Source organism: Balaenoptera musculus, chromosome 18 (genome assembly GCF_009873245.2).
Source record: "Balaenoptera musculus isolate JJ_BM4_2016_0621 chromosome 18, mBalMus1.pri.v3, whole genome shotgun sequence".
NCBI lineage: Eukaryota > Metazoa > Chordata > Mammalia > Artiodactyla > Balaenopteridae > Balaenoptera > Balaenoptera musculus.
Genome location: NC_045802.1, coordinates 47,185,339 through 47,257,427, shown reverse-complemented (window position 1 = coordinate 47,257,427; position 72,089 = coordinate 47,185,339).

Sequence of the window (72,089 nt, the reverse complement as noted above, 5' to 3'; positions counted from 1 at the left end):
GTAGGGTTTTAGACGGGAGAAGAGGAGGAAGAAAGGTTAGTGCAGGAGGTGTTACAGGAGAGAATCTGTGTGAGAAGAAAACAAAGAGGCAAGAAAAGCAAAAAAGAGGGGAACAGTTAAGTCATGTGAGAGGGCACTGCGCTGCCCAATCTACACTGCCCAAACTGCTCCAGTTATCTCTGTGCCTGGAAATAGAGCCAACTACATCCCTCAGCACTCAGTAAGTAGGCTTTGCTCACACACAGCCAGAGACATGAGAGCAAGACAGTGAAATGTGAATCTCCACATTTAGTGCTAAGCTATCATCTATTTTACTTAAGTGTTTGAATGCAGAGTTACTGATTTTTTTTTATTGGCTGGATATTCTAGATATTACTTTCTGCTCTAAAACTTTGGAACCACTATTTATTGGTGCCTCCAAATATTTCTCAGTGTATATTTACATGAATTTTTAAAATCATTTATATCCTCTCCAACTTCTCTAAATCCTCTTGACCATTACTTCAGCAGGCTCAATCATTTTGGCCTTATTCCACATTTGAAATTATGGTTTGTGTTTCCTGATAGATTTCTCTCCAATTGCATTTTGACTCCTAACTTTTGCTTTACATTACCTAAGAGCACACGGTGTTACCTTCAGAGAGGGTAGATGCATATTTCATTGGAAAGCTATGCTGGGTCTGGTCCCGTGAGTTTGCCTTAAAGCCCATCTCTGCCACTTAAAGTAATCCAGTATGCACCTTGGTAATTGAAATCCTTCCGTTACCGTCACTCCAGCCCATTTAAATACTTCTCTTTCAGACAGAGTTCCATCAGGAGTTGAGCCAAATGATTTGGGAAAGATGTAGGCATTTCCAACAAGAAAGTTTTTGGCTGCCCACCAAAAAGCTGGTCAGTGCGCATAACTCCAAGTCAACTCTCTTCTCTGCAAAGTTTCCATTTATATAGAGCACTGTCAATCCTGCTCTTCATTCTAGAGGAACACTTGGGACTTGGGTTGACCGATGCTCATGGTGGCAACCACCGAGAGAAGGTTACCTTAGGTTTCTTCATTGTTTGATGTTTTGCTACAAAAAAAAAAAAAAATCCCCCCCAATTGCTTCTTGTCCTCAGTTGTAAATCAAAGCTTTTCACATCGTGTGAAGATCATGTCTTTTTAAATATCTCGAACCTCATAGACACAATTTTCACTTGAGTGCAATCTCACCCCATATTACAAGTTTGAAAAGAAAAGGTTTTGGGTATTAACAAAACCAGCAAATTTCCAGGCTAAAGCATCAATAATGCCTTTTTAATGTGCTTAAACCGATGTATATTCTGTACTTATGTACGAATGCAGCTGAACCACAGCAGGCGAACTAAATAATTCAATGGAATGCATAGAGAAAACTAACAATTCCATATTCTAATAACTGTTCTATGAAAAGCTTTTCATTTAGCTCTCAAAACTGCCTCATAAATCGACACTTGGATAATGCAATGAAGTTATATTTAACTCTAGAATTCTCACATGCCAGGTTTCAAATATGCTTCTTAGTAAATGTCCTTTTGGGGGCTCATTATGACTATTCCTGTCTTCCCTCAAAACAAACCTCTTATGCATGTTCATTTCCCTTCTTTCCTTGACTTCTGGCTGTCAGATTTACACCTCTTCCAATCCATGGTATCTTGGCCTGGAGTAGCAATATCACACCCAAGGACAGGGAGCCCGAGCTTGACAGATGTTTCCAGAGAGTACCTAGCAAATGTTTTCGTACAAGATCGATCCACTCAAGCAACGGCCCAAAGTAGTACTTCAGAGGTGGTTTATAATGAGCTACTGGAAGAATTCTTAATAAATCACTGATCGAAATCCAACTTCGCTGAAATACAGAGAAGGTACATACAGCCAAGTCACACAGACAGGTATCCCCCAGTGCCAGCCCAGGGATTTGGGATGAGAGGCACGAGGCTGTATTGCTCCTTGGCAAAGGGTAAAAGTTATGCAACAAATAGGCTTGCCGTACGTGAAGATACGGTTGTAGCAGTCATCACAGCTTCTGTGCCCAGTGAGGATCTAGTTCAAAATCCTTCTGAAAATGCATTCATTTCTGAGTCCAGATCCTGCCCCCCCAAACATACACCTTTATTGAAACACACACACAAAAAACCAAAACAGAGGGTACCAAAATGCCTCAAGTGCTCTTGATTTTACCAGAAAGATATGTGGCAGTAGATGCATATTCTGTACATAAATTGAAGAAATGGGACGTGTTACCTATTTTTCTGATGCCTTGCATGAGCATTAACATCTATATTAAAATAACCCTTTAGTCTTTAGAAAAATAGAGGTTTAAATGCTAAAACTATGAGTTTCATGTTCCTGAAGGCTCTAACATTTAAAAAGTTAGCATTTTTAGTTCAGCTCATGATAGGTAACAAAATATGTTCTTATTATATATAATATAACGTAGAGGTGTGTGTGCACATGTGTGTGGAGAGAGAGAGAAATGGGTCTGAGCTTATACACAACATTAATGGTCACAGAAAAGTCCAACATTCTCAGGTGTAACACTAACAAAGATTCATTTCGTGGCTTTGACAAGTTATTTAATTTTTTGTTGCTCTGTCACAAGTTGGAAACCCTAATACTAACTAATATCTTTCCGAGTGCATGTTCTCTAATTTAGTTTTAAACATTTCTGAAAATATGATTCCAACAAATTTCTTCACATCTCAACAGGACAATGGTAGGCAAAGCATGAGACAAAATGCAAAAAGCAAGCAGTAGGATCAAGCACTTGGGTCCAAGAGAATAATTTTGTCAGTGTAGTCCATGAACAGAATCCCTTTCAATGTTAAAATCTTTATGAACTTGTGGTATTTATGGGCCCAGAGCCCAAATAAATGGAATACATCAAAGTGGAAAATTGTATCCAGTGAAACCAGATCCTTATAAAAGGAGGCCAGTGTCCTGGGGCTTAGTCCCTTGGGCTTTTTCCACCACAAGACCCAAGCAGCAACCATCTTCACAGAGCCCTTGGGGCAGCTCCACATCAAGGATTTGGTGCTTGGGAAGCAGATGAGTAGGCTCAACTCTGCTAAGAGTTCCAGAATAATCTGCCACTCCTGTGAATTCAGGTTTCTTAGAACCCAGTGTGAAAGATTAGCTATTAATCTCTTTTACTTTAGATTTTGCTAATCAAACTTAGTTTTTTGGCATTATTTAGAGAAATCATGTCTTTCCAAGGAAGTTCATTCCAAAAGTGATTAAAACACATTCTTAAGACTTAAAAAGAAATTCCTAATTTTAGAAGGAAACTTGTTCTATGACCTATGGAAATACTTAAATCTCAATTCCCAGAGGATGAACTGCCTTCTTCTTCTTTTTGGCAGTTTTTATGTAGAGAATGAAATACTGTGTTTGATCATTACACATGAGCATATCTGAAGGAAAAAACCTCACATTATTTTTTTCCTTTATTCTGTCTTTTTATTCCAGGGTGAACCCTAACACTGAGATGGGAGTTTTGCAATCTCCCTCAACAAAAATTTACTTCAGGGAAAATTTGGAAAGATCATTACAAAAATGACCCTTTCTCAGAAAAACTGAAATAAAATGAAAATAGAAAGCAAAACTATTCAGGTCAGGGCAGGAAACATCTTGGAATACCTTTTCAAAGGATAATTCTGATTTGGGTATGAGGAATTGGCACCAACATGGATCAAGGTGTAGAAGTGGCACCAAAATCAAGACTCCATCAGTCAGGTGCACTGAATAGTCAGGGGCAGAACAATAGCCTTCTCTCCAGTGCTTCATCTGGTCCACAACACCATCCTACAGGAGAGAGGAATGCATTGTAAATATCCTTCCCCATTCATTCACTTACTCATTTATTTTTTATTCATTTTCCACATAGAGATTAATTTAACAAGGGCTAAGCCAGGCCCTTCATTGTGTGGTTCAGATACAGAGATGAATACAACGAGATAGTCTTCATCTTTAATGCGTGCACAACCTAGATTAGGAGGCATATAAGTCATCACAGTACGGAAAGGTGAGTACAATAAGAAAGGCACAGAGTTATAAAACAGGTGAAAAGAGGGTCGCTGGATTCAAAGGGAAAAAATGAAGGCATTTGAACAAAGTCCTGAAGATTGAATTGGGGTGAACGGACAGACTGAGTTGGGTAGGATGAGATTCTAAATAGTGGAAACACATGGGCATGAAACTGTGATATGTGACGTGAATGATCGTAGCATTCAATATGGCCGGAGAATGGGCTTTTATTAGGGTGTGGAAGAGATGCAGCTGTGGAAGTGGACAAAGTCCATATTCTAAAGGGATTTCTATGCCATTCTAAATGGTTTTCACTTGTTACTGAAGGTAATAGTGGGCCCAAGAACAATATGAAGCAAAGAAATGGCATAATCAAACATAATTTTTTTAGCTTTTCATTCTTTAATTTTTTCACTTTTATTTATTATGTATTTTAACATGTAACAATTACCTAATAATGCATAATATAGTTTTAAATATATTTTAAATTTTTGATTAATTTTTGAATTTGAATTTTTAAATTTAGTACATTCACATTTTTAAAAATCAAAACAATCAACAAGGTATACAATGCATTATCTCATATCCATCCCGTTTGGAAACATTCATCCCAAATGCCTTTATCAAACAGATAGCCACTTTTATTAGTTGCTTGCAAACACAAATAAATATAAATATATATTCTTATTTTCCTCCTTTCTTACATTAAACTTAACATCTATGCTCAGATCTGCACCTAACTTCTTTTTTTTTTTTTAAAGTGAAAGCAGGTTTATTTAGAGAGGTAACACACTTCACAGAGTTTGGGCCGTCTCAGAAGGTGAGAGCGGCCTCAAGGTGTATGGATGATTAGTTTTTATGGACTGGGTAATTTCACAGGTTAACAAGTGGCAGGAATACTAACTATCTTGGAGAAGGAGTGGGGATTTCCAGGAATTGGGGCACCACCCACTTTTTGGCCTTTTATGGTCGGCCTCAGAACTGTCATGGCACCTGTGGGTGTGTCCTTTAGCATATGCTAATATATTACAATGAGTGTATAATGAGGCTCAAGGTCTATTGGCAGTCAAATCTTCTGCCATCTTGGGCCTAGTAGGTTCTAACCGGTTTTCGTGGTATTCTGTTTTGTTTTGTTTTTTTTAACATCTTTATTGGAGTATAATTGCTTTACAATGATGTGTTAGTTTCTGCTTTATAACAAAGTGAATCAGTTATACATATACATATGTTCCCATATCTCTTCCCTCTTGCAATTCCCTCTCTCCCACCCTCCCTATCCCACCCCTCTAGGTGGTCACAAAGCACCGAGCTGATCTCCCTGTGCTATGCGGCTGCTTCCCACTAGGTATCTGTTTTACATTTGGTAGTGTATATATGTCCATGCCACTCTCTCACCCTGTCACATCTTACCTCCCCCCCATATCCTCCTTCTTTTTAACTTAATAATATAGCTCAGAGATTTTTCCATATCAATACATAAAAAGCTTCCTCGGTCTTTTTTAACTGCCTAGCATTTAAAAAGGAGTACTCTCATTGCAATGTAAAAGAAAATAGAAGGAAATGGAAAACTGCAGAAATCTAAGCAAGAAATGATAAGATCCTTGAAAATTGATATATCTAGAAACTGGAGAAATACCAAGAAGACAGAATCAACAAATTAGGAAGATAAGTTGGGGAGGGGGTAAGATCAAGATAAGAATTAGACATACTCTAGGATTCTGACAAATGGTGAAGCCATGTCAGATGATGAAACACTTACAGAGAGAAGGAAGTCACTAGAGGAGCAGGTTGGGGTAGGCAGGACTGCAGAGAGGATGAGTTGAGTTTTTGCCATGTAGAGTTCATGTATCCCCTTGGAGATGTTAGGTAGTAAGTATGAGCTCAGGAGAGAGGTGAGAGATGGAGAGTTTGGAATCACTGGAATATAGTAAATAATTAAAACCCTGGATATGGATAAAATCATCTAGCAAGAATATGGAACAAGAAAATAAAAGCAGGTGAAGATAGAATCCCCTACATTTAAGAGGTAGTTGGAGGATGAGAAATAACTACTGCCTGACATTAGAGATTAGAATAGCTTTTGCCAAACCCTGTCCTGTGGAGGTGGTACACACACACACACACACACACACACACACACACACACACACACACACACAGCGTGCCCTGGTCAGAAATCTTGGAGATTCATAGTATGCATTACCATATTAAAGGCTCGTAACATCCTTAGAGCTCATTTTTGGAAAATACAGTATCCAAGTATTTAGATAAGAACTGGAAAATTCTGCCTTTAGCACTAGAGAAGATGACCTCAGCCCTGGGCTCTGTGCTTTTGAGGACCCTGCCTTGGCTCTTGCCTAACTGTTTCCTTTCCCATAGAATGAAAAGTCCATGGAACTAGGAGTATATTTCCACCAGGAGGCTGTCCAACCCCTACCCCTACATGTAGACCATGCTCTAGGTATCTGGAATCCCAGAATTTGCTGCCCTCATGGCCCTAAATCTGCAACCAGGGCTGTGTCGCCCTTTACCTGGTCTTGCCTCCTGAGGACAGTGTATCCACCCCCTGGTGTACATGTCAGTAGGCCCAACTTGTGGTCAAGAAGTGACTGGGGAGTGTGGAAAAGCTTGGAGGGGTGAGCTGATGTAGCCACACAAACATGAATAAGAATCCTCATGATGTGGGTGGAGCTGGGGGTCGGAGGAGGAAGCTGACAGACCAAGGGCCAAAGGCTGGGGCCGGCTTTCCTCACCCCACCTCATGACCCAAAGGGTCTGAGAATTCCAAAGTCAAACTAGCCTTCCAGAGCATTGTGAATGTAGATGTATCAAGTTGGAAGATGGCATATGTTTAATTTAGCAATGTGTTAGCTTGATTTACAGCTTGCAAATATTTAGACATATGGCATATGGGCCTCTATTTGTATTCTTGAGCTGGTTCCACATAGTTTATGGGCTGGTCTGGGAAGGAATAACAAGAGGACAGGACAATTGACAGCCAATGAGGAAGGGTGGAGTAACCCTTATAGGAAATAAACATTTTTAAACAAGTTTGAGGAAAAGTTGGTTATTCAGTCAACAGCACATGTTCTCATTCCTAGGGCCATGGGTCCTGCCTTAGCTCCTTTAATCTTTATAACCTTTGAGTTTACAAATGAGCGAATTGAGATGCTGAGTGATCATTCATGTGCCCAAGTTCACACAGTTTGTAATTGCTGGAGATTATTACTCGGGACTCCCAACTCCCAAACCAGCGTCATCTCCACCATATTCTGCTGCTTCAAAACTGGAGAATGCCAACATCTCTTTCTTTTACAAAATAAAAAGAAACATCCCACTGAGACAAATGTATGGTCTTCAACCCATAGTACATTTGAAATTCATGATGCAGTCTTGGAAAGTAATCTGTTGTGTTGTCTTTAGGCATCGTCTACTAAAGTATGTCCAGTTTAGAAATAAGCAACCATGCTCTGTCACTTCTTAGATACAATTCTCTCACCAAAAAACATACACATTAGTGTATCATGAAAATCACTGTTTAACATTGACGTTATGGATTAGCATTTGATAACTTATTACTACAATCATTCAGCTTAGTACATATTTAGAAAAAAGAAAAACATATATATTATATATGTCTATATTACCTAGACTAAATATATTACATACATCTATATGGCATTAATACATAGACCCAAGAAAACCTAAAAATATACAACATAAAACTTAGTATTATGTATTTATACCAGAAAAGGGTTATTTTGGTGCCATCTCGAGTTAGAAATGTTAATGACAAATTTTTAAATACATTGTATAAATAAGAAACAATCCACTAAAAATAGGTTTATAGTTTTTTAAGAGTTTATAGATCATATTTCAGAAAACAAAGTGCCTGCACTCAAGTTGATTCCTAAGTAAATCCTTGATTTGGCTGGATTAGAGAATGAGACCCCTATCTACTTGGTTGCTCCTGGGATGATTCTTTTTTGAAAAAGTCTGAAAATGGAAAAAGTTACTTAATAAAAAATTAAGGAAAAATTATGTAATACAAATTACAGGGGAATTAGCTGATAGAAAAAAAGGAGTTTCCAGAAGTTAAACATTTAATGCAGATATTCACTCATCCTCCTCCAGTTCACTCCTTTCACTGCCTCTGCAGAATTAGAAAAATAGACATAATCTATCCTAGATATCCCTGTGTGCGCTAGGAGACAAGCCTCATAACTGTCACAGATTATTTAGGACCACAGAAGCAGAAGCCCAATGTATCTTGGACTTGCCTGGGGACCAAGATCCCCTGGGAAAGATCTTGAAACTCTGACCATACTTGGGTTCAGGGTTAGACTGATGTATGTGAAACTGCCTCTTACCCTCCAGGGAGGAAAAAATCTGACCTTGGATGTAAACAGAACGTTATTGACTCCCATACCTGATGCCAGAGAGTCTAGGATGGTGTGTGGTCACCACTAACCCAGCGCCCCTCATCCCTGGAGCTCCTGAGTGATGTAGATGAAAGGATTGTGTCACTGGGACCCAAGCCACTCTGCTGTGGGAGCCTGCCATGAAAGACCTGGTCATACACAGTGTGAGAGTCATTAGTCCAGAGGAGAGAGGCAGCAATGGCACAATGTCCAAAAGCAGCAAAGTGACCATGAGAAGGATGTGGAATAACAGCCATAGCCTCCAGCATTGGAGGGTCCCATGTTCGTCTCCCTCATGGGACTTCGAGGGCAAAAGACTTGTCTAACGCCAACAAGGTGGTGCAGGGGACACGTGACTTACATACGGCACTCCTAAAACTTCTGAGAGATAGTTAGAGAAGGGAACCTGTGGAAAAGTCAGGCTCTGTCTAGTATCAGTAGGTGAGAACAGAGCATCAAGATGTGGGCATTTACTGCAAATAGGATCATATATGCACCAACTGGAGAAGCCGGGAACACACATAAAACTACATAATAGGCAATATATGTATTACACAATATACATACAGGCATATTACATAATATACACACTATTACGGTGCATCTTTGGCATTTGACCTCATTATTCAAATGGAAATTATAATTTCTCTTGAAATGTGTCTTTTATTTAATTTCAATGCCACTTGAAGGTAGATACATGCTACGTGTTCCCATAAGATATTCATCAACATATTAATAAGTGATTGCCACATGTCAGGCACTATACATAGGACTGGTTGAGCAGGTCAGATGTGATCTTTACTCTCACGCACCTTATAATCAAGAGCCACTCCAAATGCAATTATCACTCGGAATGTTTCATTAAAATTCCAAGTTTTAAGCATATTCATTTTTGCCTGTTTATTCCTTACAAGTAAGAGGAAATACTTCTTCAACCTAAGTGTCCATCAATAGATGAATGGATAAAGAAGATGTGGTATACACACACACACACACACACACACACACACACACAATGGAATACTACTCAGTCATAAAAACAAAGAATGATGAAATTCTGCCATTTGCAGCAATGTGGATGGACTTGGAGGGCATTGTGCTAAGTGAAATGTCAGACAAAAAGAGACAAATACTGTATGATGTCACTTACATGTGGAATCAAAAAAAATACAACCAACAAGCAAATAAAACAAAAAAGAAGCAGACTCACAGATATAGAGAAAAAACTAGTGGTTACCAGTGGGGAGATGGAAGTGGGGGAGGGACAATAGAGAAGTAGGGGGAAAAAAGGGGTTATTATGGGATTATATGAAATCATGTACATGAAACTTTTGAGAATTGTAAAGTACTATAGAATTTAAAGAATCTTTCATTCAATAAAAAAAAGTTTTTAAAGAGGAAATACTTCCAGATTTCATTGTAGCGAAACACACCACACCAAGTGGTAAGAACAGGGCTGGCTTTGTGGGCGTGTGATCTGTGCCCAGGATCCACACTTAGAAGGGCCCTGTGATTGATTTAAAAGTTCTGCTCTCACCATCTTAAAATGTGTAATAATTTTTGAGCAAGGAGACTCCACATTTTCATGTTGCACCAGGCCCTTCAAATTAGGTAGCCAGTTTGGGGTGAGCAAAGTTTTCCTGCTCTGTGCATAGATAGTGTGCTGCTCCATGGGTAAAGGGTTCATGGGTAGGGTTGCCAGGTTTAACAAATAAACATAGAGACACCCGATTTTAGTGTAAGCCCCCAATATTTCATGGAATCCATCCAGTATTGCAGAGAATATACTTATACTAAAAAATTATCCATGGTCTACATAAAATTCAAATTTATATAACTAAAAACAGTTGTCTAGGCTCAAAAAGATAACTGACAGATAGCCTTGAGCAGAAGATTTTCGTCATCCGTGATTAGAAAGTAATCAGTCATTTTAGCACATTATTTACTTTTGGAAAGACAAAGCGAAGTTTCTTGTGCAGGAATCACCATTTTCCAGCATATTTAGTAGATAAATTGCCCATTCATCCTCTGGTTACAGAATATTTGTGTTCAATTTTGTGCTTTTTTTAAAAAACATATATTCAGTCTTTTGCATAAACGCAGGGAATCCACAGGCTCTGTCTCGGCCTTTTTGTCTGTTTTCTTTTTTCCTGCTCACCCGTTGCAATTTCCTCCCTTCTCATAGATTCAACTAACACTTAGACACTAGTGTGTTGGAGCCAACTTGTGCCAGCTCAGACCTGACTGTTAGCATCACTTCCCAATTCCACATGCAATGGCCTCATGTAGGGATGGAAAATCAGCAAACACTACAAATCCAGTAACCCCCTGTCCCCATCCCATATCTGGTTATTCAACACTTAACAGGATGTCACTGCCTATACCCAGTATTCAAGGCCTTTTTCAACCTGGTTCCAACCTATCCTGCTGCCTAATCTTCCAACTACTCCTTTGTATCTGTCTTCAACTCTAATCAAATGAGACAACACTGTGTTCTCCCAATGGCCATAAACCATCCTACCACTCTGCCTTTGTTCATGCTGCACTCTTCACCTCCTCCATGATGCCTTCAATACTTCCCCAACCTTGCCTTCTAAACTTCTGTCCCAGGGCCTTTTGTTTGACATTTTTCACATTCTAACTTGCATCACAGTTATTTATACACTTGTCTTTTCTTCTTTACAAAGTCAAAAGTATATGTCGAAACATGAGCCAGGAGGACGTTCAAGACGGCGGAGGAGTAAGACGTGGAGATCACCTTCCTCCCCACAAATACATCAAAAATACATCTACATATGGAACAACACCTGCAGTACACCTACTGTAGGTGTCAGAAGACCTCAGACTTCCCAAAAGGCAAGAAACTCTCCACATACCTGGCTCTGTGGCTGACAGGGTCTTGGTGCTTCAGCTGGGTGTCAGGCCTGAGCCTCTGAGGTGGGAGAGCTGAGTTCAGGACATTGGACCACCAGAGACCTCCAGGTCCCAAGTAATATCAATTGGCAAGAGCTCTCCAGAGATCTCCATCTCAACACTAAGACCCAGCTCCACTCAACAACCAGCAAGCTCCAGTGCTGGACATCCCATGCCAAACAACTAGCAAGACAGGAACACAACCCCACCCCTTAGCAGAGAGGCTGCCTAAAATCATAATAAGTTCACAGACACCCCAAAACACATCACCAGACACAGTCCTGCCCACCAGAAAGACAAGATCCAGCCTCATCCACCAGAACACAGGCACAAGTCCCCTCCACCAGGAAACCTACACAACCCACTGAACCAACCTTACCCACTGGGGGCAGACACTAAAAACAACAGGAACTACAAACATTCAGCCTGCAAAAAGGAGACTTCAAACACGGTAAGTTAAGCAAAATGAGAGGACAGAAAAATACACAGCAGATGAAGGAGCAAGGTAAAAACCTATCAGACCAAATAAATGAAGAGGAAATAGGCAGTCTACCTGAAAAAGAATTCAGAATAATGATAGTAAAGATGATCCAAAATCATGGAAATAGGATGGAGAAAATACAAGAAACGTTTAACAAGGACCTAAAAGAACTAAAGAGCAAACAAACAATGATGAACAACACAATAAATGAAATTAAAAATTCTCTAGAAGGAATCAATAGCAGAATAACTGAGGCAGAAGAACGGATAAGTGACCTGGAAGATAAAATAGTGGAAATAACCACCACACAGCCGAATAAAGATAAAAGAATGAAAAGAATTGAGGACAGTCTCAGAGACCTCTGGGACAACATTAAACATACCAATATTCGAATTGTAGGAGTCCCAGAAGAAGAAGAGAATAAGAAAGGGACTGAGAAAGTATTTGAAGATATTATAGTTGAAAACTTCCCTAATATGGGAAAGGAAATAGTCAATCAAGTCCAGGAAGAGCAGAGAGTCCCATACAAGATAAATCCAAGGAGAAACACACCAAGACACATATTAATCAAGCTATCAAAAATTAAATACAAAGAAAAAATATTAAAAGCAGCAAGGGAACAACAACAAATAACATACAAGGGAATTCCCATAAGGTTAACAGCTGATCTTTCAGCAGAAACTCTGCAAGCCAGAAGGGAGTGGCAGGACATATTTAAAGTGATGAAAGGGAAAAACCTACAACCAAGATTACTTTACCCAGCAAGGTTCTCATTCAGATTCAATGGAGTAATTAAAAACTTTACAGAGAAGCAAAAGCTAAGAGAATTCAGCACCACCAAACCAGCTTTACAACAAATGCTAAAGGAGTTTCTCTAGGCAGGAAACACAAGAGAAGGAAAAGACCTACAATAACAAACCCAAAACAATTAAGAAAATGGTAATAGGAACATACATATCAATAATTACCTAAAATATGAATGGATTAAATGTTCCACCCAAAAGACATAGACTGGCTGAATGGATACAAAAAGAAGACCCGTATATATGCTGTCTACAAGAGACCCACTTCAGACATAGGGACACATACAGACTGAAAGTGAGGGGATGGAAAAATTTATTCCATGCAAATGGAAATCAAAAGAAAGCTGGACAGGCAATTCTCATATCTATTTATGCACCCAATATAGGAACACCTCAATATGTAAGGAAAATGCTAACAGCCATAAAAGGGGAAATTGATAATAACACAATAAAATAGAGGACTTTGACACCCCACTTTCACCAATGGACAGATCAACCAAAATGAAAATAAATAAGGAAACACAAGCTTTAAATGATACATTAAAAAAGATGGACTTAACTGATATTTACAGGACATTCCACCCCAAAACAACAGAAAACACTTTCTTCTCAAGTGCTCATGGAACATTCTCCAGGATATGTCATATCTTGGGTCAAAAATCAAGCCTTGGTAGATTTAAGAAAATTGAAATCATATCAAGTATGTTTTCCAACCACAACACGATGAGACTAGATATCAATTACAGGAAAAAAAACTGTAAAAAATACAAACACATGGAGACTAAACAATATTTTACTAAATAACCAAGAGATCACTGAAGAAATCAAAGAGGAAATAAAAAAATACCTAGAAACAAATGACAATGAAAACACAACGGCCCAAAACCTATGGGCTGCAGCAAAAGCAGTTCTAAGAGGAAAGTTTATAGCAATACAATCCTACCTTAAGAAACAAGAAAAATCTCAAATAAACAACCTAACTTTACACCTAAAGCAACTAGAGAAAGAAGAACAAAGAAACCTCAAAGTTAGCAGAAGGAAAGAAATCATAAAGATCAGATCAGAAATAAATGGAAAAGAAATGAAGGAAACGATAACAAAGCTCAATAAAATTAAAAGCTGGTTCTTTGAGAAGATAAACAAAATTGATAAACCATTAGCCAGACTCATCAAGAAAAAAAGGGAGAAGACTCAAATCAATAGAATTAGAAATGAAAAAGGAGAAGTAACAACTGACACTGCAGAGATACAAAAGATCATGAGAGATTACTACAAGTAACTATATGCCAATAAAATGGACAACCTAGAAGAAATGGATAATTTCTTAGAAAAGCACAACCTTCCAAGACTGAACCAGGAAGAAATAGAAAATATGAACAGACCAATCACAAGCACTGAAATTGAAATTGTGATTAAAAATCTTCCAACAAAGAAAAGCACAGGACCAGATGCCTTCACAGGTGAATTCTATCAAACATTTAGAGAAGAGCTAACACCTATCCTTCTCAAACTCTTCCAAAATATAGCAGAGGGAGGAACGCTCCCAAACTCATTCTACGAGGGCACCATCACCCTGATACCAAAACCAGACAGAGATGTCACGAAAAAAGAGAAAACTACAGGCCAATATCCCTGATGAACATAGATGCAAAAATCCTCAACAAAATACTAGCAAACAGAATCCAACCACACATTAAAAGGATCATACACTATGATTAAGTGGGGTTTATCCCAGAAATGCAAGGATTCTTCATTATATGCAAATCAATCAATGTGATACACCATATTAACAAACTGAAGCATAAAAACCATATGATAATCTCAATAGATGCAGAAAAACTTTCGACAAAATTCAACACCGATTTATGAAAAAACCTCTCCAGAAAGTAGGCATAGAGGGAATCTACCTCAACATAATAAAGGTCATATATGACAAACCCACACCCAAAATGATTCTCAATGGTGAAAAACTGAAACCATTTCCACTAAGATCAGGAACAAGACAAGGTTGCCCACTCTCACCACTAATTTTCAACATAGTTTTGGAAGTTTTAGCCACAGCAATCAGAGAAGAAAAAGGAATAAATGGAATCCAAATTGGAAAAGAAGAAGTAAAACTGTCTCTGTTTGCAGTGACATGATACTATACATAGAGAGTCCTAAAAATGCTACCAGAAAACTTCTAGAGCTAATCAATGAATTTGGTAAAGTAGCAGGATGCAAAATTAATGCACAGAAATCTCTTGCATTCCTATACACTAATGATGAAAAATCTGAAAGAGAAATTAAGGAAACACTCCCATTTACCATTGCAACAAAAAGAATAAAGCCTAGGAATAAACCTACCTAAGGATGTAAAAGACCTGTATGCAGAAAACTATAAGACACTGATGAAAGAAATTAAAGATGATACAAACAGATGGAGAGATATACCATGTTCTTGGATTGGAAGAATCAACCTTGTGAAAATGACTATTCTACCCAAAGCAATCTACAGATTCAGTGCAATCCCTATCAAACTACCAATGGCATTTTTCACAGAACTAGAACAAAAAATTGCACAATTTGTATGGAAACACAAAAGACCCCGAATAGCCAAAGCAATCTTGAGAAAGAAAAACAGAGCTGGAGGAATCAGACTCCCGGACTTCAGGCTATACTACAAAGCTACAGTAATGAAGAGAGTATGGTACTGGCACAAAAACAGAAATCTAGTTCAATGGAACAGGATAGAAAGCCCAGAGGTAAACGCACGCACATATGGTCACCTTATCTTTGATAAAGGAGGTAAGAATATACAATGGAGAAAAGACAGCCTCTTCAATAAGTGGTGCTGGGAAAACTGGACAGCTACATATAAAAGAATGAAATTAGAACACTCCCTAACACCATACACAAAAATAAACTCAATATTGATTAAAGACCTAAATGCAAGGCCAAACACTTTAAAACTCTTAGAGGAAAACATAGGCAGAACACTCTATGACATAAATCACAGCAAGATCCTTTTTGACCCAGCTCCTAGAGAAATGGAAATAAAAACACAAATAAACAAATGGGACCTAATGAAACTTAACAGCTTTTGCACAGCAAAGGAAAACATAAACAAGACAAAAAGACAACCCTCCGAATGGGAGAAAATATTTGCAAATGAAGCAACTGACAAAGGATTAATTCCAAAATTTACAAGCAGCTCATGCAGCTCAATATCAAAAAAACAAACAACCCAATCCAAAAATGAGCAGAAGACCTAAATAGACATTTCTCCAAAGAAGATATACAGGTTGCCAACAAACACATGAATGAATGCTCAACCTCATTAGTCATTAGAGAAATGCAAATCAAAACTACAACGCGATATCATCTCACCCCTGTCAGAATGGCCATCATCAAAAAATCTACAAACAATAAATGCTGGAGAGGGTGTGGGGAAAAGGGAACCCTCTTGCACTGTTGGTGGGAATGTAAATTGATACAGCCACTATGGAGAACAGTATGGAAGTTCCTTAAAAAACTAAAAATAGAACTACCCTACAACCCAGCAATCCCACTACTGGGCATATACCCTGAGAAAACTATAATTCAAAGAGAGTCATGTACCACAGTGTTCATTGCAGCTCTATTTACAATAGCCAGGACATGGAAGCAACCTAAGTGTCTATCGACAGATGAATGGATAAAGAAGATGTGGCATATCTATACAATGGAATATTACTCAGCCGTAAAAGAAGCGAAATTGAGTTATTTGTAGTGAGGTAGATGAAACTAGAGTCTGTCATACAGAGTGAAGTAAGTCAGAAAGAGAAAAACAAATACCCTATGCTAACACATATATATGGAATCTTAAAAAAAAAAGAAAATTGTTCTGAAGAACCTAGGGGCAGGACAGGAATAAAGACGCAGACGTAGAGAATAGACTTGAGGACACGGGGAGGGGGAAGGGTAAGCTGGGATGAAGTGAGAGAGTGGCATGGACATATATACACTACCAAATATAAAATAGACAGCTAGTGGGAAACAGCTGCATAGCACAGGGAGATCAGCTCAGTGCTTTGTGTCCACCTAGAGGCGTGGGATAGGGAGGGTGGGAGGGAGATGAAAGAGGGAGGGGATATGGGGATATATGTATACGTATAGCTGATTCACTTTGTTATACAGCAGCAGCAAATACAACAATGTAAAGTAATTATACTCCAATAAAGATGTTTAAAAAATAAATAGAATAAAATGCTAAAAAAAAAAAAGAAAGCCACCCCTATAAATTTAAACCAGTAAAATTACCAAGGAATCTAGCAGTTCCCCTTATCTTTAAAGGCGTGACTTCAGAAATAAACTCCTAAGAAATAAAAACCAAAAAACAGAAACAAACCATGAGCCAAGTCTGGTTTGTTTTCGGTCTATTTGTTTTTTAAAGATAATCCTGCTCTAGCCCACTAACTTAAATAATCCAGGCATCAAATACAGGTTCTTCAATCACTGGATTTATTCAAACAGAAAAGAATGCAGACCTTATAGAGTGTCTTTATAGCATTAGAAAATAATTTGTCTCAGAACAATTGATTTTGAATCATTTTGACTGCATAAGTCTTTGAGAGAGAGGCCAGCATATTCTAATAAAGCTATGCCTTGGTTTTACTGAGAACCAAGCATTTTGTTTGTTAATGGCAATGGCAATAGAAGAATCCTTTTAAGCTGGAAATAAGGTTGTTACCTATTCTTGGTAGATCATAGCTAACACATCACATTGAAATTGCTTCAACAAATATTGAGTCCCTCCTTTATGGAAGATGCAATATTATGTGCTACACCTCATAAAATACTTTGAATTGCCAGAAAATGGAAACCCTTCCTCAATTTTTGTGTGCTAATGGCGTTGAAAACAAAGAGGGTGATTCATGTAGAGCAATCCATATTAAAATTTAAAATGCATTAAAATTAAATAAAGGGCATACTTCAAGAGCACATATAATTTACATTTGGGTAATAAGAGAATAGATACTTCCTTTTCAGAATTTTCCCTTGGTATTCCATGAGCAATGTCAACTATTGATGTCTTCAGCTTATAAATGTAGTGCAGTCATAGAAACAGAATTTTAAAATCCATTTGCCTGGCCTCATTCACTCCAAAAAAAAAAAAAAAAAATCTCTATTGTATGTCTCTTTATCTACTTCCTGATAGTTTCTCTCATTTAATTTTACTGGTACCAGTCGTGGTTGGGGTGTGTGTGTGTGTGTGTGTGTGTGTGTGTTTGAGCTAGGAAATGCAGAGCAGAGCAATGTAGTAATTCGTGATCTGTTACACTCTCATATTACACGCACACAAGAGGATTGCATTAAGATATGGAACATTCCACAAAGTCAATGAGATTCAATGAAATTTCATGGAAGTTGTGTGTGTGATAACATTGGAAACCTAGAATTTCTTCCAAGCTGATAGGTTCACACCATGTTGAGAGCAGTTCTCAGGCTGGGCTCTATATTTTTGCAGTCCTATTGGACCAGTCTTTTAAGCTACAACCCTGATTCAGGTGGAAGGATGCAGGAGACATGGCCTTCAGGGGAAATTCACTCTGCAATTTCTCAGCAAGGCTGGACTCTGTTCAGTAATTATCCTTGCTCCCGGGAGATCTTTGTTCTTGACAATTCTCCAGGGAAGGGATGTGGGTGGAGCAACCCCCCTCTTCAACCCCTAGGTTTGCCTAGTGACTTGGAGTCACTGGAGTGTGCCCAGCTTGCTTGCGGAAAGGATATCAACCCTGGCATGAGTCCCCCGGAATAGCAGTAGGACAGCCCTTTTCAAATCCTATCCCTGTCGGCCTGCCTCATTTTCCATTGGCCTGAGAGAACTTTCAAATATCTGCCTTGGGAAGATAGGTGTACTAATAACGCCAGAGCCACCCCATACAGCACCTTTGTGCAGATATGAAAAAGGCACCCTTCTGGGCAGATGTAACCTCACCTCAGGGTGCAGGACCCAGTGAGCAGAGTGCAATGGATTCCCTGCGCCCCCCTACAATTACCTTCCCCACTGGCTGCCCTTATGCAGGGCACAGCTTACGTACACAATAGCTATGACTTTCACTCTTCACTTGCTGTTGTCACTTCAAATATTATGAACAAAACAGCAACCATCAGGATTTTCAAGCTTAAAATTTACCATTTTCAGCAGCACCTTGATGACATGCCATTAAGTGAGACTTGCTGATAATAAACGCCCTGATTACAGCCCTGGCTTTCCACTTTACCATATCCTGTCTGATTCAGACACATCATTACTGAGGTTATAAGCAGATGTATCAAAGATAAAGCCTACTTTAAGATGAGTCTTGCAGTGGTTTATCTGTGAGACGTCATAAAATTTCTCTATATTGTCAGATTATTTTAAATCTGTCTTAGGTGACTTCATATTACAATCTCTATCTGTTCTAATCATCAGGTCATTAAATAACCTTGCAAAAGAATTGTTAATGTATTCTAACATAATTCTAGAGAATTTCCCTTCAGGTCCATGGCAGTTATAAGAAGGAAAAAAAAGAGTTAACTTAGCAGCATGCTAGGAATATATTCCTTTTCAGCTATGCCAGCAACATAAGCCACTCCCTTTTTTAAAAAAAAATTTTATTTTATACTGTAGTATAGTTGATTAACAATATTTGTTAGTTTCAGGTGTACAGCAAAGTGATTCAGTTACACATATACAAGTGTCTATTCTTTTTCAAATTTTTTTCCCATTTAGGTTATTACAGAATATTAAGCAGAGTTCCCTGTGCTCTACAGTAGGTCCTTGTTGGTTATCTATTTTAAATATAGTAGCTTGTACACTCCCTTTTATCTATGGGAGAAGAGTCCTTTGCAGGGGCTACCCTGAAGGCACAAGGCCCAGAGAAGCTCATCTCCTTGGAGGCAGGGGACTCTCTCACACAAAAGGGAAAAAAAAAGAACACAAATATCTTGCTGCTGACCAGAGAGGGTTCAATAAGCAGCAGAGAAGTGAAAATAGATAAGATCCCTGCCATCTCTGGGCTGACCCTCAGCACTGTACCTGGAATAGCATAGGCCCTCAATGAATACTTGCTGAATACTTGAACTGGGGGTCTACTGCACAGTGACCTTGTGACATATGTCACCATCCAAGGACTCAGTTCCTTCAGATGTGGAAAGTCACTCCAGAGTTTTAGCTCAGGTTCAATACACACCGTGAGATTCCCAGATGCCTGGTGCTATTTTAAAAATTCCCAAATGAGTTCTATTTTTCTATATATTTGACACAAGGGAAATGCCTGTGATCGCATTGCCTCACTGCATAAGCATATCCTGACAGGTTTTAAAAAAAATTAATAGCTATTTAATTTACCAAGAATGTTGCTATGATTAAGGACATGTTGGTTCCAATGGATTAAGGGAGCTCATCACATTTTATAAACTGCCAACATGTAGTGACACTTTCCTCTTGAGGATGAGTTTCATCAAATTGAAATGCTGGTTTCTGGTTTATAATTCAATCCATTTCACTGACTCACAGAGGGTGGAGTAAAATGACAAAGTTCTTTGGTCCTTCAGTCAGAGTTTTTCGTATTACCGGGTGATTATGCATTTACCTTTTTACCACATGAGGCGCTAGGTAGAACCACGGTCAATACTTACCACCCTGCAGCTGACTTTTATGTATTGTAGAACTGCCCTCAGATAAACATGTCGGATCAGAGGAAACAAATAAAGCATAAGACTGTCATTAAACCGAGGAGTGTTGGAAGGACAAGGAGGGAGAAAATACCATGGCCATGCCAGCTAGAACGCTGTCCAAAAGGAGGCGCCAGCAACTCTTCACCCCCAGGTACACGACATACTAGCTACCGTTACTGCCTTCGTAAAGGGATGCAAAACACTGGCCAGACACAGCATAACAAAGTGCTTATTGTACATATAAGGATGTAGGAATATAAATACAGAAAACCAAGTGCTTTCGCTGTTGAAAGAAGAAATTAACTCATTTGTGCAGACAAGTTTCTGAACTGGTTAATTAGATTCAGACTTTAGCCTTCCCCCCCTCTCCTACACCCCTACTTTGTTTGGAATCAGTGATTTCTTATACTCTAGACCAAGAGGGCTCATACAGCTGTGGAAGTGTGTTCAGGAAAGGATTCAGAGAACACAGGGATTGTGTGACAGGTGGGAACTCTATAAAGACGTACAAGGACTTAACTAAATTATAAACTCTCTGTAGTACTTTTGTGATTGTTAATTGTTTTGGTTTCTTTTTGTTTGTTTTTTCTTCTAGTTTAATTGAGATATAATTGACACACAGCACTGTATAAGTTTGAGGTGTAGCATAATGATTTGACTTATTTATATCACGAAGTGATGATCACAAGAAGTTTAGTGAATATCCATCCTCTCGTACAGATGCAAAATTAAAGAAACAGAAACAAAATTTTTTTCCTTGTAATGAGAACTCTTAAGATTTACTCTTAACAACTTTCATATATAACGTACAGCAGTGTTAATTGTATTTATCCTGTTGTACATTACATCCCTAGTACTTACTTATAACTGGCAGTTTGTACCTTTTGACTACCTCCATCCAATTCCCACTCCCCCAACTCCCATCTGTAGTGTCTTTTGTATTTAATATACGTTCTTTTCTAGTTAAGCCCATTCAAAATAGAAAGAGTTTGATTTTGAATAGATTGCTGATTTAACGTGTGGACATATTTACAAACCAAGTATAGCCGGTTGTGGAGCGTCTGTGTCAATAGAAGAGAATGATAGCGTAATGACAGAAGATGAAGGCCTTAAAAGGATCCTGTGTATTTCTCCTTGAAAAGTGTTTCTGGGTTTACGTTTAATTAGATATGTCTGAATTCTGGGCATTTGAAATACTTCAAACAAAATAATGAAGCTCCAGTTCTGACAAAGGGGACGGACCAGCCATCTTCCCCATTCCACTGACTGCACACCTCCTCCCAGCCCCTCAAACTATACAGGAAGCTGCCTGTAGGTGCATCATGTGCATTAGCCTGAGAAAAAGCAAACGAGAAAGTGGCCATGGACAACTGACCTGCAGATAATTACAACTTGATTGTCTCCTTCGATGCATATAAAAAAGAATTACACACACACCACAACAAGAGCATTCTCTTCTTCAGAGGCAAAGTCCTCCTCCGACCTTGTGTTTTGCACCCTGGGAGTGGAAGATCAAGACAAATGTAACCTCTACTATGACTTTCTCCTACCTTAGTTATTCTAACTTAAGCTCTCTTGCCGATATTCACCTGAAGAGCAACAGAATATTAAAGTGACAGGTCTGCGATATTTATGCTTCATTTTGATTTTCCTTAATCCTAAAGGAGGCTACTACAGAATTTTAGAACCCAATAGCTCTGTGAAGATATTGAGTACAAATCTAGTCACTGTGTCCATTATTGCAAAGCAGCGTTTCTCAAGCCCTTTCATGCAGAATACTGGTTCTAAGAGATGTTAACAGATCTACCATGAAGTCAAGTATTTCTAACCAAGTAAGTTTGGAAGCTTTGCCTTCTGGATGACCTTCTTGAAATTTCTTGATGAACTCATAACAAAGGCTCATGAAAGTACTATTATAAAGAAAATTCTTCTTTGTTGAACCCATGGTTTTCCAAACTTCTTTGACATTAAAAATTTTGAGAAACACCTACAAGCATCCTGCAGAATGAAAGTCAACAAAGCATATGTTTGGAAAATACTATTGTTTAAAGAACAACAGGAGTGGAGCAACTATTAGGTGTATGTAAAGGAACAAAACCCATACAAAAAACAGAATGTTTTAATAAGACGTTAGTATTTTGTGGTGAAAAAAACTTCTTACAAGTCACTAGAAGAGTGCATCTATGAGCAAGTCATATTATGGTTATAGTTTTAAATGAAAATGGAATATACAAATGTATCTTCATATACTTTATTGGTTGCCCATTTACTCTTTTCTTAGAATGATAATATGATAACAATAGTTTTCCTTTTTAAAATATTATTTGGATTTACCATATTGAGTATAAACTGCACTTTAAAAATACAGAAATTACAATGCTGAGTTTCATTTGTGAAGCTGTGAATTTCATACCAGGCCAAGTTTTTTTCTTCATTTATTTTCATTCTGTGACCTATTAAAATAGTTGAGATTGCAAAAAAAAGCACTTTTCTTCCAGATTCTCATGATTGAAATATAGGTGTTTCATGAGCATATTTTCCTAAAATCTTTTGGAGTTTGAAATTTTCACAGGCTTTCCACCACAGAATCATGCTTACTTCATTTAGCATACACATGCTTAAGTATCAGTAGGTCATTTGCAGCTCTTATCAGGAGCAACTAAGGGGCTACACACTTGAAACACAATGCCCTGATCACCACGACAAAATGTTGGATCCGTGCTTACCTTTATCCCGAGCATGGAAACTTGCCTCTCCAGGATGAGCCCTTCTCACCTGCCTCATTCCTGGTTTATTACACACGTGGGGAGAGAACTCTGCTTCCCTTTCCTCTGCTGTGTATTCCTGGTCCCTAGTCCTGGCCTGGGCTCCTCTGATCCTGTTTATCCTTCAGAGACCCATCCCTGGACTCCAGCATTCACTGTCAGCCCTTCTCATACGAGTCCTCTTACAGATGGCCCTAGTCAGCTCATTCATCTCCAGCCAGAGCTTCCTTCTCACGCTTCTTGCAACTACAGTGTCTAGAATCACAAGTCCAGCAGTAAACTAATAATATTATCAGGGGTCAATTTTAAAGAAGCATTGACTTTTAAAAGGTGATGGATAGGGCTTCCCTGGTGGTGCAGTGGTTGGGAATCTGCCTGCCAATGCAGGGGACACGGGTTCAAGCCCTGGTCTGGGAAGATCCCACATGCCGCGGAGCGACTAAGCCCGTGAGCCACAAATACTGAGCCTGCGCGCCTGGAGCCTGTGCTCCGCAACGGGAGAGGCCGCGACCGTGAGAGGCCCGCGCACCGCGATGAAGAGCGGCCCCCGCTTGCCGCAGCTAGAGAAAGCCCTCGCACAGAAACGAAGACCCAACACAGCCAAAAATAAAAAATATATATAAATAAATAAATTTAAAAAAAAAAAAAAAAAAAAGGTGATGGATAAACTAAACAACGGGGGCTAGAGTCTAAGGCGGGGGTAGGGTACCTAGTCTTATCTGTCAACTCCTCTAACCTTTCTGAGAATCACTGATGCATCATCGATGTATATTTTAATTTGTCTTTCCTTAGCAACCATCTCTTATTTGGCATCTGCCCACAATGACACATTTTACCTGGAGATTTTGGTAAAAATACCCGACAGAAGAGGACTCAACTCAATTTCCCCTTTCTCATTTCTCCTTCTTACTACTTCTATCAGGGCTTCTTCCTGGCCATGGGGTTCAAATGCTTTGTTTAGTCTAGTGGCATTCCAAGTTGGTCTGGGAAACCCTGGGAGGGGGGAACCAAGACTCTTTCAGGGAGTCCATGAGGTCAAAACTATTTTCATCATATTAAGATGATAGTTATTAGCTGAATTTTCTCTCACATGCTTTTTATGAGTGCACACATTTCTATCAATAGAAATCTCTGATAGTAAGAACCAGTTGTCCGGGTTCAATTAATGGAAGTTGCCAGACAATGTGCTACATAATTTCATATATACAAGTATTTAATTGTTACTGCAACACTAGGAGACAGATACTATGTCAGCTCTACCAATAAGTACACTGAGATTCAGAGAAGTGAATTTATACATCTGTGGCCTGCACAGCCCTATGCTCCCCATAGCCAGAATTTGAACCTAGATTTTTCTCCAGTGGTTTGACCTCTACAACTCTACGGTAACATTTGCCTGAATAATTCCATTATTTCCCTTTTAAGAAAGGGCTAGCACCTATACAAACAACTTTCTCTTTAGATTGTGTGATAATGAGGTTTGAGTCTTTCCAGGTAGGGAATTGAATGTGATGCTCTATTTGAACTGTCTGTAGATGCAATAATTTTCTACTAATTTGTATGTGAGCCATCAATTAGAATACTATCTTCTTTTGAGCAGAAAGATTTTGTTTTTCAGAAAGTCAGAATCTCCAAGACTGACTGCTCTCAAAAATATGAGTTCTACGCTGTGATGCTGGTTATCTGACGTGATATGCACAAGTGCAGGATGTCTGTGGATGAGCTTTGTTTTACGTGGTCTTTGACATTTTAAGAAAGATTGGCAGGACTGTCATTTCCTATTACACTTGTAAATGCAACCAGAGGACACTGAACAATGAGCCACCCAAAAAATAAATAAAATTTCAAAAGTGCTGTCTGAGCATCTCAGTAAGATCAAAGAGGCCAGTGGTATTTTTGCTGGGCTTGTGTTTTATGATATCAGAGTATTTCTGACTTATTGATCATTCTCTGGACCTGCCAATCAGCCAATATGGGTCAGATGTTGCTAAGACCAAAAAAAATAAAAAATAAAAAGTAGTTACTGGGGCTTCCCTGGTGGTGCAGTGGTTGAGAATCCGCCTGCCAATGCAGGGGACGCGGGTTCGAGCCATGGTTCTGGGAGGATCCCACATGCCGCGGAGCAACTAGGCCCGTGAGCCACAACTACTGAGCGTGTGCGTCTGGAGCCTGTGCTCCGCAACAAGAGAGGCCGCGATAGTGAGAGGCCGGCGCACCGCGATGAAGAGTGGCCCCCGCTCGCCGCAACTAGAGAAAGCCCTCGCACAGAAACGAAGACACAACAAACACAGCCAAAAATAAATAAATAAATAAATAAAAATGTTTAAAAAAAAAGTAGTTACTGATTACATGGCACCAACCAATTGATAAAATCCGTTTCATCTGCTCAGTTGCCAGGCTGCCATTGACGTTACAGTTGTGTGTATTAGCTTGTTCATTAGCCCTTTAATTAGTTTTTTTCTGCCTGTGTAATTAGTCTTTTATTATGGTCGTGATGAGAGCAAATGTTCTTTGCCCCTTGCTTCTGCTGACAGTAAAATCTGCTGTATAGATGTTTTTAGTCAGGCATTATACCTGTCTCCCATGACATGGTTCCCTTTAACAAGAAACATGTAGAAAAGGCTTTCGACCATATAAAAATGGCTAACTTGAAAATCTCTTTTCTAAAAATGTGAAAACTGACTCTGACTCCATTTGAATAACTCACTGTATGGCCTTCATAAGAAAGTTCACTGGGGCCCATTGTTTGGGATATTATTGACTTAACATTCATTAAAAGACTCATAAAAACGTACTTCCTGCATGTTCAGGGCATAATGTTTAAGCTGTAAATACGGCAATATGGGTGTAAATATTGGCTTAAAACTCTTCTTTGAGTCATTTATTTCCTTTATCTTATTGTCTCAAAATCGGCATTCTCTTCTGTTTAGCCTGGCCCTTTCCCAGTCTCCAAATGTGCTTTCTGAATTCCCAGTGGCAGTTTTGTTGGGATTCTTCCCGAAAGAGTCAGGGGGCACTGAACTAGGATAATTTTTGTTCTCACTCTGTTCCAGACACTCCGTAGCGGCTGAACATGAAGACGGCACTCCACTGGGATGACCTTTGATTCTTGGCAGAGGACAGAGATTTCACTGAGGGAATTCACTCTGCTTGAGGAGTCTCGAGTGTTTGTTGAGATCTCTGTGGAAACAAACACTCAGAGGGGCTTTGTGGAACAGTCCAGAAATAATTGAGGAGGCCAGGAGACTCCTACCCCCCTCCACAAAGAATGTCAGGTTACACTTTCTTTTCAGGACTCCCTAATTGATGCCCTTGTATAAATAACTGCTATTTCCCAGCACTTTCTCTTTTCCCTTTTACTGAGAAAGATACAAAAGTCAACCGAATCAAGACATAAATTCATTTTTACAGCTGAATAAGCTTTGTCCTTGGTTGTTTTAAAATTGAAATAAATGGGAAAATATTTGTTAGAGAATAATAAACACACCCAGGTATTTGCTGCTCTTCTCGGGCTGGGCTGAGATTGAAGAGGCTCGGTGAGACCACCTGTGTTTCTTGGTGCAAGCCCAGCAGAGCTTCAGAATTTGTATAGTTGGATTCAATCCAACGACCTGGCTACACTCTTGGATCTCTTACTCAACATGAGGCATCAAGATCACTGGAAACTTTAACAAAAACATCAACAACTAGAAGAGCCAGTTAGCCTATGGTTTGACCCCCAGCCTGCACACCCTCCCATCAATCTATCTCTAATCTTCTGGGAAATTAGTTCAACCTTCAAGGCAGGAGAAGGGGCAACCTGAGGGTACAGCTGCTCCATCTCCCATAGGAGATGAAGAATCTACAATCACCCCAAAGCACACATTTAGATGGTTGCTTTTCCATCTGCTTTCCACTTGGCTGAATGGATGCCTCCATAATAACTCTAAAAGCATCAAAGGAAAAGCAGCACACTCTGTGGCATTCCATGATGGAATCCAATAAAAGAAACATAACTCAAAATCGTTTCAGAAGCAATGAATAAATTGCTACTTAGAAGCAGCTCCTCAAGGAAGCTTGCTCTTCTGCCCAATAATGTAAAACCATCCTGAGAACAGTAGCTGGGGAGAAAGGAAAAAGATAATAAATCTTATTTTCCACTTGTCCTTCTGGTATATTTCAAAATAATTTGGATACTTTCTGAAGTAGCTGTTTTGGATGTTTTTACTCACGTTCCCAAAGGTCTACTTAGTTTAACTACCTTTATCTAAAAAAGATGGTAACATGGCCGCATTAACTTTAATAGTAGGAAGAGTGGGCTATGGATAGAGTTAGGATCACTGCTGAGTCAGCCAGCCTCGGTCTCAGGACCTAGTCTTCCAATACCTACTGGTGTGACGTTGGACAGGTAAGTTAACCCCTTTCAGCCTCGAAGTTCTCACAAAGTTTCTCACACAAAATGAAAAGATAGGGGGCTTCCCTGGTGGCGCAGTGGTTGAGAATCTGCCTGCCAATGCAGGGGACACGGGTTCGAGCCCTGGTCTGGGAAGATCCCACATGCCGCGGAGCAACTGGGCCCGTGAGCCACAACTACTGATCCTGCGCATCTGGAGCCTGTGCTCTGCAACAAGAGAGGCCGCGACAGTGAGAGGCCCGCGCGCCGCGATGAAGAGTGGCCCCCGCTTGCCGCAACTAGAGAAAGCCCTCGCACAGAAACGAAGACCCAACACAGCCATAAATAAATAAATAAACAAACAAACAAACCCCCCCCCAAAAATGAAAAGATAGGATAAAGATTCTAGTTTCCCACAGTGTGTTTCATGAACACACTGAGTTAGTAGGTATTATGTGAAGAAAGATTTTTACTTTTATTTATGTTTTAGAAATGCTGTATTAAACAAAGTTAAATGGAGTTTTGTGACGGGATGGGCCACATCTTTTAATATACTAATTACTGTCATAAATCGGAGGGTGGGACTTCCCTGGTGGCGCAGTGGTTAAGAATCTGCCTGCCAATTCAGGGGGCACGGGTTCGAGCCCTGGTCTGGGAAGATCACACATGCCATGGAGCAACTAAGCCTGTGCGCCACAACTACTGAGCCTGCGTGCCACAACTACTGAGCCTGCGTGCCACAGCTACTGAAGCCTGTGCACCTAGAGTCCGTGCTCCGCAACAAGAGAAGCCACCAAATTGAGAAGCCTGTACGCCGTAGCGAAGAGTAGCCCCCGCTTGCCACAACTAGAGAAAGTCTGCGTGCAGCAACGAAGACCCAACTCAGCCAAAAAATAAATAAATAAATAAATGTTCCTTTAAATAAATAAATAAATAAATAAATAAATAAATTGGAGGGAAGATTATGATATGTAGCAATATCTAAACTTATTTGACTACGGGGCTCTTATTCATAAAACATTATTAGAATAGTATAATCTAAGGTGGTCTCCAACTCTAAAGTTCCATTTTTCAATCTGAAGTAGCTAATTGCAAATTGGCATGTATACAAAGGTCATCATCACAACCAAGATTACTCATCATTGAATGATGTACTTCACAGGTGGACGTGTGGGAACACGGAACAGAGCAGGCAAATATAAAGTCCTACCTCAGTGGGAGGGTTTTCCTATTCTCCACCTCATCTCCTCACTCTTGTGGGGCTGATCTCTCTGCACACATGGCCTTGGTCAGGGAGATAAACCTCCAGACTTATCATAATGTAAACTGGTATTACTCATGGCACCCTATTATTCTCCTTACTTTCTCTACAGGGCAAGCAGTTGACAAGGTCTATTTCTCTACTCAACATTATACCCACCACACATATGTCATTTCTCTTCCAGAAAACAAAATAAATTTTATCTGCAAATATTTTAAAGCAATAACCTCAATTACAGTCTTATACTTTAACTAGAATGGTTTCCTCAATCTAATATTCACGTATGACTGACCCATGCTCATGAATTTTATTAGTTTCTTTCTCTTTATTGTGATTATAACTTAGCATCACAGGTTAGGAAAGCAAAAATGATAATAAATGTGAGTAATTAAATTGCCTTTCTAGTGACAATTCTGTTAGTGTGTTTTCGTATCTCCGTTGTCTTCTTTTCCCAGATTGTAAAAAGTATAAAAGCGATCAGTGATTATTTTATGTGTATGATAAAGAATATTAGGTTAATTAAAATTTTAACTAGATTAATATTTTAATTATAAATTTAAACATAAAGTTATAAAAATAAATGATAAGCATGTTTCCCTGTCAACAATTATTCCTCTACTTCACTTTAATGATTAAATCCATGTTTGGTTATGCTAAAACTTATTTAACGCATGGTGGCCATGAAAATGCTCCTCTCAAATCTCCTGTTGCATGGAGTGTAATTGACTGATGGCTTCAGCTGCTGTTCTCTGAATCTACCAATAAATCTGAACAAATGTCACATTTCCCATGAGCATTCCTGAGAGACACAGTACTTCTTTGATAGGCAACTTTGGCTAGAGGACTCTCTATCAAGCTTGCCAAAACTGTTCAACTGAGCTACTAAAACCCACCCAGACTTCCTTCCTTCCCTCTCTCTTTCACAGGGGTGAGTCCTGCATTGTGGCCTGATGGCTCTTCCTCCTCATTTTCCCTCACTGGCATTTACCCTATTAAATCTCTTGTATCACTAATTTTACCTTGGCTTCTGGCTTTTAGAAGATCAGAGCTAACATGAACCAATTCCCTATTTTTGGACATTGAGTTTATTTCAAGGTTTTTGAATCCGTTTTTAATAAATAGCATTACAATGAAATTTCTTGTAAGATCTGATAAATGGCCATTATTAATTAATTCTGTAGGATATAATCTTAGAGGTGTAATTGTGGGTGGCACAGAAAGTAAAATTTTTAGGACTTTTGAAAATATACTTGAAAAATTGCCCTCCAGAAGTTATTCCAATTTACATAACCAAAGCCAATTACTTTTTTCCTTTGGGTTGTTTATACTTTTTCTTGGTGACCTGTAAGTGAGTTTTGCATATTAAAGGCAATAAACTTAGTGAAATAAATTTAAATGTTAACAGTTATTGACATAAATAGTTCCAAGTTAAATAACCACATTAAGTGAATTCCACCTACTGTAATAAAACTTAAACCTCACCCCACATTCATGGGTACACACACAAATTCACAATATCTGGAAAATATTGTACATGGCATTATTAAATTGAGCAAAGCAAAGATTTGTCTTCCGGAAGAATTTCTATGGAGCCAATAATATTAAGAATTGCTGGTAAATCATCTTGGTGAGCAGCTAACAGAATCTGGCAGAGATAGCAGAGGAATTTTGTGTGGGCATGTGCATTAGTTTACTTTCCAAAATAATCCCATCTGGATGCATGAGAAATGTTCTATCTGTTTCAGCTCATTAGGAGACAAGGTTCAAGCAAACACGCTCATTGATTTAACATGCTGGATCCCCGAGAAATGAGTCACTCCTTGCAATTTTCTTCACCAAGTTTGGGATGGAAGATGACCCACATGCATTTTCTGAGTGGCCCATCAGTTTATAGCTTAGAAAACCATATTTTATTGGCTGTCTCTAAATTGGGCACCCAAAGCAATTTGACACTTGTGGAGTGGGAGAGACTGAATGGTCTCAAGCTTAACTCTTACTTTAATTGATTCTTTAACCATTGGGGTCAAAGAGACATTACTAATTTTAAGTAAAATAGTCCTGTACAAAGACATCTCACAGAACCCTTAGTTTATTATACTGAATCTCAACATAAAAATAGGCTTTAAAAATGTAGTTTAAGTATGTAGTTTAGAAGCTGTACCATTTTTCCCATGTAAACAATGTTTATTTCCTGTTCATTTCTATAGACCACTACTGACCAAGTCTTGGATTCCCAAGTGAATAATAAAAATCTTACTAAGCCTTTAATGGACTGTACAGGAGCTGTGAGGAGTTACAAAAAAGACACGATTCCCCACCCTTAGGGTTTCCCTGGCTAGTAAAAACAGAAATGAAAATGCCTGAAAACCATTTAGGTCCATTTAAAAGCTCCAAAGTATCAACTTACTTTTAAGGGGCAGTAATAGAGAAAGGGAGCTTAACATTTGCATTACTGACTTGAGCAGAACAAAAGAAATGAAACCGTGGGCTTATTAGAAGGACCAGTGAAAGATGTGGCCCTTCAGAATATTACATCTTCATTTTCTTGAAAAATGCTTGCTATTTTAATTTTTCAGCATATCTCTTGAAACAATAATCTATGATGATTAGTGTGTTAGTATTTTTAAAACAGTTCACTCCATTTGACTCTGACTTCTATACCTTAACAGTAAATAAGAAGGTATGTGGTTGTGCGTGTGTGTGTGTGTGTGTGTGATCATTTTAATTCTGTGGTGTATACTGTAGTTAGACTTCTTTTCAGCACTGGGATAATGACACTAATGGCTTTATTTGATTTTTTTTTATTTATTTATTTTTAAATTATTTATTTATTTTTGGCTGCGTTGGGTCTTCATCGCTGCACACGGACTTTCTCCAGTCGTGCCGAGCGGGGGCTCCTCTTCGTTGCGGTGTGTGGGCTTCTTTCTCAGTGCGGTGGCTTCTCCTGTTGCGGAGCATGGGCTCTAGGTGTGCAGGCTTCAGGAGTTGCAGCACGGGGGCTCAGTAGTTGTGGCACACGGACTTAGTTGCTCCGCAGCATGTGGGATCTTCCCGGACCAGGGATCAAACCCATGTCCCCTGCACTGGCAGGCGGATTCTTAACCACTGTGCCACCAGGGAACGTCCCTTAGCAACTTTTAAATCAATTGTATGAAATAAATCCGTAAGCAAAACCACCCGAAATAGCGTGAATAATGTAAAAGTTTATATTTTTATATAATCAACAAAACCACTTATGCTGAGATTTTTTTTAGGACCAAGTGATTTAAAATAATGTTTTCTCTATTTAAATTACAATGACAGAAATGCATCTGTTTTTATCAAAGCCAAAGAAGTTGACTAACTGAGGACAAATGCAGGGCCCCAGCTGCCTGTTTGACAATTTTAATTGTCCCTCAAATTTGGATTGAATGAATTACTGTTCTCTTTCTGTCCTAAACTGTTAAATTGTTATTTTCAGCATGCAAAGTTAAAGACTGTCATATGTGTTCCAAAAATGAGTACATCTCAGAAGAAGGAAGAGTTCCTGCGTGTTATGGCTGAGTACTGGCCACCCAAAGATGCCCATGTCCTAATCCCCAGAGCTGTGACTGTGTTATATGACATGTCAAAGGGGAATGAAACTTGCAGATGAAGTTAAAGTTGCTAATCTGTTGACCTTAAAATAATGAAACCATCCTGGATTGTCTGGGTGGGTCCAATGTAATCACAAGAGTCCTTAAATGGGGAAAAGGGAAGCGAAAGAGTCAGATCCAAAGAGAGGTCATCCTGAGAAAGACTCGATTGGCCATTGTTGGCTTTGATGATCGAAGGGGCCCATGAGCCAAAGAATGTGATTAGCTGAGAAAGGCAAAAAAATCGATCCTCCTCTAGGACTTCACGAAAAGAAAGCAGCCAAGCCCACACTTTGATTTCAGTCCAGTGAAAGCCCTATCAAACATCTGATCTCCGGAACCGTGAGATAATAAATTTGTATTGTTTTAAGCCACTAAATTTGAAGTCATTTGTTACAGGAAGATAATATACTATGTGGTCAGTCAGTCAGTCATTTTGGATTTTCAAAGGTCAAGGTGTGTGTATGTCTATGTGTGTATTATATGCATATATATGTATAATATATATACACATGCACATGCATTAGATTTTGTGTGTTATTAAATCTGAGTTTTTAAACATGATGATAGGCTAAACTCTCTAAATTCAGATAAAGTTCTCATAGATGGTTCTATTTAGGGGAATATAACTCAGTAGTGATACAAAAGTACTTGGAAAATCCTAAATCTTAAAAAGTAACTCACTTCTATAAACTTTGCTGAGAGCTATATAACTAGAGACTCATCTCTGGGGAAAATAAAGTCTGATTCCTCCAGACTGAGTGTTCTAGGAAGGAAGCTACCAGAGGATGTCCTCCATGAAAGGAACAAAGAAGACCTAGTATCCAGGAAGGAAAGGATGAAACACAAGAGGGACAGAAGGAAATCCTCAGGATTATATTGAAGAGAGATTCCTAGGCTGACAGGGGAGCACCAGAAGTGGGGAGGCTGGGCCATACTAGAGAGGTCAATCATCTCCAGGGGAGATGTCTTCCAAAAGTGAAACTCATAAAATAACAGATGCACTAAAGTCACAGATTTGGGCTTGAATGAATAACAATGATTAATTCCATAGGAAACCAAAAAGTAGTGCAGAAAAGGAGCAGCAATTACATTATACTATAGAATTCAGCTGCCAATGTTTTCACAATCTCAATAATGCAACCCTGAAGAATGAACTAACCAATGTTACAATATAACTATAGTAGGAGAATGGGGGACAGGAGATGGCTTGTGTGTTGTATGATGTGGTGTGAAAGAGACCTAAGTCCTTATTTTCCAAAGTGGGAAGTCAAGAAGTAAAGTCTAAGTACATAAGTAATGTCTCTATCTTCAAAATGAAGAAGTAGCGAGATAAGTATGTTCTTTAGCCGTTTGGAGGTAAATACCAAAATAACCAGTTATGTGAGTTGAAAAGTGGTTCCCACTGAGGAAATGGAATAGAGCAGAGGGGCATTGAGCTGCTGTGCATCTCAACGGGCCTCATACAACTGCACCATACTTTAAACTATGTGCATGTTTACCTTGTATTCAACATATAGCCAAAAAAAAAGATCCTTGAACAGTATGTTTTAATGGGAACCTACATCTCCCACCTCTGCTGAGCCCAAATCCTGGGTTGATGCTGTTATTGATACAAATTAGCCCTCAGACCTAGTTATCCCAGTGAATTCACCATGGGATAAAGAGGTCTGAAGGTTTACATTTTGTAAAGAAAATCATTAAACACATCCCATCCACTTCCTCCCTCTGAGACTGACACCCATTGGAACATACACTCAAAAGTCAGATGGGAATCCACATAGCTTGTATGTTAAGTTCTAAGCCTGGACTGGAAAATAAGATTTGCCTTTTTACTAGAGAAGAGGCTTCTTTCAAATTTCCCAGAAATCTAGACTTAGAATCCCCTGTGGGGAGAACCATGAAGCAGCACATCCAAGTCTGCAGGCGGGGTGCTCCCATCAGGTCCCAAAGCTCAGGTGGGCCGCCAACCTGCCCTTACGTAGTGGGCACTGGGCCCTGAGCCATGTGTGTCTTTCATGAGAGGGATGGGAGTAGTATAGTATGTGCCCACCTCCAGGGAGACTAGAAGTTCTTGCCTTAAGAGGTTATAATAAAGGGAACAGGAGAAAGGGGTCTTTCTAATTTAGAGAACTAGAGAGGGCCAGTAACTGCTATCAGTCAGTCAACAGATACTTATGGAGTTAATGCCCTACACCGGACATTGGATGCCAAGCTCACTACAGTTCTCGTGCTTTGCAAACTCTGACTTAGCAAAACTCACTGATTCCTAGCCCCCTAACAACTTACTTCTTTTCCCATTCTCCCTCTCCCTGTTTCTTATCTTTGCTTTTGGGATGTTTCTCTCCTTTTCTTCCATTTTCAAATCAGGGTGCAATATCTATTTGATACATTTCTAAAAGCAACACAAAATTAAAATAACAGCCAAACATTGGAAATATAAGCTAGCAGCAAGAAAGCAAGCAGGTGCATTTTATATTATGTTGCAGCTTCATGGTATTGCACTATTTTGCAGCCAGCAACAAAGCAAACAGATAAAAATTTTCTCTGCTGGTCCTAAAATATCTTTTATGCCTTTTAGAATCTTTAAAATAGAAGAAAGATCCTTCTTAAGAAATCATTTCCTTCCCATAAATCAGAGACAAAATTATTTCATAAAATAAATCTTCTGCTTCCCTATCATTATGATATATTATATAAATCTGGAAGAAAAGAAAATGAAATGTTGCCTGCATCAAGGTGAGCTGCCTGAAGAAGCAGGAATAGCCCTCCATGTATCCTCCTTGGCTGATGCACATACACCACATTCTGGAAAATAGGCAGGTGCACTGGGAGAAACTGAAGGGGGCCAGAGTCTAGTTAGGCAAGAAATGAGATTCCAGAAGTAAAATATATAGAAAGCAAGAATAAGCAGCAAAAGTGAAAAGAACTCAAACACACTTCACTTTGAATTCTCCCCTAGGACACGGTAGTGCAGAGCTAAAGTAACCCAGTGCATTTGAAGCAGATTAAGGAAAACAGATTAAGGAAAGTGCCTACCACTTCTTGAGTGCCCACCATATACCAGATCCTATGAGATGTTGTCTTGAACCCTTAAGAGAACATTGCCAAGCAGGCATTTCTATCCCCTTTCACCAATGAAGACTGAGGCTCGAGCAGGTTAAACAACTTGTCCAAGGTCACCTTACTGTTACCTACCATAGCTGGGGTCCAAACCTTGACCCATCAGATAGATAGATCCAAAGCCATCCCTCTCTCCACCATTCCAAACTGCCTGTCAGTGTGTTAAATGGACATTCCAAAAATGTTTGTCAAACTAATGAATAAATGCAAGAAGTGGGTTCAGGAAAAAAGGACTCCAAAATATGAGATTACAACTATTAGAAGGAGGATATAAATATGCATGACTTGAGTAAGACGTTTGAGTTTTTTGAAGAATGTACATCTGGAAGTGAGATTTAGTTGATGGATAGAAAAAGAAAGAGGAGGTCTATGAGTAAAGAAAAGTTGTTGGAGAGAAACAACTATTTATTTTAAAGAATAAGGACCCTAGGGCAGTAATGGAAGCCATCATAGGAATGTTGAAGGCCAACAGAAAATAATATTAATAGGAATTTTGAAAGAAAAAACAATAACAATCATGGCAGCAAAAACATAGATTAATTGTTATGTCAATTCTACTTCTTATTTCAATGATGTTATGCTAGAGAATAAATGTGGCTACTAATTAACCCAAAACTATATAAGATTCTCATATTCATTGAACTTCATAAGAGCAAGCAATAGAATACATATTTCAGCGTCTTAAGTGAATTTAACAAATGATAGTGATACTTCTCTCTGGGGATATTAGGTACTAATAACATTGCTTATTCATGTAAGTGCCAAATGCTTTCTACGTCTTAAGTTCTACTTAAATTAAGACTACCCATAAATTCTATGCTATGACACTAAGTTCTACAGGTTAATCATATATCTTAGGTTGTTTCCTTGTTACCAGTTGTACTTGTCTCTAGTTGGGTCTTTTTTTGCTTAAAAAAGGCCTGATCACTCTTACTAGATTCATTGCCTTCTTTAATTAACTGACTGTTAAATCTACTGCATTATCAATTCTACCATCTCCCCTGTGCCCAAAACCATCTTTGGCACTGCATTCCTTAAATAGAATAAGGGATTATTCACCAAAAATATGGTGTAGGAAAAATATGGGATTTCCATTCCCTTTCTAATAATTTGCCTTTTCTACTGAGTATCCTCTTCCTCTTCTATCACCCCTAACACCAGACCACCACAGTCATTATCACCTCAATCATCATCACAGCCAAGTCCTCCACAAGTATATTCTTTGGCAATACTCATGACTGTGAGGCTTTAACATCACTCCAAGTATATACTGAGCCCTCAATAAAGCAGTCTTGTCAAACATGGTCCCTGTCTTCCAGAAGGAGTTTAACTCTCTCTAGCCTTATTCTCCACTTCTTTTCTTCAAATTTCTTCCATTCAAACTGGCCTACTTGTCATTCCCCTTCTGTAACTTGGCCCCATCTCCTTATATTTGTGTGGACTCTTCTACTGAAGGGGCTGTCCCTTCCCAAGTCATCAGGGTCAGTGCAAATGCCACAGCCTCCAAGAAACCTCTGTTCTCCTCTCTGTAATTTCTATCTCTTCTAAACCTCCTTACTGTACATCCTTACGGTTATTTATCAATCTATTATTCTAATATCTTGTCTTTCATACAGTAGAACTTGTTTGTTGATGGGATGGATGAATGAATGAATTTATAGTGTTGGTCTCAGTTTAGCTTGCAAGAGTTACACGTCTTTCTTCTCCACTGGGATGGGAACAGAGGTCTTGGTATGCATATTTATGTCCTCCTGGCACCTTTTAGAGTAAATCCCACAAAATAGACACTCACTGCATATCTACTAATTCAAAATAAAGATAATATTCTGACAGAGACTAAGTGAGTGACTGCTGTGGAAAAGATAAAGTATGAGAGTATTGTTATAGCAGCAGCAGTGTTAAAGAATATGGAAATGCCTTTTAAGATCTAACTGACCAATTGCCCTGACCTTCCCACTTAACATGGTATTCTAAACTCAACTAAGAAAAAGTAAAGCGTTCCCATAGTTATGGAGGGGAGATTAATGCGTCTTGGTTCTGGGATGAGGAAGAGGTTATATCCCTTCACTCCTCATTTAGTGATGCTCTAAACTGGTCTGAGAGATGTGGCATAAGAACAGCTGTCTACAGAATTTGAGTGTTTTCCTTCAAAAAAAAAAAACTCTGATGAAAAAAATGCCAGTGTAGTAGGCAGATTGTTGAGAAAAGCTTGGTATAGGAATCTAGAAACCTGGCTTCTCTTTCAGGCTCTGCCACAGACAGGATATGCCAGAAGTACGTAGTGAAACTTGTGAAGCAGTGTCCTTAAAGAGATATAGCATGCTACTCTCCTCTCCTTTTTTCATACTTGCTAGCAGGAATGCTTTTATGATGGCTGGAGCTAGAGCAGCCATCTTGGATCTTTCGGTGATCTTGGAAATGAAACATAAGAGCAAAACAGACAGAGCATAGATCCTACCTTGACTTTGATGTGAGAGAGAAGTAAATTTGACAGACAAATAAATTTCTATCTTGTTTGAACAAAAAAAAAGAAAAAGAGAAGAAAGAAAAAGAAAAAGAACAGCTACCTAGATCCTTGTTCTCTCCTGTTCTCTGTGCCTTCCTGGGATCAATAGGCCTGCAAGGAGTAATGGAGAAGCAGTTGTCTGCCCTGGTAGGCACAAAGTGGTCAGTGCCTAATGGTCCCAGTGTCTTTAAATGGCCTTAACGTCTATGGAGTGGGAAGAAGTACATAGTGCCATGGAAAGAAATTGATCTGAAGAATCAGACCAATCTCAATTTGAATCCTGGATCCAATCCTTTCTAAAAGTCACTCCACTTCTTGGAATCTCAGCTTTCTCTTCTCAAAAAGAGAGGGGGAGGACATCTTCTACCTCATGAGACCATTAGAAGGATTTGAGGATAAGTAGATAGACGGATAGAAAGACAGACGTTCCCTAGTATGGCACCTAGCATTTCAGAAAAAAAAGGCATAGTGCTTTCAACTTTGTTGGGAAACTTCATTGGAATGGATCCCATATTTACCGAATTTAGAACCTAAAGTAATTTGAGATCTTAAACAAATACTGAGACGGGTGTAGATACATCAGAGGTCTGAGACTACCCAGGCAATTGTGTTAACATTAGGTAAATCAGAGATCAGGGCAGTAAATATTTATAGCAAATACAAGCAATGGAAAGCTCTACTGTGTCTTAGAGGTGAAGAGTGACTCATGTGTTGCTGCATGTTCAGGCAAATTGGAGTTGAGGAAGAAATCGCTTTTTTTGTCTAGTTACTCAGCAAGGCTTTGGGAAAGAGGTGAGAATAGGGGAAGAAAGGGGCCTAGGTTAGCTAAGAATAGATGGCATTTCCAGGAATAAGGATTAAAAGGGAATGAGGAGTTGATTATTAACTCATCTAAAAAGACAACTCGCAGGGACTATAAAGTCGAAAGAAAATAAGAAACACCTGAGTTTCTTTTCCTGCTGTGTGCTTGCACAATCTCATTCTATCATTTTCTCATTCATTCATTCATCTATTTGATGAGTTAACAGGTATTTAGTAGGGACTATGTGCTAGGAGATGAGTGCTGAGAATGAAATAGAGAGCGCTGTGGACCTCACAGTGCAGTGGGGTAAACAATCTCTTGAGTGTATAATTGTAAAAGCATAGATATATGCTATAAGAAAACCCTCAGTTCAAGCCTGCGTATAATAAGGGATTCGGCTAGGTAATTATGTGTCTCTTCCATCTCCAAATCTATGTTTGTGAGTGATAAAAGTCACTATGCCAATTTGCACTTTGCAATTTGGCAAAGGTCATCAAACACAGAACATTGCCCGTTTCCAACGTTCAGCACATCTGATGTCCCTGAAGGGCTGGCTATTATCTGTGCAGGCACTTGTATGTATACTTGCCTCCGCAAGCCTGCAGACCTAATCACACGCACACATGCCTGGGAGTGGCACAAAGCACTCAGGGAAAAGTGGACATTAGAAAATTATCTTGGGAAATTATCATGGGATTAAGGTCATGCATTAAGGTCAAAATGCAAATAACTGCATCGACTATTTGCCTGTTTTTATAACAATACTAAGATTGTATAAAATGTAGTCCTTTAGGGACTACATTTTTAATCTTTTTCTGTCCAGTGGTTTTCCTTTAACTCTATGAAATAGATTTTCATATGTTTTAAACGTAAAAACCATGAGTTCTTGTGATTTTTAAAAAAAAATCTCAAGTAACTCAAAGCTGTTTAAATGCTAAAACTACAGGTGTCTCTCCCTTCTTGGTTTTGAGTCACTCATCTCAGATGTATTAGTCACATTCCTTAAGGCTGAACCTCATTTTATTAATTTCTAAAAACTTCTCTTTATGTAAGGGTGTTTGGAATTCTACAAGAGCCTTAGAACAAGATCAGTCTATTCTTAACGTAACAAATTATACGGTTTCTATGTGAACATTACCCTTCTTCATTCAGAGTCAGAGAGCATGAGAGATGAGATGACTCATGGTTTCCCGACACTGGTGGAACTAGTTTACTTCTACAGACCCTTAAATGCTGTCAGAGATGAACTCAATTCTTCCCAAGTGCCATTTTGCTAACCCCCAGTGTTGTCCTCAGACAAGTCAATATTTAAATTTCTTACACGGATGTTTATACATCAAAGCAGCTTGGTGATGTTCATTTTGGTGAGATATATCAACACCTTGATGTTACAAGCGAACATGTAGAGACATATTTCAAATCACAAAGGAAGTCACAGATAGATGCACCAAAAGCATGCCAATGCTCAGACCTCCTGTAAAGCTCAGGAAGCCAGGCTGCATTTCTCTACTTTACTGAATCATTGCCACTTTTCTCAGCACTTTCAAATTCTAAACTATCCTCTGTGTTCTTCTATTTTTAAAAGACCCTAGGTGTCAGAACCATGATCCAACATATCTCAATATTTGCATATGTAAAAGTAGAATGAGTACATAGGGTGATAGGAAGAAAATATAGTTTATAGGCCAATAAAACTGCGTTAGGACTGCGCTATGTCTATTTCTTAACTTTCCTCCACCCAAATTTCTTCATCTGTTTTTAAAAAAGATAATGAGGTCTATATCACGGGGATTTAAGAAGATTAAAAAGATAATACATTTAACGTGTTACTCCACAGATGTTAGTTACCATCCTCTTCCCTTCTTAAAAACTAATGGTGTTTTTCTCCACAAAGAAGATTGAATAAGAATATACTTAACATTTTCGCCAGAAATTAGGATGAACATATACACACTACTATATCTAAAATAGATAACCAACAAGGACCTACCATATAGCACAGGGAACTATGCTCAATATTTTGTAATAACCTTTATGGGAAAAGAATCTGAAAAAGAATATCACTTTGCTGTACATCTGAAGCTAACACAACATTGGAAATCAACTATACTTCAATTTTGTTAAAAATTAGGAAAAAACCCCATTTTTCCTAGAAAATCAAAAGAAAAGATAATTTTCCAAAGAAAATAATCACCAAATTACTAATGAAGAGTCTAGATCAAAGATCACCTGTTAGTATTGTGGTTACCAAACTAAATTCATCAAGCTAAACTTGGAATTCACCCTATAGCAAATACCCCCAACACTGCCCCTGGTGGAGACAATCCAGATTCTGTCGCAAGTTCATGGCTTCTGGCCGTTGAGGCTAAGAGGACGGGTCATGGTGACAGGATGAGCTTTCTCCCACAGTCACCTCTAGCCCGCGGCATCCTCCCCAACCTCCTAGGCTTAGGCAGGATGGAGGCAAAGTCCAGGACTTAGTAACAGTGACAATGGTGTCATCTTCTTCAAATCCTTGCTGAACGGAGGGAGTGTATAAACGTAGAAATAAACAAACAAATTGAAGAACTGGGAGGCAACCATAGAGTATTAGGAAAAGTGGAAAGAGTGTGGGTTTTAGAGTCAGATATGCTCTCTGCCACTTCTTAGCTCTGTGCTCTCCAGTGAGATTTTGAGCTTCCAGAGCCTCAGTTTCTTCATTGTCATGTGGAGCAATAATATCTGCTAAAGATGGTTATTCTTTAGCAGGATGAAAAAATATAGTGTATACAAAAATGACTTGGCCAGGTTTCCAGAACCTGGGCTACTCTATAGATATCAGTGTTCTTCCAATGTGCAGAGATACACCAACCTCAAAAGAGGATTTGCTCAGACAAGTAAGTCAGAAAGAGAAAGAAAAATATCATAGGTTATCGCTTATATGTAGAATCTTAAAAAATGATACAAATGAACTTATTTACAAAACAGAAATAGACTCACAGACATAGAAAACAAATTTATGGTTACCAAAGGGGGAAGGGAGATGGGGACTTTGGGACTGACAGATACACACTACTATAAATAAAATAGATAAACAACAAGGTCCTAATGTATAGCACAGGGAATTATATTCAATATCTTATAATAACCTATAATAGGAAAGAATCTGAAAAGAAGATACAGATATATATAGATATATATATTTCTCTATATGTATATCTGAATCACTTGCTGTACACCTGAAACTAACACAACATTGTAAATCAACTATACTTCAATTAAAAATAAAAAAGATTTGCTGTATTTGAAAAAGTGCAAGGGGAAGATAGAAATTTAAAGGTTTCATACAACAAAATTATTAAAGAACCAGTAGTAGTAGTAATAAGTTGAAAAAATGGTCAAGGAGTTAACTCACCAGCCTAAGACTGATTCAGATTTAGAAAGTGCAGGAAATATGCTATTTTCAATAATGCCATGAAGAAAGAGGATATGAGACTTAAGGAAAGGTAAAGAACTTCATCCTTTAATAAACTGATTTAGATTTCACAGTAAGCAATCCAAGACAAAGTACAGAAAATTGGAAGATTCATGTATTCAGTTAGCCCTTTAATACCAGCAATTACCTAGTTAAAATTCTTTAAAATAACATTTATAGTGGTTTTTTTTTGATAATAAGTAGGAAAAACCCTCACTTTTGAAAATTTAAGTATAGAAGAGTATAAACAAGAAAATAAAAAACATCAAATGCATCTAGAGATATATTGGTCCATTTGTTTATTTACTCAACAAATAAGCCAGACACCAGTCTAAGTAATGGAGATCCAATGGTGAGCAAAAAAAGTCACCATGTCTCAGAGGGCTTCCATTCTACTAGGGAGAAAGAGGGTGAACAAGGAAAGTATAAATAAAGCATTCAGTGGTAAGTGATATTCTAAAAGATTGTCTAAGGAGGTAGGGGCGAGGAAATATTAAAGCTGGGGTGTCTTTTAACATGAGTGATCACATGGGGAGATGACATGTAGGCAAAGCCCTAAGGAAGTGATGGCGTCAGCCACGTAGAGCATTCCAGGTGGGGTCAGAGGAGGTGGAAAGGCCCAGAGGAAAGGGAGGGTGTTTGGTGGGTATTAAGAACACAAGGAGCTAGTGTGGCTGAAACCATAAGTTCAAGAAGAGTGGTAGAGAATGAATTCAGAGAGAGAGCAGAAATGCCAATCAGGAAGGCCTTTACAGGTCAATACATAGACCTGGCTTTTATTCTGAAGGCTTTGGGCAGAGGAGTGACAAGATCGGACATATTTTAAAGGCTCACTCTGGCTGTTATATGGAGAAAAGAGAATGGAGGTCAGAAGGGCTGGTACAAGGACCTCAGTGAAGAGACCTCTGCAGTGATCCAGCCAGGGGGCCTGAGCCAGAAAAGAAGCTGGTGATGGTGCAAAGTGATCAGATTCCAGATAGCCTGAAAGGAGAGGTGAACGGATTTACTGTTGGATTGGTTGTGGGTATAAGAGAAAAAGAGAAAGAAGTTGAGGAATGATCCCAGATATTTGACCTGAATAATTGGAGGATGGAATTTCCCTTTACTGAGATGAGGAAGACTAGAAGAGGAGCAGATTCAGGGATTCATATCTGAGAATAAAAACATTTGGATATAGACAGGTCAAGTTTGAGATACCTATTGAGCACTCACATGGAGATGTCTGAAAGATATCACTGATAACGTATAATGATATATATGTTAATGAGGTGAGATCATATACACTATTCAGTTCTGTAATATCATAGGAGTACTTTTCCTAACTTTCAGTGTTCTTTGAGAATATTATTTTTAAACTTCATTGGTAGAGTGGAATATTCATTCATCTATTTTCACACATTCGTTTCACATTTATTATTATTACAGGTAATGCTTTGATAAAAATCCTTGTCAACCTCACTGACTATTTCCATAACAGACTCTTTGACTCTTATAGGGTCAGAGAGTGTGAAAACTTTTAAAACTCTTGACATATTAAGTTACATTCCCAAAAGTTTATGCCAATTTACACTCTCACTCTTAGGTCTAAACCTGCCTGTACTTTTGCCCAAATAAGAGATTATCATTTCCAAGTTTTTCTAATTCTATAGTAAAAATTATCTATCAGTGTTTAACTTACATTTATCTGATGTTTAGTGAATATGAACATTTCCTCATAAGTTTATATGCCTTTTGAATTTTTCTTTTGTAAATTATACATTCATATCCTTTGAATTGATCACTCTTGAAGTTAACAGTTAACACTGAAATAACGATAACTAATAATAGTAGTAGCTAACACAAATTGTATGTGCCAGGACGTGCGCTAAGCAATTGATGTGTCCTAATGTTCATGACCCTATTATTAACACTATGTTTACAGATGAGAACGTTTAGAATTTAAGTTTAGGATTTAAGCCTTGAGTTCCAGAGCTAGTCAGTGCTTGAGCTGAAATTTCAACTCCCACCCCTGCCGACTCCAGAGCCCACCAAAAGTAATCATATTTAGTAATTTGAGAAGAGAACAAGCTCAGAGCCCATAGAAAAATGTGAAAGGTAAGACCTGGATTTACTCTGGTAAGAATTTACCAGGACAGATAAATACAGTGCAGAAATGTTATTTTAGCAATTCAACTACTCTATTTAATTGAGTATCTGTTAGGGGCAAAGTTTCACAAAAGATGCTGGGGAAATGCAAAGGAGTGCTTGACAAGCTCATTTCTAGAATGGTAACACTAAGCCTGTCATCCCAAATAGGGCTGACCTATTTTCAGATGGAAAGTTCTCCTGGTTTTGAATTTACCTGAATTATATATAATCTTTAATTTCTACATTTTAAAAAGAAATGTTAGAAGGAAAATATCGGGTGCTTAAAAAGATGCTTTGAGGGGATAATTTATTTTCCTTATAGTAGATGTCCTCTAGAAAGAAAAAGTACTTAGAACTAGACTTAATTTTTTTCCTAATGTCATAAAATATTTTTAGAGGACAGTGAGGTCCGTTCCCTCCTTTCACAACCAGCCTCTGACTTCCTTGTTTGTAACTTCATAGGCAGATTTTTATTCCCCCCAAATGCATAGTGAACCATGATCCTGCCCAGGACAGCTTCAGCTTCATTAGGATGACTCTTGCATTTCAGGATCAAAGTTTCACTCTAAGTAAGTAGGTGGTTGTGCCTGTGGCAGTGAATCAGGGACAACTTCTCAATAAGGAAGAATAGACTGAGGGATTAGGAAAGATACCTGCAGGTTGTACAAGGTCTTTGCCAAAACCCTGGGAAGACTCCATTGTCTCCAGGCCATGAGCAACGAGGTAGAGCCAAGACAAGTAGCTCTCAGAGTGAAAACAAACCAGAAAACTACAACCCTGAAAACGTACATGGCTTATAAAATTAACTAATATAATGTTAACACATTCCTGTACTGATCATCAAAACCTTTAGGAGACATGGATATAGTCCTTGAAAAGTTAAAAGTGATAAGGACAAAGGCAGGCCTGAAGTAAAGCAGAAACTTGGTTACAGCCCTGAAGGCACGTCAGGAGTGTCCTTGAGAGATCCCACTTTGTGCTTGGGAAGAAAATGGACATGAATGGTGTCATATGCTTTAAGGCCTGCTGGGCTCATGCCTCCTCCAGTTTTCAAAAGAATATGTGTTTTTAAGAGACAAGTGGATCTCAATAAAGCTGTTAAGGAAAAAAAAAAACCTTCTGAGAACTCTTCTATTCAACTATAAATTTATGGAAGTTAAATAATAATCATTATTATAAAAATAGTTACCATTTGATAAACCTTACTATGTACCAGGCATCATGCTAAACATTTCACGTGGGTTATCTTCTTTAATATTCATTCATAACACTTTGAGGTAAAAACTATTCTTATCTCCATTTCACAGGATAGACATCAAGTAATGTGCTCCATATGACAGAGCTAGTAAATGGTAGAGTTGAGATGCAAACCCAGATCTGCCTCCTAGCAAAGAGCAAGTGCTCAATCGTTATGCTGACTTTCTCCTCTGAATGAGGGAAGAATAGTTTTGCTATAATTATATTTTATAGTAAACTATAGTATGTGCTATAGATATTTTAATATATACCTGTTTCCTCACTCCTGTCCTGCCTCATTTTATTAGTCATATTTTCTCCTGGCCTCAGTTTTCTTATTTATTAATCTATTTGCTTCTATTTAATAGTTCTTTTAAATCCTAAAGAGAGAGCATAGACAAATAAATGAAATAAACAATATACACATATGTAAACATATACATACTGTGCTTTAAAGTTGAAAGATTTAACAAACTCAAAAAAAAAAAAAGACCAAATACATTCATTGCCAAGTGCAAAACTTGCTGTGAAGCAAAATGCCTTGAGTACTTAATAACGTATTCTAAATTTCGATATTGAGCAAAGATAGGTAGTAAAGCATATAGCATACCTAAAATTGTATTACCAGTAACTTTTATTACCACAGTAGAATCGATTCCTCCATTTTGAAATTCTGAAGGCATTAACTAGGGCAACCTCTGTGAAAGCTCTTCAGTCAGGAAAAATGATTAAGACCTTTACTATACATCTATTCACATGCACCCTTGAGAGCAGAGTGCCCACTCACCATGATTAGTTAGTGGGTCAGCCTGAATCATCAGAAAGAATGCACCTGACTGAATCACCAATTTTATTTCCTGTAGCACCTGGTTTTCCTTGGACCACTGCCATTCACAAACCTCCCCAGCCAAGGTCTGTTTAGCTTATGAACCCTGATAAGGACACGACCAGAAGTAGTGTGGTAGTGCGATTCACTAGAGTACTGGTCCAAGAGTCAGGAAATCCATTGCTATCTGAAACCAACACATGAATGTCTATACAGTTTTATGATGTATGGCGACAGACGTTCCCAGTCATCTAGACAAGGTCATTCTATTGAATCACTGGAAAGCATGCAGGGAAACTGCTAATACATGTCCAAGTAAATACTGGGGCTGTTATATTTCAAAATGACTGAGGGACAAAGTGTCTGATAGATGTGCCCCCTGAACTTGTGAGTCATCCATCATACCAGCGTTCTGGCAAGAGAAGGCTCCTATACTTGCTGGACAGCCCAAGAGCCTCTCAGAGCCTCCTTTTCCCAAGTCTTGACCCAGTCTCCTCACTTCCACCCTCTAGGACTAGTGAGGGAGCTCTCATCTGTAAGAGCCTAAGAATAGTCACTTGAATGAAAATTTTTTATGGTATCTATTCTTTTTCAGATTCTTTTCCATTATAGGTTATTACAAGATATTGAATATAGTTCCCTGTGCTATACAGTAGGAACTTGTTGTTTATCTATTTTATATATAGTAGTGTGTATCTGTTAATCCCAAATTCCTAATTTGTCTCTCCCCTCCTGTCCCCTTTGGTAGCCGTAAGTTTGTTTTCTATGTCTGTGAGTCTATTTCTGTTTTGTAAACAAGTTCATTTGTATCACTTTTTTAAGATTCCACATATAAGTAATATGATATGATACTTGTCTTTCTGTATCTGACTTACATGAATGAAAATATTTTTCAATCGTATTTTTGTTTCAGCTTGAGGAAGGCAAGTAATGAGAGAGAGAGAGAGAGAGAGAGAAATTGCTAAAACCACTACCTGTTTGCATTTACCTTAGTGAATACACCATGAGACCTATAGATTCAGATCACTAATATCAGCATGCCAACAGGCCAGCCATTTCTCTTGAGTAGATTTACATTAATTCAGTTCTTACAGACTGTTCCATAAATCATTTACAATGAAAAATTTAACTCTTGTGAAAATCGGACATTGAGCTGGCAGATCAATACGCTTTCTCCAGTAGTCAAGCCATGTGCGAAGCCGAATCCTCTGAAGGGTGCTGCTGGGCATGCATGGAATCAGACCACGAGGACTGAGAGAATCTTAAGTTGCAGGAAACAGCCAAGAGAGCAGAGTCTTGCCAAGTCTCCCTTGATCATTTGGCTTCTGTGACTTGGCCATTTCTAAACTTCTATGAGCCTTGTTCTCTTCACAGAGGTTTCCTCCAAGACAGGAAAGAAAGCAAATGTTTCACGTTTCCACGTTCTGAGTTATAAAGTTACAATCACACTCTAGCTCTCCTTTCTGATATTTCTTAGTTTACCTTGATCAAAGCGTCAGTTGTTCCCAAACTCTCCGTTCACCTTGTATAGGTGGCTAATCACATCTACTGGGTAAGAATTTTCCAATTTTAAAGTTAAGAAAAGTTAACAAATAAAATAAATTTTATTTCTAAAATTTCGAGAAACCTCTCACCATCACCCCAGATATTAATATCAGTTTTTAATTTCAATCTAAAACCTACCATCAGAAAACTGCCCCAAAATAACTGACTAAATTGTCCACCTCAGACAAATTTATCTAAAATATTGTATTTATTATAAAATGAATTATTTTTTACACACATACACACACGTCACAAACTTCCACACAAATGGAAAGGGATGATTATGTCCTTGGCTACTCAAATTGACTGATCGGTAAGGCTAAAAAACAAAAATGAGTGCCTGACCAGGATCTTCCAAGCTGTTCACAAGGGTTTGGCTATGACATTGTAACTCTGCTTCAACAGAGATTTCCAGAATCTTTGCTCAGGAATAGCAACTGCAGTGCTAAAATGGGCCATGCCTGATTGTTCTGTCTGCTTCTCTTCCTGCTTTGTGGATGAATCTTATTTATGCAATCATGGCATTTAAGTACTTGATGAGACCTAAAGAAATTCCAGTTAAGCCTCTGCTTCAACCCAACACCACATCAGATTACCCAGGGCTTACCTCTTCAATTCTTACAGATTTTCTGAAGCAAAGACCCACAATTTCCCTCCCAGTAAGTTCTAGAGTTTAATCAAGAAGTTCTTTCTTATGTGTAAACATAAGCTTTCTTGTGGCAGCTTAAGCCCATTTCTATTTCTGATCTCTATTGAAATAGAGAACAAATACTTTGTTCTTTAATAAATAACATTCCGTAGATTTGAAAACACTTAAGTTATCCCTAATTGCTTTTCCCCCCAGATTAAATTCCCCGCAGTCCTTTAATTTTTCTTCATCTCTTCAATTTCCCAAGATTTTAACTATATTTGTTTTTCCCTGGGTGCTTAACAAATTTTGTAAATCCCATGTAAAGTATAGAGATCCTACCATACTTAAATGTTGTAATAAATCTCCAGTAACTTCCCCAAATAAATATTTTATCCCATATCACATATCATTAAATTGTGGCCATACCTTCTAATATGTTGATTTAGGGAGAAAAAGAAAGTGTATGCTCCTGCCCTTCCTATGGCTCTGTCTCTTGTTCATCTTCGTTTTGGGGGTTATTGATGCTCAGAGCTTTTCTCTAATAGTTCCCCCTACCTTTAGCCTATTTACCTTTCTCAGTTAGGAATCATCAGTCAACTCAAAGCGCTATGTCCCACCCTTCAACCTAAATTCCAAATTCTTCCAATGAGTCTGAAGTTATTGCCTCAACAGTTGCTACTAATTCAATTCTATAATAAACCCCAAATCTTTTCTTTATTATCTCTGTGAACATTCCCATGAGCAGCTTCAACATAGTGAACAGATTATTATTACTACTGTAGGCCTCATATCAGGAGTTGAATAGTGATTTTAACAGTCAGGTTTACCTCCTATACTGTTGGTGGGCATGTAAATTGGTGCAGCTACTATATAATAGTATAGTGGTTCCTAAAAAAAACTAAAAATAGACTTACCAGATGATTCAGCAATCCCACTCCTGGGCATATATCCAGAAAAGATGAAAACTCTAATTTGAAAAGATACATGCACCACAATGTTCATTGCAGCACTATTTATAATAGCCAAGACATCGAAGCAACCTAAATGTCCATCGACAGATGAATGGATAAAGAAGATGTGGTATAAAATGAACAAGTGAGCATAGAGATTGTAAATTGGAAGAAACAGAACATGATGAATTTTCTGGTGAAGCTACTTTAGTGGAAATTTTTTGACTGCAGAGAGATTTGAGAGCTGCTCGGATCAATTTTGAAGAAACAAAGACGCAGGCAGTATTGCAAGTTCTGGAATTTATTGTAAAATGAGATTTTTGTAACTATCTGCAAAACTTATCTTTATGTTTAGGGTTTTTCCTATATGTATATCTGTGGCTTTATTCAAAAAATGATTGTGAAATTACTATGAAGAGTTTTTGGTCAAGATATGACTAAGTATAGCAACAGGCTGCACTGTCCTATGACTTGAATAGGGAAAAAAAAAAGTTTGGAAGATGTCCTTTTCTAATTTGTAGAAGTTAAGACCCTGTTACTGTTTTTATTCCTTACTGTAAAAAGACCAATATGTAGATTTATGTTTCATTTCATTTACAATATTACTCCAATTATTAATTTTCCTTTTGGTATTATAATACTTATTGTTTTTAATTAATACATTTATTTTTATGGGAACAATTATGACAAAGTTAATAAAAAGGAATTTTCAATGTAAAAAAAAAGATGTGGTATATATATATGCAATGGCATATTACTCAGCCATAAAAAGAATGAAATATTGCCATTTGCAGCCACACAAATGGACCTAGAGATTATCATATTAAATGAGGTCAGACACAGAAAGATAGATATCATATGATATCGCTTATATGTGGAATCTAAAAAAGTGATACAAATGAACTTATTTACAAAACAGAAATAGACTCACAGACATAGAAAACAAACTTACGGTTACCAAAGGGGAAGGGGGTGGATAAATTAGGAGCTTGGGATTAACAGATACACACTACTATATATAAAATAGATAAACAACAAGGTCCTACTGCATAGCACAGGGAACTGCATTCAATATCTTCTACTAATCTACAATGGAAAAGAACCTGGAAAAGAATATATATACATATACACTAAAAAATGTGAAGGACCTGCAAGAGACCCTCAATATTCTGAGAGTGAAGCTGATGAAATGAGAATTCAAAAGGATCAGGAGCTGGAACAGTACAAAAGAAACTCTTCTAAGTCTTGGAAGCAAATTGGGCTTGATTATTGAACCTAATTCAACTATAGTGTACTTATTTCTTCTTTTCCCAGTACAAGTAAGATTATTTTATTAATTATTATAGTAACAAGTGAGGAAAGTTTAGATGTGTAATTTGTTAAAGGAAAAGTGAAATTTCTTGTATTAGTGCAACTCCCTGGATACTTTTAAGTCTCTTAAAAGGGAAAAAATTGTGTAATTACATGTAATATTTTCGAAAACATAAAAAGAATCTTGCAGGGAAAAAAAAAATATATGTATATAACTGAATCACTTTGCTGTACACCTGAAATTAACACAACATTGTAAATCAACTATACTTCAATAAAAATAAGTAAATTTTAAAAAGAAAAAGAAAAAAAATCAGGTTCTTATAGAACCTTGAAATGAGAAATTTGTAAGCAACAGCAAGGAGATGCTTAGAAATGACAAAATTACAAGGAAAAGAATAAGAGAAGTGCTCCATGATCATCATCATCTGAGAGAATTATTGTTACTTTTCATGAAAATTCTTATGGCAAAAACTGGACAAGGCTAAGGAATTGGGGAATGATTACGAATGCAAAATAAGAATGAAAAAGATATGAGGGAAAAGGCTAAATTCGATTTAATTCAAACAGCAAATCATCATCAGTAAAGAAGAACCCAAACACATGTCCTTACTTCTTGAGGATGCCTTTCTATCCCGCAGTCACATATTGAGAAGCTATACAGCTTAGTGCATCAGAGCTTGGGTATCGGGGGTCAGTCAGTCTGTGTTCAACACCTGACTCTGCCTCTTGAAGAAGTCTGAGACAAATGTGTGTAAACTTCAGCTTCCTCATCCATTCTTTTCCTTTCTAAAATCTATCTCACAGATACTTACTAAACCCCAAGCATTTCTGTAAGTTCTTTACAAACATTGATTTGTTTAATCCCCCTAACAACCCAGTGAGGTAGAAGCTATTCCAACCCTGTTTACACATGAGGAAATGGAGACCCAGGGAGATTAAGTTGCCCAAAGTCACACACCCAGAAAATGGCAGATTCAGCCTCTGAGCCCGAGTGGCCTGGATTCAGGTCTGCGGTTAACTACTACTGCTAGTGTTGTCAACAGAATTACTAAAAATGACTTTCAGTTGCCGGGCAAATAATAAATACCTAACAAATGATAAGGTTTGTATGTTTGGGTGTGTGCACAGTGGTGGAAGTGGTAATTGAGTCCTTAATGTTGTGTATTAGCTTGACTTCCAAGGGTGTGGTAGGAAGTGGCATCTCTGATCAGTAGGTGGCGCTCTTTCCTCTGATTATATTTTTACCCCCATAACCCCAACCACCTCCCCTACCATCATGTTGTGAGGTCCTTGAGTAAAGCCAGATGTGTCAAATATTAAACTGAGACTTCATCCATGCTCCTTTTATCAAAAATCTATGATAATATTAAACACGTCTGTATTTTATCAAACTGCATTTGTAAAGAATCTATAGATAGTCTAATAATGCTCATTTTGGTGCCTCTATTCAGGTAAATAAAGTTAATTGTATTTGTTAAATGAAGAAGATTTTTTGAGAATAACAGATAAAATGTATGTGCCATGAATATGAGCTATCAAAATATTCAGCTTACATAGTCTTAATACTCTATATTTCATTCAGTTCAAATTGTGTTCATATAGATTTACAACAACTCTGAGTAAGGCAGTTTTAGAATAATTATACCCATTTAGCAGATTAGAATAGTGAGTCCAGAGACATCAGATGAAGTTATATGAATCGGGAAAGATTATTATTGGGACATAGGATTTGGGGATCTTTTTCTAGTGCTTTCTCCACTATAACGTGTTGACTATCACTGACGTTTTGCTAGAAACCATCGTGTCCTTTCCTTCTTTCCTCCTGTGCTATATTGAAACCCTGTGTAGCTATGACAAGAGGCAGTATCACTCAGTGATAAAGAACACTAGATTTGAATTCTGTTTCTACCACTTATCGGCTATGTGAGCTTACCCTCTCTGTGTTTTGGTTTTGTTAAATTCAGATACTGATTTGATCCACCTCATTGAATTGTTGAGGGCGGTAAACAACATGATCCAGGAAAAGCATTTAGAGCAGCTCCTGGCCCTTTGAGAGCACGCAACAATTGTTAAGCATCCATATAAGCTATGTTTTCTTCCCTTCCTCTTTTTCTTGCTCTCTTCGCCCATCAAACATTTATGGAGTACCTGCGTGGAACCAGTTATCTACTGAGGGAGACACCAGAAATATGAGACCCCAAATTGTAAGCGAGGCTTTCAGTTCCCAGCTATGCTGCTATCCATAGAAGAGACCCAGCACAGCCATCAGGGAACTCAGTGAGCAGAGATCTACTGTCACTGATGTGTTTGTGTTTTATCTTCCCCATTCATTCATTCAACCAATGTTTATTGTGCATACACTCTGTTCAGTGCACAGTGCTAAGTGCTGAGGAGATTAAAAATAAAGGCGAAACAGAGATGGATTTTACCCCCAAACAATAAAACTTAATTCAGAAAACAGGAAAACAAATAAATGATGGAGGGTGGAGAATACATGCCACGATGGCAAAAATTCTTTTGTGCAGCGGTTCATTCATGCAGTTACTACAACAATCCTTCAGTATTTATTGAACACAAAGCACTTAGTGTGATACAATCTCATTTTTAAAACTTTATATGAGTGTAAAAGATTATCTAGAAAGAGAAACTGGGTGAGAGGGATGAAATTTTTTCCCCTTCTTTTCTTTGTAATGATATTATAACACAATATTTTAATTAGAGAAAGTTTCACTGAGAGAAAATTATCAAGTGCCTTCCAACTTTTAGCTAGGAAGCTCAAATTGTCCTTCAGGAAGGGAAGTTTAGTGGAAAGAAAATGAACGGGGCAGTCAGGAGACTTTCCTTGACCTGAACAATTCACTTAACCTCTTAACAACTGCAGTTTGTTGTCTATTAAATGGGCATAGTAATAACTGCATTACTTCAATCACAAGGACGCTAAGGAGATACAGCAAAAATAGTCCATGGAAAAGTTCTATAGATTCTACTGAAAGCGGGAGTCTATATAAACCAAAGCTATTGATTGGATAATGCAGAAAAATGATGTAAGACTTTCGTTATTGGTAAAACAGAGGTCATGACTCTATGGGAGCACATGTTTCAATGGTAGCACCAAGTGGTGAACACTACTCAGAGTAAACCCCTTGGATACTTATTTCCGTATCCTCTCAGCACCTGGAACCATGCTTTGCACACAATAAAGATTCAGTTATGATCATTGATAGAATGGCTCTTAGAAATTATTGTAATTTTCAGGAGCTTTGGCAAATACACTTTAAAATTTCTATTTTATATATAGAAGTATATTTGAATTTTATTTCAGTTTGAAATAACTTAGTTATCAGTTATTCACTCCATTCCCATATCTGAGTATTTATTGGGCATCACATTGCTCTCTATACTTTTTTTTTCCAACTACAGAGCACAATATATTGGACAGTATATAATTCTAAACAGTCACAATTTTAAAAGTCAAAATCGGTGGCCTGAAAACTAACCTTGATTTACCACTGATTCTCTTTTCCCAACTATACTACAAGTTTTAAAGCTTAGTGCAGGGAGCATAACTGAGAACGCCTTACCAGTTTGTTAAACTGACCTGAACTCAAATTCTTAGAGCAAGAACTTGAAGTTATACTTTTAGTAACCGGTTAGGCTACCAGTGTTTTGGGGCTCAGGTAATGCACAATAATAATATCCATATTTCTTTCTCTAACAAGTAAAGCTAATAATTCAAATCATCTATTTAATTTGAAAAGATGTTAGGATTCCATTTCAACTGCTGTTAAACACTTTGGTATTATCAGATAGTGGAAGACTTAAGAGCACAAAGTATGATGACCACTGATTAAAACTTTGCCTCTGGGTTTACTTATCAATCAGCTCTAGGGAAGAATTAAGGAAAATTTTCACAGTCTCAACTTTCCTGTCTCAATGTTCTCTTTCTAATCCCCATTTACATACAAACATAGAATATTTTTTGATAGATCCCTCACCCATTTTACATTGAAGAGCAAGGAAAAGGAAGGTTAAGAGCCTGCCAGAGGAAAAATCTATAGAAATAAGCATTTGGACTTAGACAATACAGGAATAAAATAGAATACTGATGTATTTCTTTAAGGAGTTTGAAATGCTTTGTTTCTTGTGCTAAATATCATTGCTAACTCTACTATATAGTCTGCCTTCTGTATCTGCGGATGCAGAACCGGTGGATACGAATGGTTGACTGTACTAGGCCATTTTATATAAGGGACTTGAGCATCCGTGGATCTGGGTATCCCTGGGGCCCTGGAACCCATCTCTCAGATGCCTAAGGGGGGGGGGGGCTTCCCTGGTGGCGCAGTGGTTGAGAATCTGCCTGCTTATGCAGGGGACACGGGTTCGAGCCCTGGTCTGGGAAGATCCCACATGCCGCGGAGCAACTGGGCCCGTGAGCCACAACTACTGAGCCTGCGCGTCTGGAGCCTGTGCCCCGCAACGGGAGGGGCCGCGATAGTGAAAGGCCTGCGCACCGCGATGAAGAGTGGCCCCCACTTGCCGCAACTAGAGAAAGCCCTCACACGAAAACTAAGAGACCCAACACAGCCATAAATAAATAAATAAAGTATTAAAAAAAAAAAAAAAACCTAATCTTTAGATGCCTAGGGGGGACTGTACTTCAAAAAGAAGAGCAGCATGTTAAAATTTCAGAATTCTCCTAATAGAACAAAACATTTAACTAAAGTGGGGGACACTGATTTTACTTGGAAAATCTAAACTGTCTTGAAGTGATCTCTTTAAGTGGTTATGAGGTATTAATGGGGAACTGGGGGTAGAGGTGGGACATATAAGCCTACGCACTTGAGCTGATGTTCCAGCTCACAGGGCCAGCTTGGGGCTGTAAAGGAAAGAAGAAACTTGTTTCTTCTCCTTATCTTGTTAATATTCAACTCACAGTACAAACTCCACTTACAACCTTTCAAAGACCCTAGGACCACAGAGATAAACAGAGTAATGGAGAGCTCTGTGGTTAATTTCCTATACAAATAATAGCAGGGAATCATTTTCATACAGTCAGCTTATGTGAGTCAAGGAATATCAGTAACAGCAAGTAAATCTAGAAGTGAGTATTTTCAGAATCAGAATCAAAGCCCAATAGAACCTCCGTAGGTCTGCAATGCCTACCATTAAAGTTGAGGACACAGCAGGAGCACTCGATTACTGTAACACTCAAGGGAAGTCTTTAATCGCTCCCCTTACCACTCCGTCCCCACCCCCCAGTCCTCACCTTTTCCATCTCAATAATAGGAGCCATATTTCACCAGCTCACAGTGATCTCGGAATTGCCCACGTTCATTACCAGCTTTCCATGTGTAGGGTTAAAAACACCATACAAATGGAAAGTGTTATTACATTGCAAGATTGATTTGACATGGATGCTTTCATTTTGGACTTTTTTCTTTTTAAAAAATGGTAGACCAGACGATCCAGAGTGTATATTTGTGTGCCAAATTCTACAGAAAGGAAGGCTTTGTAAAATAAGAGGGAAAAACAAAAAACAAAAATATCCTCCAAACTCACTCAAGCATTCTTGTTTTATTTGGTGATCCTTGTTTAATTAAAGAATGTGGTTGTGGAAGGGGGTGTTACAAACTTAAAACTCATGGAAATGCTAGAAACTCTTAGTTATCAGTGATGGTTAAGAATCAATGTGTTCTTTTGGTTAGATGTTCTTGTTCACTGAGGGTTACCAGACATTTTACCTGTGGTTACCAATTTTTATCATAAATAAAAATACACAATGGTGAAACCTTGATGGAGATGGTTCAATTTCTGAAAACTCAGCACTTTGGGATCGTCAGTACCTCAGAGTCCTTATGATTTAATAATAGTCATAATTGTCTGGATTCACATAGCCATTTCCATTTTCTAGATTTGCTATATCATGATGATGATTAAATAGCTCTTTAGAAGATATCAAATGAATGGGTGTAATATTTTATTTTATATTATTTTTTTGAAAGAAACATAAGTGTGCATATTGAGTGGGTGGTATCTTAATTACTACTGACCGAATGATGTTCCCTGGACATTTTTTAATTTTAATTTTAAAATCCTTACTATTTGCTTGTGATTTCAGAAGAATCAAGACAAAATTATATTGGTGTTTTTGGTTACTGGGATCCTGATTAATAGATTAAAATTCCAGATTCTGAAACAGTGAAAGGAGAGGCAATGGGGATTCTAGGCCTCTGTCTGCCAGTAAACTAGTCATGGGACCTTGAATGATTCCCTTAAACTCCCTGAAATATCAGATTCCTTACAAATCAAAATAGGAAGATCAACTAAAGTGCCCTCCTTAGAACTTTCACAGCCTATGATTTTATGATAGTTAGGGTATGAAAAAACACCTGTGAAAGTTTTTAAAAATAGAATTCAGTGAGAAGATGGATCGATTAAGGTCAGGAGCCTGGATTGTAGTTAGTGGTGCCACTAACCAGCTGAGGGACTGAGCCAAATTAAACCATTTCTGAAACAAGAGGAAATATAAAGAAATTAAAGTAAGGTTCTAAAAGCTGAGTGATTTATGCAAGCCACTTATTAACCTTTCTGGATCTCAATTTTCTCATGTGAAATGTGAAAGTGGCTGACAAAATAATCTCTGGAATCTTCTGGCTCTAAACTTCAATGTTTCTGTATCATGTTACAAAAATGTTTGGCCATTTCCCTTTTCTAGATTTGCTATATCATTATGATGGTTCAATAGCTATTTTCTACACTAATCATTAAGAAGATTGATTAATTAGCAGTAGATAATTTTTGATCTATTCATCTGCAATTCATCAAAATAATTAATACTGTCCAGGTGTTCATTGCCAGGATAACCAAAGCTTGTTGATGAGCCACTTTGTTAATTTTTATTCATTGAGTTTCACTCAATAAATATTCATGGAGTTTCTCTGCCTTCATAAATGATGACTAAATCTCTTGACTAAAACATATTCCACTTTAAAAAACAAAACATTTACCTTTTCTGTGCTTTTTTAACTGTAAAATTGTGGCCATAGATACTTACCTCCATTATAGAAAGGCTTTGATGACTCATGACATTTGTAAGGTGCATCAAGGTCCTTGATGGAAGGTACTCCATCTGTTGCAGAGTGTAATTAACATTATGAGTTTACTAAAGAAACATAAGAGCCATTGTTAAAGAGCATCATGGGGCCGTCTCATTCTTTAGTCATAAGACACCTCTGATGTGGAGGAAGGTAATAATTTATAATGGTTACTAAAAGTAACTTGGACATGAAAAGAGTTTGTTGTTTTTAAACTCAACATAGTCTTTTCATTAATTAGAGGAGCAGCCATGGCAATGTATTCAACATGTTTTATTTTTGAACTAATAAGAAAACCAATTAAAGACCATGCTGTAGAGGATATGTTGGATTCTGTGAATACTAAAGAAGGTAATATTCGTATGAACTAAGCAAGCTATTCTTTAGGGAGTTCAGGTGCTACAAAGCTGGGAAATTCCTGTTCCTTTGGTCAAGAATGGAGAGATGCAGCTTCTACAGTCTTTTATATGTGCTTTAATTCTACAGCACACTCCAGCAATGTCAGGAGAAAAAGTATCCATTCCAGTGATCTAAGTCTAATTGCTTGGTAATGCCAAGAGAAAGGTTTCCCTTATCCCATCACCCTCTCTGGGAGGCAAGGAAAGCTTTGGGAAAGTCTCAGGGATCCAGAGAATGACTGTCAAATAGTTCCTTCTGATAGGTCAAGCCTAACAGCATCATGTAGGTGCTTGGTAAAAATTCTTGATGATGTTTTGGTGATTCTGAAGATGGTGTTACTGATGGGGGTATGCGATTATTTTGGCAACTTGGGGATGAGATGTAATTGTACTCACAAATGAACCATAGTTGACAATTTAGTGCCTCTCACCTTCAGTGAAAGAGGGGGGGAAGGAAGAACATTTCTATTCTTATTTCAGACGTTTTCCTTTTTCGGTGGGGGAGCAACTTTGGGGGTGGTGGTGTGTGCAACATTAGAGACAAAAATAGATGAAAAGAATTAATTGATGAGGTTTTTGAGAAATTCATTAAATTCATACTTGTTATGGTTTAAATTCAATGCATTGTTCAAAAGCAGAGCTTTAGAGTAATAAGAAGATGAGAAGAATAATACTAGAACAAGAACAAAATATTATACATGTCCATTTAGTTTTTGTCATGTTCCTGGCATTATTCTATGCTGTATTAGAAGAATATGACTCTACTTTTCATAAAATTACATCATTGAGGTGTTTAAAAGAAGGAAGGAGGGGTGAAAAGGTAGATCACAAGAGTTTTTAGGGTAGTAAAACTGTTCACTTTGTTACTGTAATGGTTGGATACATGACATTATGCATTTGTCAAAATCCATAGAACAGCGTAACACAGAAAGTGAAACCTAATGTAAACTACGGGCTTTAGTTAATAATTATATACCAATATTGGTTCATGAATTGTAAAATTGTATCACACTAATGCAAGATGTTCATAATAGGGGAAAACTAAGGGGGTGGAAGAGAGAGGAAGTAATGGAAACTCTCTGTAATTTTTGCTCAGTTTTTCTGGGAACTTAAAACTGCTTTTAAAACTAAAATCTATTCATTATTTTTTAACATCTTTATTGGAGTATAACTGCTTTACAATGGTGTGTTAGTTTCTGCTGTATAACAAAGTGAATCAGCTATACATATACATATATCCCCATATCTCCTCCCTCTTGCGCCTCCCTCCCACCCTCCCTATCCCACCCCTCTAGGTGGTCACAAAGCGCCGAGCTGATCTCCCTGTGCTCTGCAGCTGTTTCCCACTAGCTATCTATTCATTTTTTAAAAATTTAAATCATTGTCTATTCCAGAAAAGAAGGGAAAGCTTTCATGTTGCTATATACAAATTCAATTTCAACAAAAGGAGGCCAAGGAGTTTGTATTTTTGAAAAAATTAATGGTGTGCCCTTATTAGAGAAACAGTACATCAAAATCAAACTTGATTATAACTACTACTTTAGCCTGTAAGTACACATGATATGTTCAAAAGAAGCAATATTAACGTGGCATTCTTAGTTTGTTCGGAACCAGAAAATGAATTGAAGTATCAGTTTTCAAAGTAAAGATCAGTGACGATCACCATGAAATCTACCTCTATTCCTCAACCCAGAACCAAAGATAAAATATTTTACATCATATAAGACTTCAATATTTTTGAACAATATAAATATAAGGTAAATAGAGGGGTAGATAAATCACAGAGACAATTGAATTCTATGTTCTTCTGGATTTTTCTGTACTTCCTATTCTGGGAAACTCATAAACCAAGATTTAAATATCATGGGAAAGTGGACGTGAATACACTGTTCTTTAAGGTAAGACAACTGGAATCAAATGGTTATGGTGTAGTAATAATATTTCATATTTATGCAATACCTTTTTGTCCTGAGTCATCTTGTGAATGGGTAGTTCAATTAAGTCATAAAAGACAATGCCAGTCACAACGAAGCATTGTGTATAAATTTTGAGGATTACCGAGGCCCAAAACTTACAAACCCCATAATGACTAAATCTATATTTAATGAGACAATTTCTTGGTCCTCCTGAAGATATCACTGTCTTTTGAGGTTGTGGGGTGACATTGCAGTAACCACTCGGAGCCACCCAACCGTGTTCAACACAAGAAGAATTAAGAAATAGGTCAAATTTGACTTTGGAATACCTCCAGGGAGAATTAATTTCCTTTATTCTCAGAAACAGGTTCTCCATATCCCCACTACCCAGGAATTTTCCCCTCCTGCCCCTAAAACCTTTGCTGCTTCTTGCCCCACTTCAAGTTGATTGATCAAAGGACAGAGCCCCACCCATAGCGGCCTATATGGGCCTACCCTTCTCATTAGTATTCCTGTTGCTCCACCAACACCATCCACCGATTCACTCGTCCTTCGTTCCCTCTTTTTTTATTCTTACACTCATTCACTCACTCATTCAGTCAATCACTTATACGTTCAACAAGTATGAGGTGAGTGCCTACTGTAAACTACACAGCAGGCTAGGGCTCTAGGATTTTGCAAACAATAAGAGAGATGTGGTTCCTGTACTCATGGAGTCTACAGTCTATCTAGAAAGGCAAACATTGAACACATATTACTTAAATAAGTATTTAATTAAAATATTGATATGTGCTACAAAGGAAAATGCAGAGTTCTGAGAATGTGTAAAATAGAGGGACCTAACCTGAAGATGTCTGAGTAAGAGTTGGCTAAGAGAATTTTAAGGCTGTGATGGTTTTTATTTGGTCTAGACTATCAGCAACATGTTGAAACATGCCAGTCTAGCATCTCACCCCTTTAGGACAAAGCTCCCTAGTCCTTTTAAAATGCAATTAGCTAATGTGATTCATCATAGTATTGGTCATAGTATTGATATGCTCTGGAAATCTCCAGAATAACATCTTCTCTGATTAGCCCTATATGTTCATTCCAAAGGAGATATCAATCCCCTTAGGTGTCCATAGACCAGTATCTCTAACTGGGAGAATGTGAGGCCAATTATGATGGGAGATCTGATGGATGAGCTAATTTGGACAGAGTGATTCATGTTGCCTTCTTTATCTTTCCCTGGGGTTGGACCTGACAGTGAGCCTCAGGTAGACGGCTCACTGGTCAGAGATGGATATCACTGGTGCTTCCCAGGCCTCACAACCTGCTCATATCAGAAGAAAGTTCCTGAGAGAAATCCCAGTGATCTACCTCAATGGTGATGACCCTTTAGGTCACCTTTTATAGATCTTCACAGAAGGCCCTCACAGTTATCTCTTGGCTTTGGGCTACCTAATGAGATAGTCTTTACTGGAGCCATAAAAGCCTAGATGGATCCAGCATGATATTAATGAGCCAGCAAGCAGGACCTATCCAGGCACAATTGTGAGATAGTTTATCTCTAAAGTGCCCCCCTCTACAATGTTCTATGTCTCTTCATTCTAAACAACCTATGTCACAGGCAACTAGCCACTCGGTGTTACTTGTTTGATGCTCAAAAGTCTACATTGTTATGTCCCACTTGTCAAAACACTATCCATACCTCCTAATCAAAATTAATCTATCCTCTGTTCCATTCTCTCAAAAACCTACTATCTCTGCAGTACAATTAGTTGTCACATCAACTAAGAAGTCAGCCAGTATAAGTCTATTGAATGATTGGATTAGTTGTATCCCAATATCCTTGTACAAAATGCCCTCTCTTTTCTTTACGCTTTAATTTTCCTGGACCTCATTTTTCTGTGACTAAAATGAAAGAGTTGGACTTGATGGTCTTTGAGTTCCTTTTCAGCTCCTATAATCTATTCCTATAAATGGACTGTAAAGGTTTAATCAAACATTGTTATTCTCACTGATATAGTTTTCCTTTCAGGAATTCCAATGCTCATAGACCCACAGCTCTTCCCAACTCTGGGTCAGCTAGCGAAGTATTTCATGGTCTTTCTCCCACCACCTCCTTCACTAGAATCTTCCCCATCATTAGAACCCTTCACTTCTCTGCTATAAGTTCCTCAAACGCATCCTGTTTCTCCAGGCCTCAAAAACGTGCATGTTCTGTCACTTCTGCCTGAAAGAAGGTTCTAACATAACTTGCTGATATTTTTTTTCTTTAATTGGGAAATATTTTGAGCATGCACAAACAATACAGAGAATAATATAACAGGCATCCATTTACCCACAACTCCGAATCAACACATATTAATTTTGCTGTATTTTCCACACATCGTTTTCAAGAAGTAAAGAGTTGCAGACCCAGTTGAATACCCTTAGCCTGTTTTCTTCCCTAGAAGAAAACACTATTCTGCATTATGTCTCTTGCTTTTACTTTATACGTATATGCTTGTAAATATTCTTTAGAATTGTTTCGTGGGATGGTTACAGTTGCATTTATGGAGTACCGTGTGTATTGGTTTGTCATTTGTTTTTTCCGGTCAACATATTTTCTGGCGTCATCTATGTTGATAACATGGAGAGCCATTTCATCCACTGAAGCTTCTATTTCCATTATGTGAATATACCCTCATTTGATGATTCACTCTCTTACTGAATGTATATTTGTTATTTCCAATTTTGTGCCTTTACAAATAGCACCACAAAAACAATCCTCTGGAATGTTTTCTTGGCCCTGTGTGTGAGAGTTTCTTTCAAGGGTATATGCTTAAGCATAGGATTACTGGGTCACAGATTATATGTATTTTTGATTTTACTAGATATTTGCAAATTGTATAAATGACTAAGAATTAGTATGCAGAATATGTAAAGAATTCCTAAAAATGTGCAAGAAGAAAACGACCCAATAAAAAATGAAGAAAGGGTATAAATAGGCAACTGAATAAGGAGAAACCCCAATTGGCCGATAAATATTAGACATATGTTCAACTCAGTATTAGGCAGGGACATGCGCATTAAAACAAACAAACAAAAAGCCAAAATGTGGGCTACTATTACATACATATCAAAGTAGCAAAGATTAAAAAGCCTGAGAAAAGAGGATGCTGGGGCAGGAGTTAAGGAGTCATTCTATGGGATGATAATGAAGTAACCTACTTTCTCTGGGTCTTTGTTATTTCATCTATAAAAGAAAGATTATCTTTAAGAATCTTGCAAGTCCTAACATTTCCTTAACCTCCTCTCCCTGTTCAATTAAATATGATTCTATCAGCACTGACTTCAGGAATGAAGGAGACATACTATTTGTCTCACCCAGTAGGACAGGCTCTGCTAGTATTGTGGGCCCTGTTTTGATGCATTCATTTGTTCTTTTTCTTCCCCAAAATATTTATTAATTACCTACTACATATTGGACGTTTGACAAGTCACTGCCCTCACAGTGGATGGAGAGTGAAAAATAGAAACTCCTAAAGAGACAAACCTACCTGTACACAGGGATTGTTATGATGTGCAGGTGTGTAGGGCCGCAACAGAAGGTGCTATAAGCCAGAGCTGAAACACTAGGGAAGGACTCCTAAACACAGCCATGTCTAAACAAGACCTGAAGGTTGAGGGCATCAGACACATATAAGGAGGAGCAAACATAACCAGGCAAAAGGCAACAAACAGCACAAGGGAAGACCAAGAAGTAAAAGAAAATATCTGAAGGGTCCCATTTAAGAGGTAAAGTGTAAAGAGATAAGGACATAAAAGTATACAGAGTCCAAAAATATACACTTAGGAAGCTATGTTAGAAGGTTTAGCTTTGAGGGAGTCATTGATGGCTTTAAGGCAGGAGCATGGCAGGTCTGAGTTATAGTTTAAAAAGGTCAGTCTCCAAGGGACTTCCCTGACGGTCCAGTGGTTAAGAATCTGCCTTCCAATGCAGCAGGCGCAGGTTCTATCCCTAGTCGGGGAACTAAGATCCCACATGCCGCAGGGCAACTAAACCCGCACACCACAACTACTGAGCCCACGCGCTGTTGAGCCCATGCGCCACAACTAGAGAGAAGCCCGCACGCCATAATGAAGATTCTGTGTGCTGCAACTAAGCCCCGATGCAGCCAAATAAATAAATAAATAAATCGAAAGGTCAGTCTCCAAGGCTGAGGGCAAGAAGCCCAGCCAAGGGGCTTCCCTGGTGGCGCAGTGGTTGAGAGTCTGCCTGCCAATGCAGGGGACACGGGTTCGAGCCCTGGTCTGGGAAGATCCCACATGCCGCGGAGCAACTAGGCCCGTGAGCCACAATTACTGAGCCTGCGCGTCTGGAGCCTGTGCTCCGTGACAAGAGAGGCCACGATAGTGAGAGGCCCGCGCATCGCGATGAAGAGTGATGCCCGCTTGCCGCAACTGGAGAAAGCCCTCGCACAGAAACGAAGACCCAACACAGCCATAAATAAATAAATAAGTAAATAAATTAAAAAAAAAAAGAAGCCCAGCCAATAATCCAGGAAGGAGATGGTGCCGAGTGTGTGCTGTAAGTGCCCCCAAAGATGGAGCGAGATGGGTAGATCAAGAGATTTGGGGAAGGTGGAATCAATGGGACCTGGTTCGATTAGATGGGTGAAGTAAGGAAAGGGGAGGAATCAGGACTCTCAGGTTTATGGCTTGAACAAATATGGTTAAAGATGATGCTATTTACTGAGATACAAAAGTCACAGGGTGAAAGGGGGTGTGTATCTGATGACAGTTTGGGACAGGTTGTGCTTGAGGTATATGGGGGACATCCAAAAGCAGCTGTCTAGTAATTAGTTGGATACGTGACTCTGAAACCCTAATGAGTAGTGTTGTCCTGAGATTTAGATTTGAGAATCCTCACTATATAGTAGGCAATTGAAACTTCACTACTAGATAACATTATCTAGCTAGTACATCTAGAATGAGGAAAAAGAAAAAGCAAAGGAGACTGAGAACAAGTTGTCAGAGGGGTAGGAGGAAAAAAAAAAACAGGAAAATGCAGTTTTACACACACATGAAAGATAGAGTAAGCAGCAAGTGTCAACAGCTGCTGAGATCCACAAGAATTTTCTCTCTCTAAATATAGTTATCTATTCTTCTTAAAGGTTGGTCTTAGCAAGAATAACTTTTCAGGGAAGTCCCATGATGCTTTGCAGACTTGCCCTATCCCAGAGCTGGCTTGAAGAAATCAAACTATGGCTACACTGTGGCATTTCTGCCACCACCTAGGAGCACCTGCCCTGGTAGAAAGTGCCATTTCTGGCTTCACCATACTTGTCCCAGTATGAGAGGCAACCCTCAATGAACTTGCTCTGCAGTGCCAAACAAGAGTTAACAGACAGCTGGCCAATGATGCTGCAGAGAAAGGTAAGGAAAGCGTCCTGAGACACAGAATGTGATGGATGGCACATTTAGGAATTTAGCCAAAATGATAGGGGTATCTCTCCAATTTTGGAAGAAAAAATAGTCAACCAAGAATTGTTCAAGGACCTAGTTCAGTATGTACTAAGAACTGTTGCCTCTAAAAGGGAACTTTCCCTAAGGACTGTGCCAACATTTCTAGCTATGAATTCCTCCAAAGAAAAGTGGGGCCTGAGAAAGTGTTTCCCTGCTTCTTTAACCCCTTCCAGGCCACCATATGTTCTCAAATGTGTACCATTTATACTTCACTAGTCCAGCCGGCTATTCACTGAGCACGCTTACACGTCACTCTTTTTTTTTTTTAATTTATTTATTTATTTATTTATTTATTTATTTATTTATTTTTGGCTGTGTTGGGTCTTCGTTTCTGTGTGAGGGCTTTCTCTAGTTGCGGCAAGCGGGGGCCACTCTTCATCGCGGTGCGCAGGCTTCTCACTGTCGCGGCCTCTCTTGTTGCGGAGCACAGGCTCCAGACGCGCAGACTCAGTAGTTGTGGCTCACGGGCCCAGTTGCTCCGCGGCATGTGGGATCTTCCCAGACCAGGGCTCGAACCCGCGTCCCCTGCATTGGCAGGCAGACTCTCAACCACTGCGCCACCAGGGAAGCCCCGTCACTCTTTACATAAAGACCTGACATCACTGCTTCAGTTGTTAAAACACAAACAAATTTAAAAAAAAAAACAAAGAAAACTCTGGGGCTTCCCTGGTGGCGCAGTGGTTAAGAATCTGCTTGCCAATGCAGGAGACATGGGTTCAAGCCCTGCTCTGGGAAGATCCCACGTGCCGCGGAGCAACTAAGCCCGTGAGCCACAACTACTGAGCCTGCGCGTCTGGAGCCTGTGCTCCGCAACGTGAGAGGCCCGCACACCGCGATGAAGAGTGGCCCCCGCTCGCCGCAACTAGAGAAAGCCCTAGCACAGAAACGAAGACCCAACACAGCCAAAAATAAATAAATAAATATATTAAAAAAAAAATTTTTTTTTGCTTGTTGCCTCCCTACTACAAATTGCACAAATTTCAAAGGCAGACACGTATGGCAATTTCAAATAATTCTGCCAAAGTGAAATAAATAGAACAGTGGCATCGACAAAGCAAGAAATGGTTGATGGGGTGATGGACCCTGAACTTCTAGGGGACGGGAAGTAGAGACCTTGATCTCCTACAAATATTTCCAAAGTCATAAAAGAGAGGGAGAGAAAATACACAATGACCATGTATGTCAAAACATTGTCACTCGAAGTGTATGTTTTAAAAGGTTAAGAGGAAGCAGAGAGCAGGCGCCGCATATATTGAAATTTTCAGTCTTGTTTTCAAATCACTCATGGGATGGAGGTGCTGAAAGGCCTGTAGAAAGGGGATTTATGCATAATCAGATCATTCAAAAACATGTAAATGGCTGCCAGAGCAAAGTACAATGTTCACTTTTGAAATCACAAAAAAAGCTTTGTTTCAAGTAGGCTGAATCGACTAAAGTTGAGTTTCAGTGCAGCATGTTTTTTGCTTTGGGTGTCATTATTTAGTTTGGCATCCTTGCCAAGGAAACCTTTTTCTTACTTCAACTGTTGTTTTTCTTCTGCTGCTACAACGGTGAATGTTGAGGCAAGATCTCGATGCTACTTATTTAAATGAGAACTGGCTCCCTGTTTACCTTTGATTCTGATGAAGGGAGTGGGGCAGCATGGGGTCCTGATGGCCTGCCAGGACTCGTAAAGCTGAGAGATGTGTGCCTTGTCTCTCGAATCATCTGGAAAATCAAGTTTAGCTGGTTTGATCAAAGGGTTTGCAAGTCAGTCGAGAACACTCGCATGCAATAACTATAGATACTGTATACATTGACCAGCCAAAGGCCAAAAAGCTAATAGCTTTGCCAGAGATAAAGTATTATGTATGTTACGCTTGTGAATACCAAAGGGAGGAATTCTTCATTTGGAAATTGACGGCTAAGGTTTGTACTGGTTAGACATTCAGACCAACAAAATACTCTAAATCTTAGGGACTTAAGTCAGGATGAAACACTTTTAAAATCCTACCGCTCTCTGACCATTTAAATCCAGTGTGGAGTGAGGGAATAAACTACACACTCCTTACTGACAGTTCCTCAGGAGAGGGGGGAGTAGTTTTAAATAGTTATGAGTTGAGGTTGCCTCATTTTTTTTGGAGTCCTTTCTCATTCCAAGCTTCGAGCTACAGCACCTGTAGGGACAAGACTCTGATGGAGATTGACGTGGAAAGGACCTGACATGAATTCTTTTTTTGGACAGCCTCCTTTTGGGCAAGTTGGTCATGTGGGAAAAACTTGATTTCTCGGCCAAGAAATGATTCCCTGGATCAGAAAAATGTATATCATGATGGGAGAAATTAGAAAAATTAAAACCAAAAAAGATCTGTCAGATCATCCGCATGTGATCTTTCCTGTGAATGAAACATCTGACTGGGTCTCATACTTTTATTTCAAGTACCGTGTTTTTATTTTGATTTAACTCACTTAAAAGACGGCACTTCTCTTGGCAAAATTATGAACAATGAATTAACTACAACTTCAGCCAATATTTCCCATTTTTTAACATAGTATTAAATCATTCCCTAAAAAGCCAGCCATTCAATGCCCTAGTGTAAGTGAAGAATATTATAGCTACCTGCAAGGGACAGTCACTATATTTCCAAATGTAGACACTGTTTAGTTACTACTGTGAAGCCCCATGAAACAACTGTTGGGGAAAGCTTTAAAAACACAGACACACACACTTGGCACACTGACCTGGCGTTAAGCTAAATTACAGGTACGGTGGTGACATACGTAAACAAATCTGCCAGTACAAGTTACCGAATGTTATGTGCCGTGCAAGATAATAGACGATGCATTATTCAAGTTTAGTACTAATTAAAGAACTACTTTGTTGCTAAGAATCAGTGTATTAAAAACATAAGTTCTTATTAACTGCGTTCCCAAGAGTTAGAAAGATGAGAGGCGGATCTCGGGTTTCAGGGACCTATTATTAGGTTCTCAAAGCATTTTCTTAATCGCGTGCATTTTTTAAGAGAAAGCTCTGAATCCGTATCACATAAACAAGGTCTGATTGTGGAGTTTTAAATGGCTATCTTGGGGTTTTCTTCCTTCCACGTTGTTTTTCCTTCTCACGCCACCAAATTTCACTTCTCGGAATCAGGACCTGAACCAAAGTTAAACATCATAAAGAAATTTGCCCAGTGAAACAGGATTTTTATTGACTGAAAAGCATTTTTACAGTGTAATCTGCATTTTTGTAAGTCCTTGTGGAAAACCCCCTAGGACTGAGTGGTACCTAAAGATTGAAAAATACACATTGCCCGGGAAGATTTCATAAATGGAAGAAAGGAGACAGAGAGGAAAAGAACTGATATATCTGACCCACCAGCCTGTTACCACCTAAAGGACGAAAAGACTGCTTTTATAAAGGATCGCCCTGCAACTTGGCCTCATCACTCAGCCTGGACCCTAGATCTTGGGGCGATGCCTGTTCTCTGCCCAACAATGAAACCCTGACAAGACCAGGACAGCCATCCCATCTCTGCTCTGAGGACCCCTTCCCAGATCCTTTGTCTGCCATCATTTGCATTCATATCCTTTCCTTCTTCTCTGTCTTCCCCAGTTTTCACCCTTCACCCAAAGTTTTCCTTTTTAACAAATGTTTTATTCTCAAGACTCATTTATTCAAACAACTTCATCAGTTCATCAGAGGTTCTCATGAGCCAGAGGTCCAGAGGGCCCTTCCCTTTCTTTTAATGTGAAATAACTAAGACACAAAAGCCCCCTGTCCATTTCTCTGGTAACACATTAACCCCTTAATCCATAGCTCTGGACCCTCCCTTTCTCTTGTTTTCTGGCTTATGCATGTGAGTGATTTGTATAAATGGGAGGGGATTCAATTGTCACTCTTTCACCTTTGCACCTTGATAGGCTTTCTTGAGTGGGTGAGAATTAGGTGAAATTACAGTAAATTTGCCAGAAATTATATACTCCCATGAGAGCGTGGAACACACGAACATTCTCAATCATGTGTACACAGTGGAAAATTTTTGAGAGCCACTGCTGAGGCATGCTATGCTGGTCTATTTTTACTAAATTTGTTCTATATTTTAAATTCTGTGCTCTTATTTAAAGTACTTTTTCTGGTCTTCTGTTTTGAGGCTCTTTTTGGTTCCTCTGAGGCTGTCTGGTGGCCTTCAGTCAAATGGTCTCTGGTCTCCTCCATGCTAAAACAAAAGAGAACGGAACACATCCACCTATCAACCATCACACCATCACTCTGTTTCGGATCAATCCCTTTCTTCTCTTGATCATGCCAATTCCTTCCTTTCCTTTAAAATCCCCAATCTTCTTCCTATTCTATCATTTTTGAAACTATGTAGAGATCTCTTTTTTTTGGCCATCTTCATCATCATCCCAAAAGATGAATGCATTCCACGCATATGGATTGGCACTAAGTAATGTCTACGTTCGATGTTGTTGCCTGCTTTCTCCCTAACATCAACTTGTGGCCAGCTTTCCTTCCTAATAACCTTCTGCCTCTATGTTCATCCCTTTACAACCTTCTTTCCTGCGTGCCCCCCTCCCTCTCTGCCTGATCTTATTCCCACATTCTTGAACTTTGTCATTTGTCAAGAGGTTTTCATTCCCAAGTCACTTTTTTCATGCTCTCTCATCCTCCTTTCCTCACTTGTAGGATCTGCTTTGTGTAGCCCTTTACCCCCCAGATTTTCCTCCTCTCCTCTTATGTAGAATCCGACATGGAAAAAGACATCCTAACTCCAAACCTATCAACACTTGGAATAGCAAATGACAAAGCAAAGACATAACTTCTTTTCTTCCTTTAGAGAAAGTCTACAGTTTCCCCAATATAGTTGGCAGCAAAATAAATTCTATATTTTTTCTTGAAATTGTAACTTTAAGTAAGTTCTGAAGCTTCACATTTTTTCCCCATAAACTCACCAGTTATGTCTTCCAGAGCATCGTGTTACAGATCTACCTACACTTTTGCTGAGCTGATTGAGTGATTTGGCATTGGGTGAAGGAACCATGACTACTTTTAAAACAAACATGAGTTTATTCTTGAAACAGGATTTATTCATTCATGAATTGACTTACATTTGAAAGCTAATTATTGATTTTTCACATGGGCAGCATTCTTCTGCTAATAACTGTAACCTATAGTTAAGTAGTATATGCCCCAATTAGGCATTCAATTGTCTTATTAAAATACTTATACCTAGAATTTTTTAGAAAATGTTTCCTTTATTTTATATTAATAATACTTCCTACTATCAGGTTTAAAATTTCCCCAAGAAAAACCTTGAGGTTACAACTAAATGACATACTTTATTTTGGGTCATACATATCTACATTGTAAGTTTATAAAAGATGTAAGTCTAGTTTCTGCTTTATAACAAAGTGAATCAGTTATACATATACATATGTTCCCATATCTCTTCCCTCTTGCATCTCCCTCCCTCCCACCCTCCCAGAAACTAACACACCATTATAAAGCAATTATACTCCAATAAAGATGTTAAAAAAATAAAAATAAAAGAATAAATCTAGAAAAAAAAAAGATGCAAGTCTATAGCTAGAACAGAACTTAAAAAAATAAACTATGAATATGTTATAGACTTCTGAAACTCAACATGTACCAAACCGAGTCATTAATTTTTTCCCTAAGTTTCATCTAATTCTATGGCCGTTTCTATACAAATTCCTACCAAATCTTTACCTTAAACCCTATGTTCAGACTTCCCTGGTGGCACAGTGGTTAAGAATCCACCTGCCAATGCAGGGGACACAGGTTCGAGCTCTGGTCTGGGAAGATCCCACATGTCACAGAGCAACTAAGCCCATGCACCACAACTACTGAGCGTGCGCTCTAGAGCCCGTGAGCCACAACTACTGAGCCCACATGCCACAACTACTGAGCCTGCGTGCCACAACTACTGAAGCCCGTGCGCCTAGAGCCCGTGTTCCGCAACAAGAGGAGCCACCGCAATGAGAAGCCCGTGCACCTCAACGAAGAGCAGCCCCCGCTCGCCACAACTAGAGAAAGCCTGTGTGCAGCAACAAAGACCCAACGCAGCCAAAAACTCAAAAAACAAAACAAACAAACAAAAAACCCTAGGTTCTTCCTAAGGCACAGATTCCAGCTGCCTGCTGCCCACCTCCACCCATGACTACCCTTGCAAACAAGGATCCCAAATAAAGTCTTCCTCCCAACCTGCTGCTCATATGGACACAGCCTATAAGAACTCCAACCACGGTTTGATCCAAATGCTACAGAGGCACCAAGGATGGAGACACATATGCGATCTGAGATGGTAGAGGAAGGCTTTAC